At 35.6% G+C, this 72,089-nt stretch overlaps 2 protein-coding genes across 2 annotated transcripts; both read right to left on the bottom strand.

Moving 5' to 3' along the window:
• Positions 1–18,740: 18,740 nt before the first annotated feature.
• LOC124370297 lies at positions 18,741–26,945 on the bottom strand. Its single transcript, XM_046828586.1, has 4 exons — positions 26,085–26,945; positions 23,498–25,431; positions 23,229–23,434; positions 18,741–18,977 (listed from the first exon to the last, which is right to left on the bottom strand). The coding sequence occupies exons 1-4, from the start codon at positions 26,471–26,473 to the stop codon at positions 18,741–18,743; spliced, it is 2,766 nt and encodes a 921-aa protein (XP_046684542.1). The 5' UTR covers positions 26,474–26,945.
• A 21,320-nt stretch (positions 26,946–48,265) lies between these two features.
• Positions 48,266–60,445, bottom strand: LOC124370293. The gene is made up of 3 exons (XM_046828582.1): positions 59,990–60,445; positions 49,090–49,246; positions 48,266–48,931 (listed from the first exon to the last, which is right to left on the bottom strand). Exons 1-3 carry the CDS (start codon positions 60,159–60,161, stop codon positions 48,370–48,372), a joined length of 891 nt encoding a protein of 296 aa, XP_046684538.1. The 5' UTR covers positions 60,162–60,445; the 3' UTR covers positions 48,266–48,369.
• Between the last annotated feature and the right edge of the window lie 11,644 nt (positions 60,446–72,089).

Genomic DNA, 72,089 nt, shown 5'->3' with positions numbered 1-72,089 from the left:
ATAAAGAAAACCGACACAACTCTAAAAGTGTCACTTTTCCACAAAAACAACATAACCTCACCCTGCAACAGTTCAGACACTAGTAAGAAGTGACAGTTTAGAACATAAAATGGTAATGAGTCTAGCCAAAAGAAAAACGACACTAGCGCTGCCTACTGGAAACTAGTAATATTTAAGTTGTGACACTTTTACACATAAAAGAAAACAATGTTCCCATCTGTTTTAAAGCAATAATACCGAAATTTAAAAAAATTGAGTTGTGTCACTTTTCTTGCAAAGGTGCGACTTGTATACAGAAAACAGGCAATTGTAATATTGAATAAGTATAAATTTTCGAATAATTATTACGTTTACAAAATGATTTAGGTGTATTTATTATTTTAATTACTTGGCATTTTATTAAACAATTGTAAATACGACATGAGCAACACATGTTTCAATTCAGTTAAGAGAGAACTAGTGTTGTTTTTCATTTCATTACAAGTTTTGTTTTACGTGCTGTTTACGTCATAATAATCTTTTTCCAATCGATTGAAGCTTGACGAGAATCGAAGAGCTGAAAATGACGTCTCCAACATTACAGTAAATATACATTTTACCTCCTGGATTGGTACTTGACGATTACAATAAATAAGGTAAGTCCTTTCCATAGTAAAACCAACTTTTTTTATTTCAATGATTATTAGTTCAGAGAACGCTAGTATTGGGTGTTGTAGTATTTTCAAATCATTCAAAACTGAAAATGTCGTCAAAAAGAATAAAAATTACACGATATATGATTAAATAAATAATAAACAAAGAAACTCAAACGCACTAAAACACTTAGGAAAACTAAGTATAATTTAATTTTTATGTATAGCCGACCATGAACAGGAATTAAGTCTATGTTGTGTCTAGCTGTTCTGGAGTCTAGATATAGTGTTGTCTTCAGATATAGGCCAAACATCACTGTATGAATACGTATATATTTTAATAAATTCATTCCCTCTCATTTTCTGTTATGAGATAAATGCGTATAATTGTAACAACAATAATAACAAATCTACTAAGAGTAATGAGGTTCTCTCATTGAGAGCGAATTAACTTCGATTACTTGCCACCCCTTTATTTTAAGTAAACTTTCTCTACCTTTTCTTCCGCTCTATCGTGTCTAGCAAACCCAGTAATGAGTTATCTTAGATTTTACTTTCAACTACGAGAGGCGTACTTCCTTTAAGTCAGTCTCCTTCATTTTCTAATAAATTGTGGGCAAACTTATGACTCTTTCACTTCTCAATTCAGGAGTACCATCGTACAGTAATGTTTCATCGTATGCATTTTACCACTAGGATTTGGGAGGTGACGATGATTTTAAGCAATCACTGTCAAAAGACAGCATTTCAAATCTACAAAGCAAAAGGTAGAAATAACTTGAAGTACGTTAACTATGTTGTGGTTAAAACCACAATTATTATTTTTATATTATCCTATGATATGTTTTTTTAATCAGCCCTTCCCCAAAGTGTAAGCCTCTTTCAGTTTATAGCCCCCTATAATATTGCAGTTAAGTTTTGTTAATATCATGAGTAACATTAACTAGTTAAATCACCTACTCAAAACCTTCTTAGCAAAATGATTTCATTTGTCTATGATGTAGTGTATTTAATTTATTTACTAATGTTCAGATGCGTAGAGTGTATAGGAGATAACAGAGAGAATCCTAAACATTATAAGTTTGTTCTATTTTTTTGTTATCTGGGCTGTTTAATGTGAAGATCTCGAAATGCGATTATTTACATAAGTTAATACATGATAGAGGTAAATTATTATTTTTACAGTAATTTGCAATTTTTACTGGATAGTGTAGTGTATTGTATTGTACTTAGTTAATTTTACTGTGATGGATGTATTAATTGCGGATGAGGATGAAGATAGAATTATAATTATATATATATATAAAACAGAAAACCCAACAGTGTTATTTTTAAATTTTCCCATTTAAGATTCCCAGAATCCTTAATCAGAAACACACTGATAAATTAAACAAAACATAATGCAAGAATAAAAAACGTAGCAAAAAATTCGAATATATATATATTCTAATTATACCACGGCATCCGAGGCGTGTCGCGTTTATGGATTAGTTCATTCCTAAACCATAAAGCACGGGTCATCCAAACTTTGATATAGAGTCCCCCAGTGATCAATATTAAGTCCAATTCTTTTTCTTATTTATGTCAATAATATTTAATCATCGCTATTTCATGGAAGGATTTTGCAGTACGCAGTTGGTATTTTTTATAAGAAGCTCAAAACAAAGTTTGGAGTTACCTTTGTTGATCTTAACAATTGTGTCCAACATTATAGTAGACTCAATTTTCAAAAAGACTTATCAAAAACAAACATCCTGAACTTTTTAAAGCGCTCTATAGACATGGAAAGCGGTCTTGCTATTATGATCGCAGATACATTATTACACCTTGATCAAGGGTTGACATGGAAAAATCACATTGATCATGTTTGTGTCAGACTTTCTCAGGAGTTTGTCTTAAGATCTTTGGCAAAATATTGCCCTAGTCAGATATTGATTACGACGTGACGGTACGTCGGTTTAATCTCTCCACGCCTTTCATATGGAACCGTATTGTAGCAGCTTGTAGAAGCAACCATTTTACGAGAGTTTTCAAATGACAAAAAAGCAATTCACATTATCGCTCATTCGAACTAGTCATGCATGACAGTGTTATAAATTGCAACTGTTGACTTTGCCACGTCTCTACGTCTTAGAAACGAATTGTTTTGTTTGTCTTAATGTGCTTTAACGAGGGGACGAGACATACATGTATGAAAAGAGGCAGAGATACAGTAACTACCGTTCGAGAACGCATAGGTCAATTGTTTATGAACATTTATCTTCACGGGCAGGTGTTCGTTTTATAACCAGATTGCCAAACTCAATTAAAAAACCCTTAACGCCTAATGTGTTAAAAACTCGCATCAACATTTTTACAACGTATATAATACGTTGTGTAGCTTGATACATTACAACATATCAAACTCTGCCTGGCGTCAAAAGTTTTTTACACATTTTAATATACTACTAATAATGTATATTAATAAATGCAACTTAACGATGTGATTTGACCTTGAGGTAATAAGTGTTTATCCTAGAAAATAAATGCTGATTCTTTAATTTATTATAGTGTGAATTATAAATGCATTAACTTGATTGAAACGCCACTGAAAACGTTGAGGGGCATCCTTATAATCTTTTTCCTCATTCCTCTTTGTAATGTTGATCTTACGCCACGCACGACATCTTTGATCCTACATGAGTGAAATAATTAGATTGTTGTTTTAAGTTTTACTAGTTATTGTTAGACGACTAATAGTTTATGGTAAATGTCGCTAATTTAGCGTGTAATATCGTATTTTAGTGTTGTTGCTTTACATAGCGATTAATACAAAAGTCTAAGTGAATACATTTTAGTAGTTAGGCCTAGATATACTAATCTTTTTACGCTTTGTATCTATCAAGGCTACTATTTTTGGAAGAGTTTTTCCTACCGAGACCTAAACAACAACATTATTAGAGATAATGAGATTCAATTGATTTACTGTGAAAATTGTATGTAATTTAACAATCTGTTTTTGTTTTCTGGCTCACAAAAGGAAGCGATGTGGCGAGGAGGCAACACTGCCCCTATCTCTTATTTGTTGAAAACAAACCCTTTACGACATAATTTATTTTCTTTTGTAGTAAGTCAAGTAAAGTCTGTTCTTTCTAGTATGTAATTTTTTAAGTTTCCGGTAAGAAACACTACAAAAAATACCGTACTACTAAAGTACCGAAATTTTAGTTATAAAGGGTAGGGTATGATAAGCGGACATCCGGTTTTTTATATCAAAATTGACATCCGATATTAGATATTACTTTTAAATCATAACCATCGATATAATCAATTGATACCGATTGATTTTTTTGAACAATTAACTTAAATAATCTATACCAACAGCTGTAAACACTTTCAAATAATACACGTAAGGTAATATTTCAATTTTAGATAAGTAAAATTTTTGATTATTAAAAATAGCAGTCAATTTTTAAAAACTACACGACGTTGCTTTGAAAGATAAGATGTGTTTCGTGGCTTCAATATGTTGGACTCGTACTGAAAAACCCATTAGGGAACGAAACAACTGTAATTGTGGTCGCACAGAGGAGCAAATATGGTCGTTTTCCTAACTTTGGTTAAAATAATTTGTTCGATCACTGTAAATATTAAATTCATATTTTAATTTAAAACGTATGGTTGCTATTGAGGACTATAGATACTTTTATATCGACTGATAGTCTAGGATTTGAGATGCGAATATTAGGTATCGATGATTACATTCTTGGATATAAATAACCGTGTCCGCTTATCATACCCTACCCGTTATAAATACTTTCGGGTACGGTCCAATAAGCGGACCCGGTTTTTTATATCGAAATTGGCAAACGATATTACTTAATCATAACCATCGATATAATCAATCGATACTGATGAATTATTTTTAACAACTTAAATAATCTATATGAACAGCTGTAAACACTTTCAAATAATACAATTAAGGTAATATTTTAAATTTCACGTAACATTGTGTATTAAAATGGCCGTCAATCTTAGGAAGCTTCACGAAATTGCTTTAAAAGACGATAAAATATGTTTTTTATGGCTTCAGGATGTTGGGTTAGTACCTAAGAATCCATTATGTGATATTTGTGGAAAGTTAACAAATGTAACTGTCAGAGGAGCTAACATGGCCGTCTTCAGATGCAAAAAAAGAAGGTAATGGTGGACACAACTTTAGTAAAAACGTTTTCGTTCTGTTTCATTTATTTAAAGTTATGAGTTTCCCTGATTTTGGTTATGTTCATTTATTATTTGTTATCATTAAATTCACATTTTAATTTAAACATATGATTGTTATTACTTTTATATCGATTGATAGTCTATGATTCGATATGCGAATATTAGGTATCGATGATTATATTCTTCGATATAAAAAACCGGGTCCGCTTATTGGACCGTACCCATACTTTCTTTTAATCTTTGTCTAAACTGTACTTTTCATATAGAGTAGACTGTTGGTTTAGATTTATTAGCATATAAGTTTGGCAACATTTTAAATATTGCTCTCAGATTAAAAGGTAACTGTGGAACTGGCAAAGTTGTAATTGCAATGCATATTTCCTACCATGAGAATGGACTTTTGCATATTAGAATTTGGGTATTATTGTAGTATAGATGGTTTTGTAACTGTTAAAGGATACTTTTTATGGGTTACTTTGGTATTATCTGGGTCATTATTTTTGCAAGAGTTTTTCTTATGAGGCTTTTAAAAAACAACATTATTTAAAAGAACAGGGCTGCAGTATAGTAAGTGGCCACCAACATAATTGGATGATGATTATTGACTGATATAGAATCACTGATAATCATGACAATCAAAAGAGCGCGTAGACTTTAATAAACACTCTTTATTCGGTTGTTTTTATCGAATGGTTTAATTCTTTAATCCAAATTAATAACTCGATATTACACTTTATTTAACAAAACATATGATACCTACCGGTACTTATTAGTTACAGTCATTTGTCATGTTAACAATAAACAGCAAATGTAACTAATTTGTTGAGAATTTGAAAATGATAATAAATATGATGAAATTATGTGATAAATTTCTAGTAATACATGGGTTTGGCTACTGAATTCACAAAAGCGGTTTCTCACTGCAATCTATAAATATTATAACGTATTTCTGATGTGTAGGTCTAGTCCATAGTTGGTTTTTGTTATTTTGTAATGTTACTGTTAAATTTATGTTATTAAAAATTGTAATGTATTCTTGTTGTAAATGTATTATAATTCTTGTTTTGTATGATTAGTATATCCCTTTTCAGGCCCAGCCCTTGTAATTTTTTTAAATAAACTATGATTTATTGTTAACTTTACTTCTTATGAGCCAAATAAATAACTGTATTTTTTTTGTATTTATTTATTTATGCTTTTATGGTTTTTTATGACCCACAAAATTTTGTGGCCTGGGTTTTAACCCTGCTTACCTGACTCGTCATTATGCACAGACAACAACCATATGCTTTGTAAACAGCAAACACATTGTTATGCACTAATTATGGGAAGTTAAAAAGAAAACAAGTTAAATAACATCATGTATTGTATTAAATGTTGTTATACACTCATATAACAGACACACTTAATGTTATATTAACACGCATACTAAAACAATTGCTCACGACTTGACATTTTGCTTAATTAATGACATCAGAGTTAGTTTTAAAGTAGTTAAAAAAGGGTAGATAGAAGAGAGAAAAGGCAGATATGGTTATTTACAGTGAAAGTCTTTGAAACATGAGTTTTTTACAGAAAGACACAAATATATATTACATTTAGTGCACCGGACACGTGTTCGGCTTTTGCAACCTGGGGGCCCTGCAGTTTCTATTTGTGGATAGCTCGTCTATCACGGGCCAGTGCGAAAACCCATCTTGCAGTTTTCTCTTTGCAAGGTAGGGGTGCACAAAGAGTCTTCTTTGCAGGAGGTCCCTCCTCTTCCTCTGCTTCCTGATACCTTTTGGAAGTGGGCACGGCAATGAGCTTTTCTGCTATAGCTAGTCTTAGCTTCATTAAATCTAGCTGATCCTTTTTTGGTAATAATACTATTAGCTATAGCAGATGACCTGTACTCCATCCAGGAGTTCACTGCTGCCAGATCCATAAAATGAATGATGACTTTTAAGGGCCACTTTTTGGTCTTGAAAAATGTTCCTGTATGCTTCCATCTGCTGGTCGCAAATGTCAACACCTCCCATTTTTTCATTGTACATTTTTACGACGTTTGGGCAATGAACATTTGAATAGTTTTTTTTCTTTTTTGTCCCACCTTTTAACTTCGTGTACTGGTTCCACCCCATAAATATTTGAAGCCATAAGCACAGTCTTGTTGTCTTTCCACTTAGTCAGACAAACACTTTCATCCCCTCTGACTTTTTGGACGGATTCCCCCCGAATCATTTCTATGTCTTTTGGAAACTGGACTGCTTTCCCAATTCTGTTACCCATTATAGTTCCCTGTCCCAAAAAAAAACCTTTTTCCTTAAGGGCATCAAGCAAACTTAGTGTAGAAAAATAGCGGTCATAGTGAAGTCGGGAATTAGCTGGCAAGGTTTTGGACAGGTGCAGGATTACATTTGCCCCAAGACCTAAACCACTGTCTTCCCAAGGAGTGGTTTTACCTTGATACATCTCAAAAGTCTACAACTAGACCACTTGATGTTGTGCAAACAAAGTTTTTTAGACCTACTGGTCTAGGTTTATTTTTTACATATTGTCTACTAGGGGCAGGCACCAAGAAATGGAATCATCTGCTCGTCGATGCTGTAATCTCTGTTTGGCGAGGCAATACCAAACAACGGTTTCTGACAGCATCTATAATGGGTTGGACTTTCCAGAACTTGTTTTGTTTTGTTTTTTTGTTTACAGTATTGTTATCAACCAAATGTAAGTTTTGCCTTAGCTCTGTAAACCTATTCCTCGAACATGGCATCAGCCACAGCTGGCAGTCTGTACTTTTGTCCCAGTACATTCGAAGTTTGGTCCAGTACCCATGATCAGCTGGATCCAAAAAACTTTTTTAGTTCAGATAGTGAAGTGTTTAGCTCTTTACCTGCAGTCATCAAGCTATACTTATTAGACTCTACAGCCATTAACTCAAACAGCTCTTCAGTAAACGGTACCGTCCAAAGTATTCACTAGGGCCTAGAAGTTCCTCCACCTGTAACAACAAAACAAATCTTTAGTCTGCTAAAAGAATATTTTTTTGCAGTACATTTTTTGTAGTTCTTTCATTTGTACCTGACATAACATCAACAATAATCAAACTAAACAACTTTGCACGAACTTGACTTTGATTCTTGAAAGTTAAGTTTTGATCTGGCCTAAGTTTAATAATGTAGGCTACGAGAATACTTACTGGAAGTTCAATGATGGGTGCCACAATTGGCGTTTCCAAGGTTTTATTCTCCACTCGTTGTCTGAGCTTTTCTTGTTCCATCCGGACTTGTAGTGGAATGTCAGAGTTCAGTGGTGATGGACACCGTTGTGGGTTCTGCTTCCATTTCATTAGCTACAGCTAATTGCAGTTGTGGCACATCTTCTTCATCAATATCAAAATCTTCCAAATCAAAGTTCTCCAAAAGCTCTAATAGTATGGTCGTCATTGAGAAAGGACAAAATTGTCAACTCCTAAAAAGATACCACTTTGATTAGCAATTTTTAACATTTACTTGGGCCTACAACAGATTTTCAAATGTACCAAATTTTTAGGACTAAGGACCTATGTAAATACCATGTTAGAGTAACCATTGGCATTTAGGTACCACTTTGTATAATCAAATTGCATAACTTTAAGTTATTATTAAAATAAGTATACAACATAGTTTTAGTTTCGTAGCAGTACTTAAAAAATAACAAAGTAGGGCTGGCAGGCCCAGACAACAAAATTTTGTGTAGGTTAACTTTTACTGTAATTTTTACAGATAATTAAAAACAGTGTTTCCATCATTTAACTACTATCTTTGTATTCTTCATTTCTTTCTTAACCAAAACAAGGCAAGCTAAGTTGGTTTTGATTAGTTTTAATGTAAAAAACTTGTATATTTACCTGCAGCGTCAGCACACAGCGTCATCTTGGATAAACAACAACATACAAAAATAGTTCTCAAACTCGCCACCAGGCTGTAGCACCAAACAGACCAAGCTGGTTGTGTTCAGTAGAACCTACAAAATCTTGTGATGTGGGTCACAACTTGTAAAAAGGTCTATGTTGTGAAGAATAAATTTTTAACTGAAACCCACAAAATATTGTGGGGGTCGGGGCCTGAAAGGGATATAAAAAAACGAATTTGGATAATATATTGAATAGTTCGATAATAACAATCGAATAACGAGTATAGGCCGCTTATTAAAGTCTCTCCTCAAAAGGGCTGAAAGCAAAATGTCGGACCAAAAATATAATAGGTATATTTCAAAGAACAATATGGTTTGGCTTGTTTTCTATCTTAGAAATTAATTATAAATATAAATATAATTTACAAATTAAAATATAGTACAGCCATTCTTTTGTTACGTATGTGAAACTTAGACACATTTGTAATGAAATATAAATAAAGTAAAATTATATAAATACATTTATCACAGTTCAGTGTATAGATGGTGATTTAATTCAAAAGTATACAAAATTGGGCACAACAATTTTTATTATTTTCCAAGCAATACACGTTTTTATGGCTGTTACGTTTGTGACATGAAAGGCACTCATCCTTAGAGTGTTAGGTACATAATGGTAAAATTCTGTTAATTTTTCCTTCAATAAAATTTAAAATAAAATTAATTGCATTCCTAATTAATATTTACGTACAACTCTTAATTAATCAATGTACCAACATATTTTGAATACTTATTAAAAATTGTGATTTGTTGTTACGTATGTGACAGGTTGTTTGTTACGTATGTGACAAGTATAACTAGAGTACCAAGAACACTATTTATGATAAAAATAACAACTTATTCTATCTAAAAGTGATATCCTTACAACTGAACTGAACCAACAAAATAGGTAACTGTTATCAATTCACATAGAAAACGTTACAATAAAACTTAGGTACTAAATTCACATATACTGTATATTAAGGTTCCTTATAACTATATCTACAATATTAATTTTTAAATAAGTTGGGTACACTTTTGTTCTAAGTAAAACTAACAGAACATAGTCACACTTCTTTAACATGTACAGTTTTTGGAAACTGATAAAGTACACGAACTCAACGGTTTTAATTTTAGGTTGTTCCAACACCCGAATAATGTCTTTAGTAGCCACGAACCTTTCATCATTTTCATCAATTTTAAACAGTGTAGTATCCTCCCCATACTTTCTCAAGAAAGTGACTACAATATCTTCATTTACTTTGCTCTGGCAAACTGCTATGTAGCGAAAATTCTTTCATTTATTACTTAATAATTTCACTAATACAAAGTTACCAGGATTTTTGTGTTGGACATTTCTATCAGTGTTTGATAATGGGCTCTTCATCTGTCTCCATCTTGCATTTTCCAGTACTCTCATACTTATCATCATCAGATTCATCACTGTAAGCATCTTCATAGTGTAGCCGTCATCGGGTTGAACAGTTTTGTAGCGTCATATTCTTCATTCTTAATGTCAACTTTAAGCATGAGTGATTTTGATGTCCTGCTAATCAGTATCTTGTGATCACTATATGCTAGAAAGTGGTGCATTGCTTGAATACCAGTTATTTGATGAATTTTACCCCATCTCTCCTCAAGATGTTTTCTATTATGATCTATTTCTTCCTTTGAAACAAACAATAGCCGAATTTCTTTGCATTTTTTCCAATGCCACTCTGTAGAGAAATCTTCTGGGGTATTAACAAAAGCTTTCCGACCCTTTACTGCTCTCCATACAATCCTCTTTACCATCCCTCCGATACCATCTACAGCCCCCTTCCCATGGCTGGAAGCAAAAAAATTCCAGTTCATTGCAATACCAAAGTCTTCCTCTGCAAAACAAATATTTGTCATAGTGTACCGGCTTTTAAAATTGGCCGGCACAGTTATCAGAAAATATATGTAAATGTTTTACTTCTGGAGCTATTTGATTAATTTCTTTTACAAGAAATTTTATAAATGTCCAAACAGAGTTCTTACAATGCTTCAAATCATCACTAACACAAGCAAAACTATAAAAATTTATTTTTATTTTTTTGTACATAAATCAGTCTGGGAGGCTTTTAAAATAAACAAATAAATAGATTAACTTGGTAGATAGGCTAGGTTAACTAACTTCCTAAGTTAATTCTTCTTCAAATTGACAATTTTTGTATCATAACTTAATGTGTCACATACGTAACATTTTGATGTGTCACATACGTAACACAGTTTACTTGCCAAAGAATAATATTTAAAATAAAATAAAAAAAATATCATATTAAACAATCATTAACTTGACCTTACTTTTACAAAATGTTATCCATGTCAACATTCTAGATTGAGATGCAGTTTAAACTTGTTCATGTTTCTTGTTATACGTATGTGACACTGTGACATACGTCAGAATTATTTGGAAATAAGGACTTGTTTACTTTACCAAGTTTATTTAAAATTCAGCTCAAGTTGATGTAAAATTTCCAAGCTTCCCTCTCTCTAACCTCAAATCTGAGAAACACTTATACACTAGGTAAAAATCAGCTGTTTTAAAAAACTAGATTATTGTTATTAGTAGACTTGTCACATCAACAGGCAACTTTAACCTAGAATAAAAATAAATATACGTCTTCTATTAAACTATTTTCTTTGGATTTGGTAAATTAAAGTATTTTACAACATAAATATGTCTTAAAAACTAACTTTAAAATTTATTTCATTTTTTAACACTGAGGTGTCTGTTATAAAAGAATGGCTGAGTATATATTTACAACAAAACAATAACATTTACTTACCTTATTTTTCAAGGATAGACATGACTGCTTGTGAAACAAAGAAGACACGCACGTCATTGTTCTTGTTGCCATTAGTCAGTAATAATTTTATAATTTATTCCAAACACGTTTTTACTTTGAATAAATTTTGAACATGTATTAAATTAAATTGTTTTAGGCTTTAAAATGTTAATATGTATATAGAAGCTATATTTTATATGTAGGCCTCGATGAAATTAATTTTTTTTAATTGTATAAAATAACTAAATTCTTTATAAAGTACTCTTGAGCCGTGTAGTACTAACTGTTACTTCACAGGGTAGACATGTTTGATAGCATTTAAAATATGCTTGAATGGATCACTACCAATAATCATAATTTGTTATCGATACATATATTCTGAAAAATTATCGGTAATGCACTCACTTCTGACACTAGTTTTTAAAGATTTCTTTGTTTATAAAAGCATTTTGAGCCAATATCTGCATATTCATTGCCATTGTTCTTGTTGTCACTAGCCTTCTCCTAAACAATAATAGCTAGTAATAAGGTCATTAGTCTAAATAAAGAAAGCTGGCAATGATTATTTATGAATATCTATTGTTCAAATGTCATATTCTATAGGAACAATATAATCGATAATCCAATTGTGTTGGTGGCTGCTTATTATACTGTTGCCAAGAATAGACATTTGAGTTACTGTGTAAATTACACATAATTATGACAATCGGTTCTTGTTTTCTGCCTCACAAAAGGAATCTTTGTCAATGAGAAGATAACTCTGTCCCTATATACTTAACACATTGATCCCTATTTCTATAACAATGAATTTACTCAGTAACTGGCCATTTTTTTATTTAAAAAAAATGTTTTTTAAATCATGAAGACATTGTTTTAACCTAACATATTATAGGCTATATCAAATTAAAGAGGAGAACACACAGAACACTTTTATTTTCATTAAAAATACGATCATCCTACTCCAAATCATGCTCAGAATCTGACATATCACGTATCATGCGCACCGTTATTTTGTCTAAATGATCACTCATTTTACACAATGATCAAGAAAAATCAAACTTGTATCACTAAGAAACCAATCAAAATAAACTAAACCAACATTTATCACTTTATTCAGTAACAGTGGCACTTTGTTTATAAATAACAATGCTCGCATCATTGCGTTGTCAGTCAGTTACGTAACTAAGAGTTGTGCAATAGTTGAAAATACAATAGTTGAAAATAGAATTTTTACAGCTACACGACTTGTCATAAAAAGACGTATAAATATAAACAATATAACATAGGAAATAGTCTGAAACAAGTAAACCCGATTTTTTACCGAAAACCCAATCGTATAGAATTTAAGTACCGGAGCCTGAGATAGGTCGGGCTCCGTATACAACGGCATGCGTGCTAGCCCGACCTATACTCGGGCTCCGTATGCAATGTGTTAATAATGTAATTTTATTTGGGTCCCCGGTAAGAAAATCCAAAAATAATGACCTCTGATTAATACCAGAGTAGGCTACCTATTATGGTCATGATTCAATAATTAATGCCTCCTAGAGCATAAAATAACATGAATCAAGTTTTTTTTTGGTAGTAAAGAAAAAATGCAAAATAGGTGTTTGTTCGTCCAAGCCAACCACTGTTAATTTAGATTAGTGCAGATAGCTCACTTAGTATACTCGCTGTCGCTGTTCGAGTGAACTGGATTCCATGCCAGGTCTAAGGGTTAAACTAGCTAGTATAGTTAAATTTAGATTGTTTATTTCTGAGTTTAGACATACAAAAAATGTATTTAGATACAACCAAGTTTTACAATAACTAAGAATGAAAAAAGGTATGGTAAATGCCTACTTCAGCCACTTAATATTTTTTTTTTTAAGGAATGGGTACTTTGGTATTATCCAGAGGCCACTGTATTTTATGTTTTTCACTATAAAAAATATTGTATTAAAAAGAACAGTCTTATTTAACTTATTTTAAAATTTAGGGGAGACCGGGGCACTATTGGACGTAATTTTCATGTTTTCACTTTATGCATTTTTCTAATTATGAAAACTGTTAGTTAAAAAATTTTAGTTTTTTGCCTTGTGTTTAGTTGGTCTTCTAGAACCCCACAACAAATTTTCTAGATAATTTGAGCACCCTTTTTATGTGGATTATTTTTTTTTTTATAAACCTCTACATTTTGTCCAAATTTGCCCCGTCGGGGCAGTTTTGGACAAAATGATTTTTTATTGGGGCACAATTGGACAGTGCTTAAAATTGGTTTAATTGGACATAAAAATAACTCATTTATAGGTTTCAAAAACATATCATCTATATTTAAGTAAACATATATACAAACTTTATAACTGAAAAAAACAGAAGACACACGTAAAAAACTATTTGAAATTAAAAGTAGTCAAATTTTCCTTGAAAACAAAGCAGTTTGCTGCTCTGGATGTCCCACCAATTATATCTGGTTGTCGCAGCTTGAACTCGATGTCTTTGGTTTCGACAAAGCTGACTTCAACATTTTCTGGGAAGTAAAACTTGTAAGAGTTTTGGTTCTTTTTGAGAAATTTCACACTGAAAACCATCAGTCACATGCTCCTCTTATTTGGCCAATAAAGTGGTAGATGGCCTTCTTAGAAGCAAACTTTGTCAGTATGAAGTCATTTGTGGCATAGTTTTTTATCAGGAAGGTAATCAAACAGTTCTTCTTCATCCTCAGAAAAGTCTTCAGGACTAAGGCCTCCATCGTCTAGTTTTATTTGTATCTCATCTTCGTTGCTAGATGAGTCATCTTGATACAGCTTTCTACAGGCCCACTCAGTTTTTTTCTTCTTACTTTCCTTTTTTACTGCCCTCTCTTGTTTTCTTTTTTACACCAACATTTGTCTTATGTTCTTTTTTCTTTTAACTCTGCTACAAGAGCATCTTTCTCTGGAGTATCAGTCAGAATTCGCGAACGACCTTTTTTTCCGGGCCTCGCCTTTCCTTTCCCTTAGGAACGTATTTGGGGTAAGGCATGACATCCTCTGGAGTAAGCGTCAATGTAGTAGGTCTTTTAAAACATTTACTGGTTGTGGCGTTGATGGGCCAGGTACATTCGGGTCAATAGTTGGCTTGTTTGATGATTGTGAGCCTTGTGGGTCGTCAGAGCTTTGGCTATTTTCCATCAACGGAAAGTCACATGACGTACCAGGCACTGGATTATGGTTGTTGGTTTCTTCTACTTGCGATGACATAACACGGTCAGTCACACTGGCACCCTTGAAATCATTGTCAGTGAACACACTGCGGCTGAGAGTGGATAGATTCCAGCTTTACGAAATCCAACTTTTGATGTTAGATGCAGTGAGAAGATTTCAACAAAATGGTTTAGCAGTAAGCTGAGCAATTTCTCGAATTGTAATCATATGACCAGGATGTTGAGATAGCCAGAGATTGAATTCAGAACGTAAGCGCCTTTTAAACGGACTAAAAAACTGCTACATCCAGCGGCTGACTTTTGTGCGTTGTGTGTGGATGGCTAGTGATTCATATGTATGCCATGATCTCTGCTGTACATCACCACATCCAAGCCAATGTGGGACTCATGATTATCCAGGGTTAAAACCACGGGGTTTTCTTTAGAACATTTTGTGGCCTTTTGGATATGTTTAAGCGTCTCTAAAAAGAGAGCTGATGTCATCCAACCAGAATCAGAATAAAGAGCTTTGCTTTCCTTCAGGTGCCCCAATCATGTAGGCAAAAGTTTGGGCGTTTTCTGGGGAAAATGTAAATTGGTGGCAAGTAAGTCCCATCGGCGCATATGACGGCACAGAAAGTTATTTGCTCCCCCTCTCTCCCTGATACGACTTGGCCCACCTGTTTTGTTCCCCTTGCTGCAATCACTTTTGGCACCTCCAGCACAGTACTTATTCCACTCTCGTCTAAATTTAAAATTCTTGACGGAGGAACTTCTACTTTTGCGAACAAAGCTTCTAGGTTGTCAAAATACGTTCCCACGTTGTGTTTATTAAAGCTAGTGTTCCTGGACAGACTAGTCTTTTCTGCTTGGCGAAGTGAAAGTCCTTGATGTCTCTTCATAAAATGGTTTAGCCATTCTTCTCCTGATAAGCCTGTAGTAACGCCATTTAGCAGGTATGCGTTGATCGAGATTCAAAGCCAAGGCATATTTGAAGGCTAATTCCCTGGCCATCATGTAAGTTAGGCCATAGTTCATTCTGGACCTTTCAATGCAATAGTCTGCAATTTTTTGTTCTTGTTCAGGTGTAAATACTTGTCTTTGAGAGTATTTAGTGTTATAAACAGGGGCCATATCTTCTATAGTAAACCTCCTTTTACTGGCTGGTGCTCATCTTCAACCTCTTGAAATAAAGTTACATTTTCATTGCCCACAGCTCATTGACATGATCCTCATTGTTAAGCTCATCAACTCCATTACCATTGTTAGGCTCATTAGCTATAAGACTATTCTCATTGTTGACTTCCTTTTGCTTTACTTTGTTGAGTCTGAAATGTAGGGTCGACTTTTTAAGCCATGGGCTTCGGCAGCTTCTCTAATGGATCGGTAGTTACCATTTCTATAGTCATTTAATGCCGCTACTATAGATTCTTCAGAAAATATTAGCCCTGTCTGTTTTCTTTATATACTTCCTAACCCATCTTTAACCTGGAAAAACAAAAAAACAGTATGTAGCAATGACAAAACATAAAATAATGTTTTGTCCAATTGTGCCCCATACTTTTGTCCAAAACTGCCCCGAGGTAGGTTAAGATATAAAAATTGAAGATTACAGAAAGGAAGTGACATAACCACAAAATGAATGAATTCATTGCATAGTCAGTTAAACTAACAATTTCAAAATAATAGACACAATTGTTTCAGGATAATACTTACTGTGAAAGAGATAAGTTTGTGAATATGCAAAATCACTTCATTTTGGGGTAAAAAAACATAAAATATGAACTCAATTTCTAAGAAGATGTGCCACAATAAACCAAACTTTCCACAGTGAAATGTGACCGTCTCAGGCATACCAAAATGGGAAATTGAAGGGAGACAAAAATTTCCCTCTAGCTATAAAAGGCATTGTCCAATAGTGCCCCAGTCCAATAGTGCCCTGGTCTCCCCTACTAGTCATAAAAAGTAAAACTGTTACCATATTCTTTTCCCAAAAGGAAGCGAGAATTGAGTTAAATGCATCGTCACCAGTTGCCACTACTCCAAATCGCCACATGTATTCTGGCAATAAAAAACTTTCCTCTTCAGTTTGAGGTAAATCCCCAGAGGCAAAGATAATTATTCACGATGAAATTATAAATTAACACGACAATCAATGTAAACAAAAATTAAATATATGAAAGTGACAGGTGATTCGTGCGTCTAGGCCTATTTGGAGGCTATTTGGCGATAAGTATGACTCATCGGGTGTTTTTCAATTCATTATGAAACAAGGAAAGCACTAGTAGTATATAATGACGTTTCATATAATTTTGGTCTGTAAAGAAAACTCGTCCAAAAATAATGGTCTCCGATTAATTCTAAAGTACCAGAAAATGTTTCAAATTAAATAAAAAACGACATAAAACAATTAAATTTTGTAAAGTCTGGCAATTAAAAAAAATTGTAATAGGCATTAGTATTTGAATGGGCTAACTAATAGTAATGCCTCTAGCCATCACCAGCTTTCAGAGCTGCCCTGCGCTGATGTACCATCATTCCTCTAGATAGTACCAATCAGTAAAATATAAAATTCCAAAAGGCTGATGCGTGAGAACTGGAAATAATACAAACTAACCTAACTTTATTATTCTATGTAACAGAATAATGGCCGCTACTATGTAAAAGTACACAAACAATTTAAATTTTTCTTACATAAGTGAACAATTCCAATTAAAATATAAATTGTACACACAAGATGGACAGTGTGTAAAACCATATTACTCCTGTGTTGGTAAGGTGTTATTTTTGTTTTTAAGAGCTATAGAACTATTATGTACTATACATATTATCAGGATTTTGTATAAACCAAATTTCTTGATCTCTTTTTGCACTTAACAAAATATCTCTATCACTGAAGTTAACGGTTTGAGTTGACAATCAAAATTTCAGCATTATTAATGCGTTCTATCTGTATCCTTCTGAACAAAACTACGAGTATGTATGGTTTTAGGGAGGTGGAAATCACAAATAACATTTTGTGGTTTGATTTGTGTACTGTGCTTCTTGTTAGCTCTAATTTTCAGTGTTATCTTTTCCAAATAGCTTATCTGAGTATTCCATTGTGAGAAGAGCTAAGTCACCAACAAACATCCTGTACAGTAGCCTTCACTGCCTTGTGGATAACATTGGCTTCCGTTACTCAACTTACTTGCTTATGTGTTTGAACGTGATTACATGACCAGTTAAAATATTAGGAAATTAGTGATATCCTTTTTATTTGGTCGTTGTGTATGTTTAGAATGAGAGTACGATTTCATTGTGTATTATTTTCAACCCATTAGCTCATAGTTTGTCATATGAGCCTCTACAGGCCTGAAAGTAGCAATTCATTTAGGTGAAAATGTAAGCGTTTAGTTATACTGTAATAACTTTTTTTGTTTACATTAGAGCAATGAAATTTGAAACATTGTTATATAAAGTTTAAAGAAACAAAATGCTTTATTTCAGAACGTGTAGCTTCATAAAACATTTTTTTGCAAAAAAAGAAATCCAAATAAAAAACCAAGTCTTTTTTTTTAAAGTGAAACATTTGAAACTGTTTGTTTAACATTGTTTTTAATAGCCAATAATGTTTTTAAACATGAAATAATAATGAGCAGTATATCAAAAAATAAAAAAAAAGCCAAATTAAATACTTAATCACTGTTTTTTAATTGTTTTACAAAAAGTTTGCAACTATATCCTCTTCAGACCCGAGCCTTTATTGATGAAGAAAAAATTGTCATATTTTTAGACTTATAGGCATTGATTATGACCAAAAAATGTTTTTTTTTAATTTTACCTTTTTTGATTTAAAAAATAAAATTTGTGCACATTGGGTCTTTATACCATCCGGTTACATTTAAATTCAAAATTAATACAAATTTACCTCATTTTGTTATTGTAGGAAATTAAAACACAGAAAAGGTTTCAAATGTTTTATTTTATTCACAAAGTTATGTAAGCTTAACCATTTCTATATTCTATGAAATTCTAGAAAGCAATTTCTCTCTTTTGAAACACAGAGGAAAACTTGACAACGAAGACACTTGATTCTTGACCTAGCCTTACAGCCTGGATTCCTGCAACGCGGGGCTGAAGAAAGATCCATCGCCTGAGGAAGATGCAGCGCCTGTTTGATTCGAATTTCTCGAGGAGGTAGTGACATATTTCCAGGCCGGCCTGCGAGCTTTTTACGAGGAGGTTGCTCGTCATCTGAGTCTTTCGTATCTGCAGATGGGTTTACACCAAGAAGTAGAAGCTGTGAAAGGCGCATTTTGAAAAAATGCATGTCCATTACATCTTTTTTCGGAGTGTGTCTAGCTTGTTGGTCATCCTTGTAAGTTATCCAACTATTGACACATGCCATGTCCAAAAAGTGCTCCATGAAGCGTACAGGCCACTTGTTAGTTCTGTGGTAGGACCGGTAGTGAGCTAACATCCTATTGTGTAAGCAGGGGTGCCCAGCCCCCCCAAGGGCAATGGCGCATGCCCCCCCCAATCCAAGTGTAATGCCCCCCCCCCCCCAAAGTACCCCAATACCCAACCCTGTAGTTTTTAACATTAGTCAGTGTATGACAATAAAATTCACATCTTACATTCTAATCTTCCAAAGGACATCATTTACCTTTGGTCTTGTGAGGAATTCTTTCTGTTTTCATTATTGTAAAAAATATATACCACTGTTTATTATCTTTTTTAGAATAGAAATAAAGTATCTTTTTGAATTTTGATATAATTTTTGACACTAACAGTGCACCCGTTCTTTGTACGGGAGGACTAAAAAGTAGTAAACAATTATTATAGTTTTTAATATTTATATGTTTATCAAAGTACTAGATTACATCAGGAATAGCTACATGACAAATATTTTAATAGGATATTAAAAGGTCAGTAAGGGAGGCTTTGCCTTTTAAATGTTAAGGTTACTTATAAAAAGTTGAATAATAATATCATTGATAATTCTTTATTGCAAAAGAATATTGCATAGCAACTTTGGTAAACATTCATACAATTTTGGAACGTTTATAAAAAGTTAGATTCCAGCCAAAAAACCAAAAAAGGATTGAAAAAGAATTGAAGAACTGAAGGTTAACGTTATCAAAGGTTAAGGCAATGAAATAATAGCACTTCAATCTTCAATGTATATGTCATTTTAAACACTTTTATTTATAAGTAATTATACTGTAGTTCCAATAGCAATTATAGTCACTAGTCTAGTATGTTGCTGTCATGAAAACAATGAGATACAATTTACAGCTGATCATACAATACAATCCAAATAGTACAACATATTATAATCCAAATAGTGTTGTAAATTTTATTTCATAAAACGGCATGTATTAAAAAGTTTAATAAATGTATTAATTTAATTTTGTATCTATTATGGTGGAGGCATCATGTTTAACAATAACCAGAGTTTTCACAAGTGAATGGAATAAACATAGCTGTAAATTAATATATAATGTTGGCAAGTTTTGGTATTCTAAATTATTATAAATTGGAACAGGTTGTTACTGATGTTGTGTTGTAGGTTGTATTTACTTTTACATTACAAGAGTAAATAACAAAAATCTAACAAAATGTATCATTAAATGGTTTGATTTTTGGAACAAAGATATCATCTGAACAAGTACATTTCAGCCATTCTTTTGTTACGTATGTGACACTTAGACACATTTACGGTGAAATATAAATAAAGTAAAATTATATAAATACATTTATCACAGTTCAGTGTGTATAGAAGGTGATTTAATTCAAAAGTATACAAAATTGGACACAAGAATTTTTATTATTTTTCCAAGCAATACATGTTTTTATGGCTGTTACGTTTGTGACATGAAAGGCACTCATCCTTAGAGTGTTAGGTACATAATGGTAAAATTCTGTTAATTTTTTCCTTCAATAAAATTAAAAATAAAATTAATTGCATTCCTAATTAATATTTACGTACAACTCTTAATTAATCAATGTACCAACATGTTTTGAATACTTGTTAAAAATTGTGATTTGTTGTTACGTATGTGACAGGTTGTTTGTTACGTATGTGACAAGTGTAACTAGAGTACAAGAACACTATTTATGATAAAAATAACAACTTACTATCTAAAAGTGATATCCTTACAACTGAACTGAACCAACAAAATAGGTAACTGTTATCAATTCACATAGAAAACGTTACAATAAAACTTAGGTTACTAAATTCACACATACTGTATATTAAGGTTCCTTATAACTATTTCTACAATATTAATTTTTTAAATAAGTTGGGTACACTTTTGTTCTAAGTAAAACTAACACAACATAGTCACACTTAACATGTACAGTTTTTGGAAACTGATAAAGTACACGAACTCAACGGTTTTAATTTTAGGTTGTTCCAATACCCGAATAATGTCTTTAGTAGCCCACGAGCCTTTCATCATTTTCATCAATTTTAAACAGTGTAGTATCCTCCCCCATACTTTCTCAAGAAAGTGACTACAATATCTTCATTTACTTTGCTCTGGCAAACTGCTACGTAGCGAAATTCTTTCATTTTATTACTTAATAATTTCACTAATACAAAGTCACCAGGATTTGGGTGTTGGACATTTTCTATCAGTGTTTTGATATGGGCTCTTCATCTGTCTCCATCTGTGCATCATCTTTTTCCAGTACTCTCATACTTATCATCATCAGATTCATCACTGTAAGCATCTTTATAGTGTAGCCGTCGTCGGGTTGACAGTTTTGTAGTGTCATATTCTTCATTCTTAATGTCAGCTTTAAGCATGAGTGATTTGATGTCCTGCTAATCAGTATCTCGTGATCACTATATGCTTGAAAGTGGTGCATTGCTTGAATACCAGTTATTTGATGAATTTTTACCCCATCTCTCCTCAAGATGTTTTCTATTACGATCTATTTCTTCCTTTGAAACAAACAATAGCCGAATTTCTTTGCATTTTTCCAATGCCACTCTGTAGAAATCTTCTGGCGTATTAACAAAAGCTTTCCAACCCTTTACTGCTCTCCATACAATCCTCTTTACCATCCCTCCAATACCATCTACAGCCCCCTTCCCATGGCTGGAAGCAAAAAAATTCCAGTTTCATTGCAATATCAAAGTCTTCCTCTGCAAAACAAATATTTGACATAGTGTACCGGCTTTTAAAATTGGCCGGCACAGTTATCAGAAAATATATGTAAATGTTTTACTTCTGGAGCTATTTGATTAATTTCTTTTACAAGAACTTTTATAAATGCCCAAACAGAGTTCTTACAATGCTTCAAATCATCACTAACACAAGCAAAACTATAAACTTTATCATTATGCCAACCTTTATTTTTTGTACATAAATCAGTCTGGGAGGCTTTAAAATAAACAAATAAATACATTAACTTGGTAGATAGGCTAGGTTAACTAACTTCCTAAGTTAATTCTTCTTCAAATTGACCGGTTTTGTATCATAACTTAATGTGTCACATACGTAACATTTTTGATGTGTCACATACGTAACACAGTTTACATGCCAAAGAATAATATTTAAAATAAAATAAAAAATATCATATTAACAATCATTAACTTAACCTTACTTTTACAAAATGTTATCCATGTCAACATTCTAGATGAGATGCAGTTTAAACTTTTTCATGTTTCTTGTTACGTATGTGACACTGTGACATACGACAGAATTATTTGGAAATAAGGACTTGTTTACTTACCAAGTTTATTTAAATTCAGCTCAAGTTTATGTAAAAATTTCCAAGCTTCCTCTCTCTAACCTCAAATCTGAGAAACACTTATACACTAGGTAAAATTCAGCTGTTTTTTAAAAACTAGATTATTGTTATTAGTAGACTGTCTCATCAACAGGCAACTTTAACCTAGAATAAAAATAAATATACTTCTTCTATTAAACTATTTTTCTTTGGATTTTGGTAAATTAAAGTATTTTACAACATAAATATGTCTTAAAAACTAACTTTAAATTTATTTCATTTTTTAACACTGAGGTGTCTGTTATAAAAGAATGGCTGATTTTGTAAATTCTATCTACTAATACCAATAACAATAACAACTTTTACAAAAAAGAAAAAAAGTAATAAAACATTACAATAGTTACTTGATTACTGTGTGGTAAATAGGGTGTAAATTTGAAAGGTTGAAATTGGCTTCATTTGATACTTTTCTTAAATTTTTGACAAAAGAAGTTTTTTTCTTTGCACACTTGAAAGTGCAAACCTGTTGATGATTTCTTCATTTGAGATCTGTTTTAGAATTTCTTTCTCGCAAGAAAGAATGAGCAAGCTTGAAAGCCAACTATCCCCCATGGTGCTTCATAGACGATTCTTAACTATCTTCAACCGACTCATAGTTCTCTCAGCAGAACAACTTGTGACTGGCAGAGACAACAGTATCCTATAAAGTATACTGAGATGAGGGAATCCTGATAGATTCAATAGGCACCTGTATGGTCTAATAAATCCTCTTTTCACCCAGTCGTCAACATTTTTCTTTTTCTTGAACTTGTCAGTCACTGTAACGTCCTCCTGTTCTTCATCTTCATCATGGTCAGAACTTAAACTATCCTCGGGGTTAGCAGTACTGGTTCTCTCTGATTTCTTCTTCTCAGACATGACATCAGAAATATCTATGTCCAAGTGAGTAGCTTTGTAAACATCAATGAAGATGTCTAGTTCATCTACAATTCATTCCTTGTTTAGATTGTAGTATTCACAAAGATTCTCAATTGAAGATGGATTACATTTTAGGCCTTTTTTCTTATCATCTACCATCTTCAAAATTCCATCATGAGAAAAATATCCCATCTGCGACACCATAGCCAGAGAACTTTCTGGAAATCTGTCATTTAGCTGGTTGTAGAGAGAGTCTAGAACGTTGAAATAAATATCAACCTTTACTTTCTTAATAGGGTCTTCTATGCATTCCTCAATTGCCAACTCGTCCATGAATCTTTTCCTTTTTCTGATTCGTTGTCTGGTGGGTAAAGAAATGTTGTGTTCTTCAGCAAAGGAAGTAATGCCACTTTCAATCTTTTCCCACGCCGAATCTTGGCGCATGAACGCCAGTTTTTCCTGTGTTTCTTTAATAACTTTTGGGACTATATTGTAATCAATGGTAGGTGACTGAAAACAAATTGTTATGGGAGACAATATTTTGAACAAAGAAGATGCTATGTATATTGTGCTTATATTTTCAAAATCTGTCATTTGCTTTAGGAGGCCTATTGCTTTGTCTTTGGTGTTGTTGTCAGAATTCTTGTCAGTCGACAAATCTTGCAATGTATCTCTTATTGTTTCAAAACAACTCACAATGGTTTGAAGGGCGTCAGTTTTACTCGACCAACGAGTAGTCTGTACTCTTTTTAAGCGTCTCTTGCTTCTTTTTTCCCCCTTTTCTAGATTTTCGAGCAAAAGGTGGTGTCTCCTGTGGCCTGACATGAAAACATACAAATCTTCCAAGAATGAAAACAAATTCCTCATTTGACAGCATATATCAAGGGACTGCTCTACAACAAGGGCGAACCTGTGAGAGCAGCACCATACATAAAAAGCTTTAGGGTTTTCTTTTGTGACTAGTGATTTGAGACCTTTGAACTGCCCTCTCATGTTCCCTGCACCGTCCATACTCTGGCCCACTATACCTTTGGGATCAAGGTTTAGGGCTGTTAAGCATTTCTTTAGCTCTCTAAACAAAATTTCCCCGGATGTATCCCCACTTGTAAAAACCTTGACCAAGCGCTCTTTTGGTTTTACGTTTGATATTGTAGTTTGTTGTGTATCATCCATGTGTTCAATGTAGCGAACTATGATAGTGGTACATTCTTTTTTACTCACATCCTGGGTAGAGTCTAGTATAATCGAATAAATGTTGGTTAAAGTCACACTTGTTACAATTTTATTAACTACCACGTCACTCATTGTATTGATAAGATCAAAAATATTCCTGTAACTCAAGAAATTAGATCCCAGTCTTACATTCTCAGCCCTTGCTCTATCAATTTTTTCAAGGTAAACTCTCGCATCTGGGCTATATTTTCCTATAAGTCTAAATAACCCTAACAGCTTTCCTTCTAAAACATCGTTTTTGCGAAAGGCAATCATTTCCTCACTCAAGTAACTACAACAATCAATGACAACTGACAGGACTTCTCGGTTTTGGTCAACTGCTCTGTTACATTGTTGAGCAAGGCTCGAATCTATTCTCTTTTGTGAGATCCATTGAATTCTGGCAACCTCTGCAGATATATGATTTTTGGAAGTCTCGTGGAGTAAAAAATCTCTTTCTCCTCTATGCTCTGTCCACCCTCTGTAGCCGGTTGTTCCCCATACAGACCGTTCAGTTGGAAGTGCAAATAGTGTGCAAGGCAAACAAAATACAGCGTCCTTTTTTTTACTGTACACTAGCCACTTCCTAGGTTTCACACTGTTATTGGGCAATATACAATTTTTCCACAGAGGATTAAATTTTCTTCCACCCGTTGAAGGAAATTCTATTGATGATAAGTCTTGATTTTCCAAATTTAGAGCCACATTTATGTCTTCAGGAGAGAGCTTGAGGTTAGCATATGAAGCTGGATCACTGTGATCTTCATTAGATGAAATATCCGAGTCTGGTTCATCTACATCACTTGTTCCAAAATTGTCAGGTTCCTGTTCTTCCAGTTCTTGGTTTGATCTACAAATATGTACAAATTTTGTTTAGTCTGTGAGAAGTTATTAAGCCCTAAGCTAATAGGTTTTAAAATTCTCAAAAAATGGTAGGCCTATTGCCTATAACTTCCAACATATGCCTGAAGAAAATTAACCCTTCTATGCACGCCAATTCTATGCTCTACCCGTCGATAGATAAACAACCAAGAAGCTTCTGAACTCTAACGGGACTTTGGCGAACTACAACAATATTCAGACAGTGAAGAACGTCAAGAATGTTGTACACGGTTATATTTGTATTCAGTATTTGGGTCAAACTATTTGGGTACATAACTATTAGGCCTATGTTATAACCTAACCTAACTCCACAGAGTGCTGAACAGTACCAAAATACCTATAACAGTGAATACGGCAGAACCAAATCAGACTTTGGTTTGACTCCTCAGAATACAAGCTTGGGTAAGTTAGGCTATACCATACATTTTACAAGATATTATGTTTTTAGGTAGGTTGGATACATAAAGGCTTAGTATTCGTGTTAATCGCGTTTGCCTCTATAAAACAATATAACAGCCTGCGCCCTGCGCCTAGGCCTAGACATATTAAAATTTTGACTAAGTAAAAACGGTTTTTGCCCCTTAGGTTTACATTAGTTAGTTATTACAAAGTTAGGCCTACCTTTGTGTTTCTAGTTCAGAGTCTGTGACTTCTAGTAGTGGTAGAGTAATTGCATCAGTCTCGATCTCGCTGGTAGATTTATCTTGGAAACTTTCTGATGTTGGCTCAAAAACATCTTCATCTTGGTCTTGGGTAGGCCTACTCGTCAAAGTATGAGGGATGTCATCCAGGGATGTAGATTGGCTTGGGCTTGGGTCTGGAACGTATTTTTGCCATGGGCCGTTGTCGACTTTTATTTCAACCACTTTATAATTGATTTTTAAATTGTTCTTAAACTTGTAACTATGTTTCTTCTTACAGTGATCCAACCATTTGTCTTTGCGATGGATCGTGTTGCACATCACTTCTAGGCATTTAAATTTGTACAACGTTTTTGCTCTCTTAGGCATCTTTAGTTTTAGTTATGAACAAATCACAAATCTACAACATAACATAAGACATACCATACGCATAACAAATACACGCACATTCAACCTTCATTAACGTCCGTATCCGAGCTTCTTCAAACGAGACAGTTTTGTTCTGTTGCAATAGGTACTCAAACTCAAAACTCGCGACTCACATTCACATCAGTACATCACTAACGGCTGTGATGTGACTGTGACAGACAGCAGACGGCAGACAAGACAGTGTTGCCAGTTGAGCCACTGCCAACCTAATCGCCCTAAACAAATAAAATATTTCTCTTAAGGATTTACACGGAGATCCTGGAGTTAGTTTAAACGGCGGAATAATATTTAGCTATGGCAATTTCGATCTTGAATCTTGATGATATGGTTAAATGATTAATCAGTACTTTTAACTTAACTGTTGAGTATAATTCTCATTTCTCTGGTTATCGTCATGGTTTAAAATGTTAACATAAAATAAAATCATGCCGCCCCCAAAAAATTTTGATGGCGCAAATTGCGCCATGTCCCCCCCCCCTTCTGGGCACCCCTGTGTGTAAGTCCACCCCACCCATGTTGAGATTGTACTGGCTAACAATTTCGGGCATTTGTACTTGTATGTATTGTATTCTCTGTCAGCCCTGGAGTATCTTCTTGCTGGAGTGAATGGTTCTGCACCATGTCGAGTTGAGGCTAATGTTATTACTTTATTGTCTACCCACGTCAAAGCAAGGACTTTTTCATCATCTCGTATTTTTATGTCACATGAACCTCTTCCTTCAGCAGAGAGTTTAGCGTCTGATTTGAAGTTTGGGAGCCTGTTTTTCATTGTTGTGCCAGTTCCTGAGATCCCTTTGGCTCTCAAAGCTTCAAGTAATGCTAAGTCAGTAAAGTACCGGTCAAAGTAAAGATTTGTACCGGGGAGGCAAGTTTCACTCAATCTCATGACTGCACGGCCACCGGTCCCTAGCCTCAACAGTGCATTGATTTCTGCCGGAAGCCTTGTTGTTACTTTCCCTTGGTATACCTCAAAATCTAAAATCAAACCATTCTTTGATGATAGAACGTAGTTTTTTAAACCAGTCGGGTTGGGTTTCCTTGGCACGAACTGTCGAAAGACGACATGCCCTGTAAAAGGTATCATCTGTTCATCAATACTTGCTTCCTTTTGTCTCGGAATTTTTAATACGGTTTCTCGAAACTTGTCGATCACTGGCCTTACTTTCCAAAGCTTATAGTTTTCTTTGTTTTCAGCTGTAACATCAGTATCATTAACAACATGTATGGCAGATCGGATCATGAAGAATCTATCTCGAGTCATCGCTTTGGAAATCAAAGGGATTTTAAATGCTTGATCCCAATAAAGCCGTATTCGAGGGTAACGTAAAGTACTCATGAGCATAGAAATTCCAATAAATATCTTTATTTGTTCTTTGGTTACTCTAAGTTCCTTACCAGTCTTCATGTGATAATAAATATTAGTTTTTTCAACCATCAAGTCAAAAATTCTGTCATCGAAGTATTCATTGAAGTATTGCAATGCATTCCAGCCATCCCTATTGCAACGCTCGTCAGCCGGTGCCAGAAACGGAGGAAAATCTGTATCGAGAGTTTCACCTGCCCAAATTGCTTCTGGTCGTCTACCACAGCCATCTCCATCACCTCCTCCTCTACCTCGTTGTTGGCCCCTTCCACATCTGCCCCCGCTCCCTCGTCTTTCCCTTCTTCCTCGATCGGTCCCTCTTCCTCGTTCAGTCCCTCTTACCCCTCAAAGTAAGGCCAACATTTGCTGATTGCCTTGGAGATCCAGCGGCACTCAGGTCTAAATCTAGGCCTAGATCCTCGTTTTCACTTTCAAACGAAGTACCTGTTTCAGTAGTAGTAGGCCTAATGTTACCTATCTGGTTCTCGGTTTGGTCACCCACACAGCTCCAGTAGTTTCACCTTTGCCCTGCTGTTCATCGTCATCACTTTCATCATTCGGCACAAAATTTGGATCATTGTCGAGATCATCAAATTCGAACTCGCTGTCTTCTAACGCAGCCAGTAGTTCCTCATCTGAGATAAAATAACCTTGTGTGCTCTTACGCTCCATCTGTAAACAAAAATGCACTCTATTAAAGGTGTGTCTAGGCTAGGTTAAGTTGAAAAGAATGTTAAGTTAATTTAGGCTTCATCAATATTGAACAAACATTTTTTATTCATACAGACCCAATGTGCACAGCTGTGCATAAATAAAATAACCCAACAATTGATGTACAGACCCAATGTGCACAAGTGTGTACAATTTTTTTTGTTTTTGTTTCCAGTAACCTAGGAAACAAAATATTTCCTCTTTAAACGTTATCAAACAATTGTTCAAAGGTTTCAGATAACTAAGCATACTCATAATTATTGCTAATAATGCAATTAAATGATAGAAATAGAATTACTTACCTCCTAGTTAGGTTAAGGATGATTCTCAGTTGAGGTGGTAGTCGGCCATTTTGAGTGAAGACCAGAAACATAAAAATAGCTCACCGAAAAAAAATCAGGCTATGTCACAGATTATACTGAACACAGAGAAACAAGTTCCATTGATTTATTTTATCTTGCAAGTTTGTAATAAAATATTGAAAATATGTGTACGTTGGGTCCGAGGAGGATATTGTTGTACGTTTTAGAACATTGTTTATATAATATTTTTAATGCATTAGATGGTTTATTCGTCATTGGTGCAATCTAAAATAAGAATTAGATAATTATGTAATAAATTTGTATTTGTAATCAGCATAACAATATTGATCAAGTACCGTATAATTATTTAATATTTTATAAAATTTAAATGTAAACAAATGTTTCTGTGACTTTGTGAACTTCAGCTGAAAGTCTCAACAGCTGTTTAGATCCCCCAGGGGTTCATAATTGTTATGAGTACGTGGATGGCGACCACGGGGTTACCTGAGCTGAGTATGTCCTTACTTGTGGCGTGCTCCTTGCATGGGATTTTATTTTATTTACCTTCCAAATAGGATCCATACACTTTCTTCAACTTACTGGTCACCCTAGGCCAACTTCTGTTACTTTCGACACTGGAACTTCCAGGAGTCTTTCCACTTTCTTTCTCTCCCTCTATCTTCATTTGACCGTTCCAGTGCATGACTCTCTGGGAGTGCTTAAGCCGGTGCTGGAGCCCTATCTGGCACCGGTGAGAGCTGATGTGAGCTTGCTCTGCCGAGGCGTAATAATAAAGAATAAAGAATAAAGAATGATTTATTTTCTCATTTTCTTCTTACAGGCTACATACATACATCAGTACGTAACGGTAAATTAATATAATGGGGTTATAATTTCCTAAATCTTGCCAGGTCTGACTGCACCATTACAAAAGACTGGAAATAAAAAATTACTTCTTCAAAATACCTATAAACTAAATTTATAGTTAAAATATAACCTACATCTAAATGCGCTTAGGCCTATACTATACAATAAATGAGAAAATATAGGGCCTCCAAGGCTAAGCCTGTTTGGAGGTTCCTTATTATATTTTAACACATAAAAAAACATCAGCAAACAACTTAATTTAACAATTTAGATCTCTCTTGAGGATATAAATTAATATATTATTTAATCAAAACATAATATAATAATAGTTATAATCAACCTGCTTGTTTGAGTTAGATTAGATTTTTCAAATTATTTGAAAATATATATAAATATGGGCCGTGAGGTAAAAAACCAGTTACTATGTCTGAATATATAAAATTGAATTTATATCCTCTAGTTCAAACAACCACCTTCCCAATTTTTTTAAAAATACTAATTTGTTATTTGAGTTTTTTATATTGTTAGGTAATTTATTAAAAATCCACGGTGACATAAAAATGAATGATTTAGTAAAAAAAGTATTGTTTGGTTTTGGAACTCTTATATTTCCTGAATTTCTTAGTTTTAAGCTGTATTCATTTGCTTCTAAGTTGGTAGTATTTATCAAATCATAGTATTGTTTTAATACTTTATATATAAATAACATCTTGATAGGGAAAATCCTAAGCTGATTAAATAATGGTCGTGAGTGTTCAAATATATGACTGTGGGTTATTAATCTGACAAAGTGCTTTTGCTGCATAAGTAATGAGTTTAAATTTGAATCATACGCACTTCCCCAAAGAAATATGCCGTATTCAATTCGACTTTGTACAAGCGCAAAATATAACATTCTAAGTATTTTTAAATTGCAAATGTTTCTTAAAAAATAAAAAATTCTTATAATATTATTGAGTTTTTTTGTAATTTTCGATATGTGAATTTTCCAATTAAATTCACTATCCATATGAATTCCCAAATATTTTATAATATCCGATTTTTGTATCGTTGAACAATCCATTGTTAAGCAATTATTGATTTGGCTTGATTTCAAAATACAGTCAGCACATCTATAGAAAACAGGTTCAAATATAATGTCATTTTTTCTGAGACTGAAATTGACATATTTTGTTTTTTCCGTACTTAAAAGCATATGGTTCATTGTGAACCACCACTGAATTATTTCTAGATCTTTGCTCATAGCAACGTGGATATCAGTCCAGCTATCTTTGACATAGCTAAGGGCTGTATCATCAGCAAATGATGTTAGTGTTCCTTGAAATCTGGCATCGCATAGATCATTTATATATATAATGAAAAGGATTGCTCCCAATACTGACCCTTGGGGCACGCCATATAAGATTTTACCCATTTCACTATATGTGGAGTGCATTCTGACACACTGATACCTATCCCGTAAATAACTTTCAAACCAAGAATAAGCTATTCCTCGAATACCACACCTATAAAGTTTTTTTAATAAAATTGTATGATCTACAGTGTCGAATGCTTTTTTTATATCTAAGAATAAACCACTTATACATTTACTTGAATTTAGGCCATTGTATACATTTTTGGTAAAATTAAATAGAGCGCTTTCGGTATTCATATTTTCTCTGAAGCCAAATTGATTTTTACTAAAAAAATCGGTCTTATTTAAAAAATTAACAATTTTCTTTTTCATGAGTTTTTCATAGATTTTTGAGAAACAAGAAAGCAATGAGATTGGGCGATAGCTATTACACGTACTGCTTAGTCCACCTTTATATATAGGAATTACAACGGCTGTTTTTAATTGTGTTGGAAAAATTCCTTTTTGAAAACTAAAATTGATCAAATATGAGAGAATAGTGACTATTTCTGGTGCGACAGTTTTTATAGTGTATGAACTAATTTCATCTATACCTGGAGAAGTATTATTTTTCAATAAATTAATTATACCAAGGATTTCTTCCTCATATACAGTTTCTAAAAATATAGTTCTTTGTTGGTGTTTATCTATAAAGTAATTTCTTATGTTTAATTTAGAAAAATCAGATGGAACATTATCGGACAATTTTAATCCACTTACTACATTAAGAAAATACTGATTAAATTCATTTGCTACATACTCTGAATCATATTCAAGTTTGCCATTTACATCTAAGACTATGGTTTTGCTATTTTTTGTTCTTTGGTTTGTAATGTCATTCAAAACTTTCCAAGTGTTTTTAGTATTGCCTTCACACCTTTCTAATTTATTTTTATAATAATCATTTTTCAATATCCTAATTTCCTCTAATAGCTTATTTCTAAAACGTATATAATGATTTTTCAATTGAATGTTTTGAGGATGATTTTTGACTAATTTGAATAATGAATTTCTTTTTTTAATCTTGTAACAGATTGTATCATTAATCCAAGGTTTTAGTTTCTTGAATTTATTTTTTTGTAATATTGATTCTCTGCTACAACTTATACAATTTTTAAATGTTTTAATAAACGAATCAAAAGCTGACGACGGATCAAGTTTATTGTAAACACAAGACCAATCCTCAGCGGCTAACAGCTGCTTTAGATTCACATAATTGATACGCTGGCCGTCCCGGTGGGGCGAAGGAGGGGGCCGGGTCTCCCCCTCCGCCACCCCACCAAGAGCAATGCATACCAGAGAGTGGTCTGTGATACCAGCGTGTATTGTTGTGACATCGATTGTTACCGAGCGCTTATCATATAAACGCGCATAGACATGATCAATACATGTTGCTGAATCTACTGTAATTCTTGTAGGTTCATTAACAAGACTTTCTAAACCATTTACTGCCATTAACCTTTGATAATTATCTACAAGATAATGATTTTCCAAAATATTTATGTTAATGTCGCCTACAACTAAAAAACTTTTTTCCTTCTTAAAACCATCTAAAATATTAGTAAACTCTTTAATAAACGAATCTATTGTATATGAATATAATCTATATAGAGCCAAAATACAAAGGTCAAAGTTACATAATTTTAATGATATTTTTAATGCGTCAGCTGTTTGCATTTCTACTATTGTTGAATTTATAACAGTTATTGAATTTTTAACATAAATGATAACGCCACCAGCTCTGTAGGTATCATTACAGTTTGAATATAAAACATAATTTGGTATTTCATAAAAATTTATTTCATTACTGTTGATCCATATTTCAGATAAAATAATTATATCGGGAAAAGTATTTCTCTGTTCAATTTCAAGTATAAAAAGATCAAAGTTTTTACGAAGGCTTCTTATGTTTTGATGGATTATTTTTACAGAATGTTGATTAGTCATAATTAAAGATTTTATGTTTATATTTACTTAATACTGAATACAAAATAACTAGTATACTTTTTATTCAAAGTTGACCTACATAATATAATAATAAAATAAAAAAATAACACTTAATGTATTAACATACAAAAGAAATAGATACTGGTACTGAGTTTAACCTTCATACATAAGCTATTTATTTACATTTACCTTTGGCAGGTCAGCCTGGCAAGTTACATGAATAACTTTAGAAGTCTCCTCTTTTCGTAAAAAGATCCTTCCATCCCGCACCCAAACGAACTGATAATTGTTCTCACGCTTAAACTTCCGTGCCTCTGCCATGAGCTTCCTCTTCATCGGTGTCAGGGACTCGTTGATATAGACCGGCTTGTCCATTTCCAGGTTCATGTGCCGCGTCGAGAAGTTACTTTTGACACGTCTTTTTCTTAGCAGCTCTTCTTTATCTAGTCGGCTTACAAACTTCAGCACTATTCCAGGCGGAGGACTGTTGGGCTCAGATCTTTTTCCCAGACGATGGCAGGCATCAATCATTGTATTGGATATATTGAAGTCCAACGCTTTTCCCACCTCCTTTACGACAGACACCACGTCTTCATTTTTTTCCTGTGGGATACCATGGATTTCAACAGTGTTCCTTCTTGAATACTGCTCCTGCTCCTCGATGCGTGCTTCCAGAGAACTGATTTTCTCCCTGAGTATTTTATTCTCATTTACTAGGCCATCAACTATTGCGAGGCATTTTTCCACTTCCTCAGTTTGTATCTTGACGGCTTCGGTACTCTCGTCGATTTTACTGTAGAGTGTTTCATACGACTTATTGAAGTTTTTCTCCATTTCTTTTTGGCTTTCTGCCACTTCAATAATCTTCTTCATAACGTCTTCTATGGTGAGTTTCCCCTCCGTTGCTTGAGACTCGAACCTCATACTCTTTCGCCGTTCTGAAGCACAAGGTTGGCATCTCCACACTAGGTTATCCGCTGTCACACACTCTACATCAGCCTTGCTCATTTTTAGACAACTTGCGTGAAAATCCTTAACACAGTCTTTGCACGACAACCTTATCTGCTTAACCGTAATTGTTTTCAGGCACATCCCACACATAGACATTTTAACAAATTTAATTATGTGGCAGTCACCAAAATAAAACTCTCCAAAAACCAATAGTATTAACACAGCGCGGCAGGTTGACAATTGATTCACTCGCGAATTTAAGACTCCCAAGAGAGACGTGAGCTCTTATCAGACACAACCTTCCTCAACGAGCGCTGACTCATTACTGGAACAGTGGTGGAACAGTGGATAATCCATGTAGCCTGCTGGTTCAAAGCCAGCCACTTTGATGTCCTTGGTCAGGAAGTGTGTACTGAGCAGGAGTGTTGAAGCTCCTGCTGCAACGTGCAAGCCCAGGCCAGGCGAGTGTTCCCAGCCTGGTTTAACGAGTCAACAACGGGCCCCGGGTATCTGGGGTAGATTAACGTGGGCTCCTACAGGACACAGTTTTATCGAGGGCGTGCCTGTTCCAGGTGTACCTCGCCTTCACCCTTGCACACGATGCGTTGGTTAAAATCCTTATGGAAACTGAATCAACCCCAAAATTAGGATCAGCTGCAGTGCGAGATGGTGACAGATGTGGTCCGGATAGTTTGGACTGAAAACGGAATATAGGTTCCTACCCCGGGTCTCATAATTACTTTTTCAGAACCTCATTCCCTAGCAACCGGCTATTTATCCCTGTCTGTGCGGCCATACTTCAAAAACCCCCAGCGGTGTTTCCGCTGTTAAAGGTTCGGGCACTCCAGTAATGTTTGTTCAAACCCGTAGACATGTTCCGGCTGTGGTGATGAAGGACACCAAGAGGAGGGGTGCAAAAATGAGACGCGATGCATTAACTGTAAAGGAAAACCTCCAGCGTATTCATGAGAGTGTATGTATATAAAGAAGAAAAAGAAATAGTAAAAATCCAACTCCAAAAAAGGAGTTTTTTTTATTCTGAAGCCATTTCTGTCCTTGTCCCGCACAGTGTTCCTCATGTACAGTCTTGAAGGGTATGGTGAGAGCATTAACTGAGCAGTGGCTGCTCTAGTTCAACAACTCGCCGCAGTTGATGGGAAACCCTGACCTAGAGTAGGTAGTTAGTACAGAAAGTGCTAATTGAATTCAAAACTTACTTTTATTTTACAATATTATAAAACATGAATTTATGACTCCACTCAGGCATATTTTTCCTTAGTATGGTATGCCTCAAAACAGTCTTCTGGGTGCAAATGAGGCTTTTCCTGACATGTTTTACAAAAGTACACTGTTTCTTTTCTAATTGGTTTCTTGTAACATACGACACATCTGTTTCCTCTTGGGGTTTTTCCCTAAAGTGTAGCCTTCCACCCCACCTCTTCATTTTTTTGTTCACGAGCAGGACTTCCTGTACGTCTTGGTGCTCTGGTGGTTTGGCTCATGTGGTCAGTAACAAGCTGCTCAACTAATTTCATTCTAAAGTCCTTGTGTTTCATAGGTTCTTTGCCATTCATTTGCTGGACACTTTTGTATAGCAAATATGAATTTACATTGGCTACTTCAACCAACCAGAAAAACGTTTTTCGATACCATCTTTTTGTCCGTCCCATGAATTGGTAGTTACTTATACAGGATGACCATTAAGTCAGGACGACTTTATAACTTTTAAACGACAAGAGATATCGCAACCAAATTTTGTATACCGTTACTGGAAATTGTAAGCTACTTTTCTGTGTACATGGTGGTAGGATTTCACCTTTGGGGGACGGCCCGTCGGGGGTTATAAGACAATCTTTAATGACAGCCTATGTTGAGTTGTACATAATTTTAAATGTCTACTTGGACTGAAAACAATGCTGCAAACCGGGCTTGAAAAGGTTGATCCAGTCGGAAGAAATCACTGTTCAAAGTTTAAAAAATGTTTAATACCATTATTACATAAGAAATAACTAATACTGTAGCTGTTAGAAGTTAACCCTTTGAGGCACGAATTAGGAATTAAACTGAATTTTTTTTAAATTTTTCTGTTTTTTGTTATAAATAACAATAATGGATTACAGTACTAAAAAAGGGGTTTTTTCATTGTTTGGAAGTATTATTTTTAAGTGGTGGTTTAACATAAAAACCAATATGCTTGAAAAGCCAAAGGAGATGGTTTCAATAGGAAACCACTGTGCTTAAACGAGCTTTTTAGGGGCCTATACTATGTAGGGAATAACAAATAATAATACCGAATAAGAAACAAATTCCTTTAATTTTGTGGATTTTATACAAATGTACTTACACTACAAATAGTATTAGAAACTGGTTAATTAATACAGTATACAAGTCACACGTAAAATTAACTGTTTAAAACATGTTAGCAAGGAAAAAGAGTCAGAGTCCAAAATTCTGCCTACTTCTTGTGATACAAAGAAAAACAATTCTTTTCTTCATTTAAGCAAAGTGCATCTTTGCATGTTGAACATTCCCACTTTGAGCGATGTATTGAATTTTTTGTTGTGCAATTTGCGCATCGCCTTGACGTACTTCTCTGTGGCATGTGAGAAGCTTCAGCATAGCGGAGTTCCTGCGGCACTTGGACCTTGAATTTGTTTATTTTTTCATCTGAAGTAGATCTTCCTCTGAGCTGTTGATGTGGGACACCACACAGGGCTCTTACAATGCAGAGCCTGAAATCTTTCAAAGATATTTCTTTTCCTAAGCCTTGGATATTCAATGAATGAATATCCAATGAATGAACGCATTTACAAACAGTTGTATCAAGAAAATGGAAGAAGATTCTACTCCTCCACTTCTTTGATCGTCTGTCAATGGCATATACTTCTTTCAATTGGTTAGCCTTGTCAACAGAGCCCATCAAAGAATTATAATCCTTTACCAGTAAAGGGCAAGGCACAACTTTTTTGTTCCATCAGGTTATGTACGATTCACAGATGTCACTTCATGAGGATCATGATAATTCGAGAGAAAGTTAATTCCTTTCTTGTCTTTCCATCTAGTAGCTATGATCCCTGTTTTAGTGGATCTAAAACTACTCTCCCCATGGGCCATTTCTTTACCATCAGGAAATTCTGTTGCAGGTAAATCTTTACGATCCCATCGTACTGTTCCACACAACAGAATTTTGTCCTGCCGCTGGTAAATCATCAGATGCACTGAGTTCAAGTAGTTGTCACTACACACTATGTAATCTTTACCTACCAAATCCCTAGTTTGTTATGTCCTTTACAACTCTACGACCTAAATCTGTTTCTCTTTTATTATTTTTCTTACCTTCGTATACCTGAAACTGGCATACGTAATCGTGTGCATCGGCACGTACCCACACTTTGTAGCCTCTTTTGACGGGTTTGTCAGGCATATATTGTTTTAGAGAGCTACGCCCTTTGAACTTGATCATGCTTTCATCCACAGATTGTTCTTTGGTAGGGGCGTAGCTTTCTCTGAATGATTTTGTAAAAGTTGAACATGTTCAACACTTCAAGCTAGTGACTTTTTACTAGTGCGCTACTGCTAATAGCAGCTACTACATATGTCACATTTGCTACTTAGTAGCCGCTACTTCAGTAGCGTAGTGTGACATAGCCTTTAGTCTAGTAGTGTGGTCCATCCCAAGAAAAGCTGGAGCGATACCGTCTTTGTAGTGCAAAGGCGCGTCAGGTTTACCGAACCTCTCGGAAGTTCTCTTGGCAAACATGCGTCGACACGATGACACGTACCTAACCCTAAGCTAACGTGGAGGAGACAGGCTTGTTTGCTGCATAGCTTAACTATCGCCTATTCTGGGGCTGAGGTCGGACGGGGACGTTGTGACATATCTCCAGGATGTCGCTGGTATGTTAGCCTCCTCAATAGGCGAGGTTTCAAAGAGTCCGTCCTATTCAGGTTTATTTGCAAGTTTATAAACTATTGCAGTCCTGAAGTCATCGTAGAACTGACAATATCAGCAAATTAACAACCTCGTAACGTTATTAACCCCTTAACTACCGCCCGCTAGCGTCGTAGTATAAGCCCATTCCCGGGGTTTTGCGGGTTTTATGCCGTATACGTACATTTAGATTACATTTCGTTCATTCATGACAAAAGTGCCCCAAATCAAAAAACTTAAACTTTACAGGAGAGCTAGTTGAAAATTTGGTCCATTTGATTATGCGTTTCTCGCCTTCTACATTAAATGATCATTATTGATGAAAATATATCCATAACAGCTTACAATATGTCAGCTATTGTCTATAAATATTTCAAAATGCACAAATAATACACATTTATTTATAAATATTTTTTTGTTTATTAACTTTGAGTTGTGTCATTTTTCTCCTGATATTGTGCCATCATGTAGCTTACAGTTTGATTTTGGAAATGATATCGAAACAACCAAGACTGCAATTAATTAAAGTTGACTTTAGAAAAAAAAGTATTACAAACACACGAGTATTGAAAGTGATTAAAACATTACTGTAATGAGTTTTAAAATTGTGCGTAAGTGCTAGGAATTACATGTTTATCAACCAAGTATTTCAAGCCTTTCTTTTGTTTGAGGAAAGTTCTAGTCCAGCATTATAGAGTTTTTGGAGGAGAAATTCTGAACATTTTCGTAACACTTTCTTGGACTTCTTGGTACTTCTGATCTTCTTTGTTCTCACTGTTTCATTTACACCTCTCTTTTCTTCAATGAACCGTTGAATGGATATCTCTTCAAATTGTACTTTTTCATCAAAGGTTGTCTTATATTTGATTTTTAAAGGAGAATCCTTTTCAACTCGCACAATCTCGATGTCATTCCATTTAACAGAGATACCTGAAAATCAAGGGGTCTATTTATACTCTGTTTTGTATAGTGTACACAAAAGATGAGAAGTGTTAGGTCAAGGAATGGCAGTAGGTACATAAAAGAGTTATGATGAAGTCGTAATGGTCAGATGTTCAAAGATAATAGGTAATTAGAATATTTATATTGGCAACGTAAAGCAAATAACTGAATATAAAATTGACGCTTTAAGTTCTCTGAAACAAACCGTTACAGGTTGTTGAAAAAAGATCACTGACTTTTTATAAGTAACAAAAGTAAAAGTTGAAAAAGGTATTTAATCAGCTATGAGACATTGAAAATATGGCTTACCTTCTTTATTGACAGTTGTATTACATCCAATGTTATCCATCTTTAAACTCTAGGAAGTCTTCATGGCTGAGTTCATGAACTTTATACGGATTGCCTTTTTTCTTTGCTGTCTTTATAAGTGAAATGTATTGTACTGGATGATAAATTCGGCCTGACTTAAGAAATCGTTTTACTTGTTCATAGAATGTACATTGTCACCTTCATTTTGACTGTGACCTTTGATCAAGAAGTTGTGAGCAATCGACTTGATAGGAAAATGTTCGACAGTACAAGTACATGGAGAAAACGTACTTATTTTTTTGCTGGCCACTGCAGTTATCTGTGTTTTGACTGTGACCTTTGATCAAGAAGTTATGAGCAATCGACTTGATAGGCAAATTTTCAACAGTACAAGTACATGGAGAAAACGTACTTATTTTTTTGCTGGCCACTGCAGTTATCTGTGTTTTGACTGTGACCTTTGATCAAGAAGTTATGAGCAATCGACTTGATAGGCAAATTTTCAACAGTACAAGTACATGGAGAAAACGTACTTATTTTTTTGCTGGCCACTGCAGTTATCTGAGTAGAATACGAATTATATCTCATCCTTTATATGTTCAACCTTTTTACGCATGTAATTGTAAATGCACGTAGCTATCTCACACGATCCCCTTCCTCCTTCACCTTCGTGCCATGTAAAGCAAAACACTGAATCTTGTTTCAGTTCACATACATTAAGGTTGAAAAGGTTCAATTTTGATTTATAGTACATTAGTGATACTTCTCCTTTCGGACAGGGAAGGACAGCTTGTAGATCATAAGTTACGATAACTTTATCGTTTATAGAATCTTTGTCTGATTCCTTTCTCACAAGGAAGGTTTGAGTGTTATAGTTAATTAGCCTTTACTTGCATTGTTAACCCTCCGAGCGTCCATCATATTTCCCTAAACGTCCACCTTTTTTATAGGTTTTGCAGTCTTTTTTTGCATAATTCATAAAAAATCTTAAGAATGGTTTAAATATAGAGTATTATACATCATTTTTCTCGTAAAGACTTACAGAATATGATTATATAAAAATTAAAATTAAAAAAAAATTTTTTTTTGCAACAGCCTATGAAAGGGAAAAAATATTTTAGAAAATATTTTTATAATATAATAAAAGTATCCACATGTTATTGTTATATTACCTCTAGAACAATTTCATAATAGGCAAATTATACCAAATTTAGTCATGAACACATAAATATACAGGGTTATAGGGTTCTGTGAATATACAGGGTGGAAAAAAAGTATGGAAACGCTTTCACTAATTTTGTATGGCTTCACTTATACAAATTAAATTTTGTACATCACCACTTGTATTAAGAACCTAGTTTTTGAGACCAGTGGGGCCATTTTATCTTTTCAGGGGGACGGCCCGTGAGGAGTTGGACGAAAATCTTAAATGTAAGCATAGGCCAAGTTTGGTATCAAATTAAAGGTCTAGTAAAGAGAAACTCATTACCGCAAACCGCACTTAAAAAGGTTGACCCTATCCAGAGTACGGGCCGTATGAATTTCATGACAAAGAAATTTTGTAATTTTGTCTTGTGAAGTAACTAATTGAAATTCAGTAGTATATTTTATGTCGGTTATTTACAAAAAATTATTTTTTTTACCTCTAAATTTGTTGGATAACAGTAAATAGGGGTTTTCCTGTCTTGTCTTGAAAACTGAGAGTATTCAATAATACCACCGTAACTCCTTATCAACATGAGGTCAAGGTCCAGTCCCTCCAGCCCTTTTATCTCAGGCAAACATAAACTGGTTTAGGCAATACAAACAGTACTGTCACAGCAAAACTCCACAGTTTTGTATTTTTAATATCAGCTTGGTTTTTAGTCTACGTTATAATTTCGTCCACGTAAGATAAAGTTGAAAGACTTCACTAGAAGGTACTGCGATAGTTATAAATTTTTTACTTAAGTGTTTACATTTTATTCTACTAGTTTTAAAAGCAATGTCACTTAGTGAGTTTGAGAGAATCACGCTGCTTATGATGCGTGGGTATGGATATCTAGTTCGTCCCTATGAAGAAACAGCGCATTTGTTTAATGACACTTTTCTTGATAGACTCCCAATTAGTAAGTCAACAGTGTTTAAGACAGTAAAAAGATTTGAAGAAACTAGAACAGTCAAAAATCGCGAAAGAAGTGGCAGGCCTATATCGGCAACAAATGAACAAAAATCTTTGGATGTACTCCAAACATTTGTTGAAAATCCCAGCACCTCGGCCAGAGTGGCTGCAGAAGATCTTGATATGAGCCATACCTCAGTGTTGAATGTTTTACACAAAAACAAGTATCACCCTTTTAAAGTAACCCTAACCAAAGAACTTGCAGAGGATGATTTTGATCGAAGGACTGAATTTTGCGAAATAATGATGAGAAAGTGTAACGAAATTCAAATTTTTTTAAGTTCGATATTGTTTTCAGATGAAGCTACATTCTTTGTTAATGGACAAGTTAATAGGCATAATTGCCGTTACTGGGCCGACCATAATCCACACTAGATGATAGAAGGCCACACACAAAGGCCTCAGAAAGTGAATATGTGGGCTGGAATAATAAACAATAACATTGTAGGACCGTTTGTGATAGATGGAAATCTAACAGGCAAAATTTATTTCAATATGTTGACAAATAACATTTTGCCAGCAGTGCGTGCTCTTCTTGGGGCAAATTTTAATGCAGTATGGTTTCAGCAAGATGGAGCACCACCCCATTACTATTTGCGGGTGCGCAATCTGTTAGATGAAGTGTTTCCTAACCGTTGGATTGGTCGCAGGGGTACCGTTGAGTGGCCGGCTAGGTCACCGGATCTTAATCCACTAGATTTATTTTTGTGGGGTTTCTTAAAAGATAATGTGTATAAAACTAAACCAGCCAACATTGAGGAGCTGACAAATCGTTTATTAGAAGAAGCAAGAAGAATTACACCCGAGATGCTTCAAAATGTGACTGCAGTAGGTTTTTATAATAGACTAGCTCATTGCCAACAAGTGTTCGGAGAGCAGTTTGAGCACCTCATTTAAAAGGTATGTTTATTTTTTGTAAACATAGATAATTTTTAATTAAATTCTTTTGGATAATTGTGTTCCATAAAGTATCATTTTCAGTCAGAACAGTTTACTTGAGACTGTGAAATTGCGGAGAAATAATAATTAATCAAACGTTACTTATGAAATTCAAACGGCCCGTACTCTGGATAGGGTCAACCTTTTTAAGTGCGGTTTGTGGTAATGAGATTCTCTTTACTAGACCTTTAATTTGATACCAAACTTGGCCTATGCTTACATTTAAGATTTTCGTCCGACTCCTCACGGGCCGTCCCCCTGAAAAGATAAAATGTCCCCACTGGTCTCAAAAACTAGGTTCTTAATACAAGTGGTGATGTACAAAATTTAATTTGTATAAGTGAAGCCATAAAAAATTAGTGAAAGCGTTTCCATACTTTTTTTCCACCCTGTATTCATAATGTTATACAAACTTACATGGATATGCACAAATTTGAATTTTTGCCTATTTGGTGTTGCTAAGTAGCACAACAATAAAAATTATTTTCATGCAGTTAAATGCTTTTGTTATTTACCTTTTTTGAAGTAGTTTGTAGATTAGATGAAGAAACGAGTTTTTTACAACACAAAACTATAACACACACACACACACACACACACACACGAAAAAAACACTTATTATTTACATTATATACAAAAAAACTGTTCACAGTTTTATTCATTGTCGTCTTGTCCATCTGGGTGCTGCCTTTTTATCCCTGTAAGGGACCTTCTGAAGTGCTTCATTTTGCTGAAGCACTTGGGATGAACCCCACAATTGCATGCTTCACACCACCAATAGCTGCGTTTTTTACAAACAGGACATACCCTTTGATTGTTCCCTGGTAGGTGTGCCAGTGCATGTTCTACTGATGTTGGAGCAGGCTGAGGGGCTACTTCTTCTGGTGCTGTTCTTGTGAGTTCATCAATTAGAACCATCACAAATTTTCTTCTGGGCATAGGCTTGTCTGTATTTTTTGAATATAAGATGAAGGAGTCGAAAATTGCCATGTCAAGGAGATTATAAAAAATTTTTTTCCAATAGCGAGTGGTGGTCCGCGAGCATGATATGTGATAGATGGATTTATCTTTCATGTCCACTCCACCCATGTATAAATTATATTGCTGTATCATGTATGGCTTTACAGCCTCATGGTGACTTTTTTTGCTTTGAACTCGTAGATCTTGGGCATGACAAGCTGTTGACAAAAGGTATACTGGTTTTCGGGTTATTTTTTGTTTGTACCCTACTGCTAACACAGGCCCTCTTCTAAAATAAACACTCTGTTGTTCACCTAATTTAGTTGACAAGACACTCTTTGACAAATCTTTGGTCCTCTTATTCACAGTTCCAGTAAGGTAAGTGTCCTTCTCAAACAAGGATTCAGCGAGTGGAAGCTTTGTATAAAAATTGTCTGTGAAGAGGTGGTAAAATTTGTTTAGAAGCCTTGTTTGTGTCATTAATTCCATTATAACTTTCTGAGTAAATGGATCATTGCCGTCTTGGAGAAAGTCTTTACCACTATATAATGCCGTGTGCAAGATATATCCAGTCTCACTGTCACATATTTCAAATTTTTTAATCCCAAATCTGGCGTGACTTTTATTTGGCATGTACTGTATGAATACCGATCGATTTTTCATACCTATCATACTTTCATCTATCGATAGGTTTTGATAGGGAACAAAATATGTTTTGAAGGCATGATTAATTGAGTCCATGAACTCTCGAACCTTGACCCAGGGGTCGTACCCTGGTTCTCCCTTTTTTAGAGTGTTTGCCGAAGTCAGATGGAGAAATGACGAAATGAGACAAAAACGATTGTAAGACATTGTCTGTCCAAACCAGGGAATGTATTGGTTGCTAAGGGTTGCCCAATAATCTTTTACATTTTGTTTCCGGATCATTCCCATATTAATAACTATGGCAATGAACCGCTTCATCTCAGCTATTGAAACATCAACCCATCGCTTGCATCTAGATGTTGGTTTCATTTTACCTCCAGTTCTTTTTTCATCCAATTTTTTTGAAGCATACAAATTAGTTTCATTACATAGCAAAAACCAGATTGCTTGGGTAAAAAATAAAGAGAAGTATGCCAAAGGTGAACTATTTCTTGGAGGACAGTTTTTGATCCCCGGATTCCTCACACGAAATTTTGATGGCAGATCGACTGGGTTTTCAGAACCTGGGTATACTCGAACCCACACTGGCCCAGGAGGTGCAGGATGAACTGGGATCTCAGGACGATAATCATTGTCGGATTCGTTCCCAGCTGGGCTAGAGCCGGACCTAGGCCTTTCGCTTTCCTCATTACTAGAATCCAAATCTGATGCATTTGGCTCATAATCGTCATCTGAGCCAGATGAATAGTCACATAGGTCATTATCTATATCTGAATTACCTTCCGATACATCTCCTAGGGATATTTGATCATCGTCTAGGTTATTTTCGTCTATGGATGTAGTAGGGACTGCCTCAACTTCAGAATTGAATCAGTGTTTTTTAAAAGGGCGGATTCGACATTTTTTGCCAAATTCACTTTTTTAATGTTTTGTGTTCTTTGAAGATAGGTTTATCAGTTTTCTTTTAAAAGGGCGCCAGTATGACATCTCCTTATACAAGTAAAGCCAGCTGTTAAATCATGGTTTTTATTAAATGGGCGGATTTGCTTCAAATCAAGCCCTTTTAAAAAAGATATTCCTTCTGTGGCTGTAGCAAAACAGTTGGTTGGTTTGTTTTTGTTGCAACAAACCTAACCTCTATTTGCCACAGTAAGTTACTGTAAAGAGGTAGTAGTGTTTGTTCGCATTGTTTGCTGTATATTAAATAGTTTTGCCATGGATGATCCTATTATTCCGAGTCCCAGAAAAAGGAAAGAAAGTAACTAATCCGAATACAAACATAAGATCAAACAAGCTCGTTTAATGGGACGATCAAACATTAATCACAGGGAAATGAAGTTCACCAAAGCATCCTGAGTTTACTTGCAAGTAAGGAAAATTTTTCCAGAAATCTTAAGATTATTAGAAAAACTCCTGAAGATAAAAGAGGAAAAGGTATTACTTCTCAGTATTTCTCAAAACGTTCATGATCTAGTAAGTAATCACATACGATCATTTTCACTAAAGCAACCTCATTACTCAGGGAAGAAAATTTATTACCTCGATGCCAATTTAAATATAAAAGCAATGTGGCAGCTGTTTTGTGAAAAAAAATCCTGATGTAAAAGTGAGCAATTCCTTTTACTGGAACCATTTCCAAAAAAATTTTAACTTTCGCTTCGGCCGCCCACAAGTGGACACTTGCTGTAAGTGTGAAGAACTAAATCTGAAAATAAAATCCCCACATCTTAATGATGTAGCTAAAAAGGGCAGCACAGGCTGCGTTAGATGTTCATAAGCGCATGAGTAATACATTTTACAAAGCTCTAAAACATGAAATGTCAGAAGATGGTTCAAAAGAGGAGCATGTTTTAGCATTAGCCTTTGACTATATGAAGACCATAAGTTTACCGAAAATTCCAGTTCATCAATTTTATTACATGAGACAGCTGTCAATCAATGTGTTTTCTGTAAACGACCTTAAGGAAGGAAAAAGTCACATATATTTGTACCATGAAGGTCAAGGAAGGAAAGGGGCCCAATGAAGTCACTACTTTTTTAAAATGATTTTTTAAGCTCAGTTTCCACCTAAGTATACTACACTTCGGTTGTTTTGTGACAACTTTAGTGGACAAAACAAAAGTCAAACCCTATCACGTTTCTGTTTATATTTGACTGACAGTGGCAGGTTTCATAAAGTCGAACAGTTCTTCCCAATAAGAGGGCATAGTTTCCCTCTCCTGCGATAGAGATTTGGTATTATCTCTAGAGTTTATAAAAACACATGACCGGCTTTACATTATTCCACCAACTCACGGAACTTATTATTAGCAGCTCCAACTCTGAAAAGTTTACTGTAAAAGAAATATCAGATGCAACTGAATTCTTTGATTTTAAATCTTGGAGCACTAATCATTATAAACGCGCTTGCATTTCTGCAGAAACTAAGGGTAAAAATACTCCAAAAGAAAGAAAGGTTCACTTTTCTATTAGTAACCTATTTCATTTTGTATACGAGCTTGACAAAAAAGGCTACATCAAGGGATTCACCAAATATAAATGGTTTGGTCTGTCACACCTTTTTTATGGCCAAACATACTGGTGCTGTACCACAGGTGAATAACTTGGCTTATCCAAGTGGCCAGGTTACACTTCAAAAAAGCGAAAGTGGAAGATATTAAAAAAATTAAGCGAATATATTCCTGAAGAATTTAATGAGTTCTATACCGAGTTGTACTCCTGGCCAACCACTGCTTGTGAAGATCTCCCCGATAGTGACTTTGAGGAAGAAACGGAATAAAAAAGCTTGGATTTGATGCTTACTGATGGCTAGCTTAGATCAATAATTCATATTCATGTATTATATTAATTTATGACATATCAAAACATTATTTTCAATTACATACATGTGATTTAAAAATGTTTTTAATTTATTTTCCTTCTAGAAAATTTTGGATTTTTTTAAAAGGCGTATTTTTTTGAAAATTCATAAATTTTTTATTAGTTAACAAAAAATGTTAAAAAAAGTGTAAGTGCACTAACAAGTTACTCTTGCATACATCTTTTTAAAGTATATAACAAAAATAATGGATATAAAATGTCTCGTGTATAAACAGTTTTTTGTAGTTCTCCGAAAAAAATGGTTTCTAGAAAATCCGCCCTTTTAAAAAAACACTGATTCAATTGATCAAATTCACTTACATCGGTCAATGATAAGATTTCTCTAATGTCACTTGATCTGCACGGGTCACCCATTGTTTACAGTTAGTACACTAAACTCACACAAATAAAGAGAAAACTATTCACAACACAAAATACTATTCGCAAAATGCTCAATCACTCATCGGTGTGCAAAACAACAACACACTGAAGAATCACGCGAGCCGCGTCCCGCCCGAAATAACAGCTGGTATAACCACGTACACTAGCATCTGGTACAGACCAAGAGGTATACAAAGACCACTAAATGTAAAAAACAACTCACGGGCTTTCGTTATATGTAATTTAGAACAATATTACGCCAATAATAGCGCGGGTGCAATTAATTTGATCGGCAAGTGCCCGTCGACTTAAAATAAGACGGCGACGTTTAGAGAAAGGTGCCGTCGACTTAAAACAAGTCGGCCGACGCTCGGAGGGTTAAGGCTACGGCCACACTCACCGTTTTTGTCGCTGCGTCAGAATCGCATGCGACGATGACGTTGCGTCAGAATCGCAGACATGGGCCACACTCGCCGTCAAAAACGCAGATCTCAGTGGCAAAGATGTCTTCTCTAAGTGAAGCAGACTTATTACTAGTGTTAGCTGTTAGATCTTATTTGAAAAAGAAAAGAAAGAGAAGATTTGGTATTCATCCAATGAACACAGTGCGTTTGAGCCAAGGCCAGTTTTATACATTAATGAGTTTTTTGCGTAATGATAATGAAAAGTTCTTCTCTTATTTTCGAATGAGTGCCACATCGTTTGATGAACTATTAGCTCTAGTGAGAGATGATCTGTCAAAACAAGACACCAGACTACGTCTGAGTATACCAGCAGAGGAACGCTTAGCTGTAACTTTGAGGTACGTAACAAAATGTGACAATTACTCTGATATTATAATAACATTTGACAAAATATATTAAATGCTTCAACGTTATCAATTATTCCACGTTCCTACTTTATATTGAAATGGAAAAGGAAAATTTAAGGAGGCGAAGTTCAGTCGTCTCTACCACTTAACCTCAGAACAAATTTCATGTTATTATAATTTTAAATCCATTACTTTAATAGTTATTTGTAATAGATTATAATTGTATTTGTTGTTGTAGGTAAATGAGATAGCAAAATATCAAATCAAACAAGTAATATTTGTAATGCAAGAGGTTATGTAATCTTACATTTAAATAATGCAGTAAAAATAATTAACACTTTTGCAATGAAGGTGTCCAGTCCAATTACAATTCTTCAAAAACACTAAACACATCCGAATTATTGTTACTAAGCGATTCAGAGGGTGTAGGGGACTGAATGTTAGCCTGGCGCTCTCTTGGAGAAGCATCCGTCCAATTAGGGTAGTTATATTGGGGATGATTAGGGACGTTTGGTAGCTGCTGCCACTGGTGACTTGAGTGGGCAAAAAATGCAGGGGGAGGGTTATAGCGTTCTACTGCCAAGGCTTGCTGCATAACTTCCGTAAATTTCATCCGAACCCACAATTTTTTGTCAACAGGAAGGTTTTTTAACATAGGCAAAAAGGATAGTAGAAAGTGCTTATCAGCTTCTTCTTCTTCATCCGTTGGCTTGCTTGCATTTGTCAAATGTTTAAGTACGGCCATTTCAAAGGGAGTCTGTCGATATTTTTTGTTGATACGGTTAGGCGCTGCTTGGTTGGGCGCTACTTGGTTAGGTGTTGCTGGTTCTGAAGCAACTACCTCAGTCAAATCTTCGTTGTTTTCTTCAGTAGCCGCATTTTCGTTTCCAATGTCGGGTTGCTCATCAGGAACATTGGTGGTTGTCCTGCAAGAAAATAGCTCTTCACCATTGAGTTCAGGATAAAAGTTAAACTCTCAAATTTTTTACCTACAACAAGTTAAACCTGTTAAAAAAAACAAGTTGAAAAAGGTTAGGTTAGGTTAGGTTAACAGATTTGCTAATATTTTCTTATTAATTCTTACCTCCTGTCAGTGTTGTTCGCAGTGAGGAACAGCAGTTGATCGAAGTACACATACTTTTTCTTCTTCTTTTGGCTACTGCCACTAGGTAATTTCAAGTTTTTCATCTCCCTCGCAAAACAATCTCGTAGTGATCTCCATTTTTTTTGCAATTCCTTTACTGTAATAAAGACAGTTTATGCAATTATATACTTTATCAAGGATACATGTTAGTAATGTAAATTACATTAACCAACCAGAAAAGTCCAAAAAGTTAGATTTGTTTCGTTTCAGGTGGGGGGGGGGGGTTGGGTTTTATGTTCAAGTCCCCAATAATAAACTTGAACAACTAACACAGTGTCTTATTACTGTGAGATAAAATATATATCTACAGATTTTGTTATTTTTTTCAGGTTTATTGCTACAGGAAACACGTTCAGATCTCTCGCGTTTGAATACCGAATTGGTAGATCGACTATAAGTAAACTCATCAGAGAAACTTGCACGGTTTTATGGGCTACTATGAAAGAAAAGTTTATGAAACTGCCAAATACCGAAGTCCCCCAGGGGCTCATAACTGTTATGAGTACGTGGACGGCGACCACGGGGTTACCCGAGCTGAGTATGTCATTACTTCTACTTACTTGTGGCATTCTCTTATTCTTATTCTCTTATTCTTCTTATTCTTCTTATTTCTTATTCTGGCATACCTTGGCCACCCTCTTCTACTTCTGACACTGGACATTTCCAGTAGTCTGTTCCTCTTCTTCATCCCTATATCTTCCCGTCTTGTTCGACCGTTCCAGTACATGGCCCGCTGGGAGTGCTTAAGCCGGCGCTGGTAGCCCAATCTGGCGTCGGTAAGAGCTGATGTGAGCTAGTCTCTGCCGAGGCGTAAGTCATGTACTGGTTCAGAAGCCAGCCACTTCGATGTCCTTGGTCAGGAAGTGTTCAGTAGGCAGGGGTGTCGGAGCCCCTGCTGCCACGTGCGAGTCCAAGTTGTGCGCGTATACCCAGCTTGGTAAACGATAAAAAACCGGGCCCCAGGGAACTGGGGTAGGGTTGTCCCACAAGCTACGGTTTGAGAGACGCCCGAGGGCATGCCCGTTCCCGGTCAATCGGCCCGCACTACTCAACACGATGCGCTGGTATACAACTTTATGGCTACATCAAACCCCCCCGCAGGGCAAACTAGAGTTGTAGAAAGAGACCTTTACGATCCGGACAGAAAGCGCGGTCACGCTAGCGATTCTGACGAAACGTCGACAGAAGTTGAAACCAAGCAACGGAAAACAGAAGAACCTCACAGTGAAGAACTTGACAATGCCATCCCCACACCATTATTCCTAATAATAAGCCACAAGGAAGAAGGCAAGTCTTTGAGCAAGATCAGTCCCTTCATTATAAATAAGGCCCTTGTCAACACAGCAGGACAACCAAAGTCAATCAGAAAGTTGAGAAACGGAACAATTTTGGTGGAGGCTGCGAATTGCGGTCAAGCCAAGAAGCTCCTGCAAATGCAACGTTTCTTTGACCAGGTCGAGATCAATGTCAAACCACATCCTTCTCTAAACTCCTCTAAGGGAATTGTTTTTAGCCGTGATCTCATCGATTGCAGTGAAGATGAGCTCAGAGAAGAGTTGCATTATTCGATGGTAACGGACGTGGTTAGGATATTTAGGACTGAGAACGGTCAAAAAGTTCCCACAGCTGGATTGATATTGACTTTTGCTATGCCTCAGCCCCCGTCTACTATAAAGGCCGGATACCTGTCCTTGGCAGTAAGACCTTATTTTAAAAACCCTCAGAGGTGCTTTAGGTGCCAAAGGTTTGGGCATTCTAGCAAGGTGTGCACCAATTCAGAAACTTGCTCTCGTTGCGCCACAGAGGGCCATAACGAGGAAGGCTGTAAAAACGACATCCAGTGTGTAAACTGCAAAGGGAAACACCTATCATCCTCTAGAGAATGCAAAGTATATTTAGAGGAAAAAGAAATTCTTAAGATAGTGACCCTCGATAAACTTTCCTTCAACGAGGCTCGCAGGGAGTATAGGAGAAGGGTTGCCCCTACTCCCAAAAAGGGAGTATCCTACTCTGAAGCCGCTGCTGCCCCGGTCCATCCTACCCAATGTTCATCCTGCTCAGTTTTGGAGGGTATGCTCCGAACTCTAACCGAGCAGGTTGCCACTCTTGTGCAACAGCTTGCTGCCGTTGGAGGAGGGCATTCTTTATCGTCGCCAACAATATCTACTCAAAAGGCCCTTACAACCGGCTCCAAGCAGAATCAGCCCCAAACATATTCAGCAGTCGCATCACATTCCAAAGACAGATCGCAACAGAACATAAAACCACAGTTATCCTTGGAAGAAAAAAGACAGATTTCGTCCAAGCTCAAAGCGTCGATTCAGAAAAAAGTAGACAATAGGACGAAGGTGCCGGTAAGAAATTCACCCTCATCTAAATCCTCTCTACAGTCAATTCCTGACGAAGATATGATCGATGACCCTTTGCAGTTGCAGTCGGAGTTCCAGACAGTTCAGGGAACCTTCCGCCCAACTGCAAACCATAAAAAGAAAATAATTACTTATAAATAAAAATACGATTGAATATAAAAACAAATCATGTTGCTACAATGGAATATTAACGGTTTGAGAAGTCACCTAGAAGACCTAAAGATCCTTATAAACACGAAAAGGCCCAAAGTAATATGCCTACAAGAAACCAAATTAGCTCCACACATACATTTTAATCAAAAGGACTACAACACTTTTCGTCGCGACTACTACCAAGCCATTGCTTGTGGAGGTGTTGCGATACTAACTGATCCCTCCTTAAATGCCAGAGAGATAAACCTCAATACCAATCTCCAAGCAATTGCAGTAACAGTATCACTCCCTATTACAGTAACTATATGCTCCCTGTATCTACCACCAGCCCCTCTGGTTGTGGCTCGCGATGATCTGAGTGATCTCATTGCTCAGCTTCCAGTTCCCTTTCTGATTGTTGGCGACTTCAACGCTCATCACCTTTCTTGGGGTTCCGGCCATTGCGGTCAGCGAGGTAACATGGTTGCCGGGTTGTGCGACGGATTACAACTTGTGATCCTCAACGATGGGTCGGCCACCTATATGTGCCCCAGAACTGGCGCGTGGTCTGCTATTGACTTGTCGATCTGTAGTCCTGCCTTATCCACCAGAGTCCATTGGTCTGTCCTATCCGACCTGTCGGGAAGCGACCATGCCCCGATTGCTGTGGCTATTGAATCCCTTACCCAGCCGTTGACCAAGACTCCGAGATGGATAATTAACAAAGCCAATTGGGATGAATTCAAAAAGAGCATAAGTTCTCAAACCGAAAACATTCAAAACACTGATATAAACGCAGCAACATCGTTATTCACATCATCACTGGTTTTAGCGGCCGAAAAGAGCATTCCCAAAACTTCGGGGAAACCAAAGAGGCACAATGTGCCGTGGTGGTCCGATGAATGCTCAAAAGCCCTAAAAGACCGAAGAAAATGTTTAAAAATATTTAATAAATTTCCGACTGAGCCAAATCTTGAGCGGTTCAGGAGATCAAGAGCGAAGGCTCGACAAGTATTCAGACTGAGTCGGCGCCAATCTTGGCTAAACTTTACCGACCACATTACTCGAACTACTCCTGTGTCAGACGTTTGGAGAAAACTGCGCTCTGTGTGCAATAATCACTCCCCACCCCCCATCTTAGGTTTAAAACATGGAAATGATTTTGTTACCGAGCCCAAGGCGATCGCAAATAGGTTTGCCTCCTACTTTGCGGGAATCTCCAAAACATCGTCCTACGACCGCGAGTTTAAAAATTTCAAAGCCATACAAGAATCGCTCCCCCTTAATCTGAATTTACACGACGACTCTCCTCTCAATCATCCTTTCACTCTCCACGAACTAAACTCTTCACTAAAGGCCACCTCCAACTCCGCTCCAGGTCCCGATAGCATACATTATGCAATGCTGCGAAACCTACCAGCTGGTATTAAACATGATTTACTCCTTCTGTACAATAGAATATTTATAGAAAACAAATTCCCTGTGTCTTGGCGTCGATCACATGTTATCGCATTGCACAAAATGGGCCAGGATAGCACTTCTCCTGGGAGCTATCGACCTATCTCACTAACGAGCAGTCTTTGCAAGACCCTCGAACGCATGGTCAATCGGAGACTCGTCTGGTTTTTGGAGAAAAATAATCTCCTATCTGCCCCACAGTGTGGCTTTCGTCAGGGGAGATCGTCTACTGACCATTTGATAACAATGGAAACGGCCATACTGAATGCTTTCATCCAAAGAAGGCAAATGACTGCCGTTTTCTTTGACTTAATGAAAGCATATGACACTGCTTGGAGAAGAGGTATCATAAATACACTGGTATCTTGGGGAATTGGAAACCACATGCTGGCGTTCATTAACGGTTTTATGATGGATAGATCTATTCAAGTGAGGCTAGGAAAAACTCTTTCTGACCCTTTCATTCAAGAGAATGGAATTCCGCAAGGAAGCGTCCTGAGCTGTACTCTGTTCGCTATTGCCATCAATGATATCGCCTCTTGTGTCGCCCCTCCGGTACATTGTTCTCTCTTCGTTGACGACTTCGCCATCTTTGTTACTGCAAAAAAGGCTTTCTACAACGGAGCGTGCTCTTCAGCTCACTATTAATCGCCTTGTTAAGTGGTGCGGTAGAACTGGTTTCACCTTTTCTCTGCCAAAAACGAGGTGCATGGTGTTCTCTAGGTTGCGCTCTGTCGATGAACCAACACTTTTTTTAAAGGGTCAGAGAATAACGCCTTGTGAAGAAATTAAATTCTTAGGCCTAACCTTCGATCGCCGCCTTACCTGGATTTCACACCTTAAAAATCTTAAGTCTAAATGCCTTAAGCGGCTAAACCTTATCAGAGCTCTGAGTGGGACGAATTGGGGGGCAGACAGGACCTGCATGCTCAGGTTCTATAAAGCCTTTATACGCTCCTGCTTGGACTATGGATGTCAGGTTTATGGATCAGCGAGACCTAATGCACTCAAGATGCTAGACTCAATCCACAACTCTTCTCTAAGACTGGCCACGGGAGCATTGCGATCTAGCCCTGTGATTAGTATATATGCCGAAACAGGAGAGCCTCCGCTTAGTCATAGAAGAGTTCAACTTTCATTGAATTACGTCCACACACTCATGTCCAAACCTCAAAATCCCGCCTACGACTGGGTCCTAAACAATTCACTACACGATCAGTTCATTACTAAACCGAGGCACCCTGCACCAATTGGTGTAAGAGCTATATCATACAATTCTCAGATAGGTCTAACCGATTACGAGGTCAGGGAGTTGCATCAGTGCGATGTCCCGCCTTGGTCCGTAACTCCACCAGAAATAATCTTGAGCCTCTCCACCTTTAAAAAACATACGACACCGGACACCATATATCATCAAGAATACCGTCAAATCTTACAACAACTCTCTCCGTGCGATGTGATATACACAGATGGATCAAAGGATGGTCCGAGGACAGGTTGCGCTTTTGTTACTGCGGGTAGACGATACGGTTTCCGACTCCCCAGCGACTCCTCTGTTTACACGGCTGAACTGACAGCTATACAGAAGACCCTGAACATTACGTGGTCTAGAACTGGTAAGTTGGTAATCTGCAGTGACTCTCTTAGTAGTCTGCAAGCAATTGGCGACATGTACTCTAAGAACATCTTGGTTCGAAGTATCTGGTCCTCACTACACAAGCTACAGTCGGAGGGAGTGGTTGTTATTTTTGTCTGGGTTCCCGGACACGTAGGCATCCATGGCAACGAGCTGGCAGACAGAGGAGCAAAAGAAGCTTTGGAGCTCCAACCATTCACCTTACGGATGGTGGCATCAGACATCACTCCTGTGGTGAAAGCCAAGGTAAAAGCTATGTGGAGTTCCGAATGGCAGGCGGTCTACAACAACAAGCTAAGAATCATCAAAGACTGCACAAGACCTTGGGGTACAGCTCATCGCCGGAGTCGGCGTGAGGAGGTGGTGTTGTGTCGCCTTCGTCTTGGCCACACACTGCTCTCTCACGGCTTCCTTATGAATCGAGGGGACCCACCGATTTGCGCCACATGCGACACTGTTATTACAGTGAAGCATGTGCTGGTCGACTGTCCTTGCTACTCAAGGTGCCGTCGAGCTATCAATCTGCCAGCTTCGTTAAGGGATGTGCTAGGTGATGACGAAACTGTTGTGAGGAGGCTCTTCGCCTTTTTAACAGCATCCTCCCTAGTAAGCAAGATTTAATTTTAATTATTTATTCCTCCATACTTTGATACCTACGTTGTTTTGTTCCCAGGTTTATGCTTGTTATTTAGTATTTAATAGATTTATTACTCTTGTTGCCTAGATCCTAAGCTATTAGAATCAGGATGGCCCACCTACAGCCATGCTCCACCATGTTCTTGTTTTGTTATAAAATTATTCAGTATCTATTTCCCTATTATTTCGTTTTTAATTGTTGTCATAGTGGCCCATTTACAGCCACTCTGACAATAACATTGATTGTTGAGTTTGTTGCATTGTTATTTAGTATATAGTATATACTTTGTTATTGCTTAGACTTAAACTAATTTATTTAATGTTCTCACGACCTTATACGTACTACCAACAAATGACAACGCCACAACATGAGCTGTTGTCTTGAATCTAGAGGCCATTGATAACCTCTTGTGTTTTATGGCCCTAATAATAAAAAAAAAAAAAAAAAAAAAAAAAAAAAAAAAAAAAAAAAAAAAAACAAATACCGAAGAATGGGAAGAAATTGCCAATGGCTTCAATACTCGTGCAAATTTTCCAAACTGCATGGGAGCCTTGGACGGAAAACATATCCGAATAGTGAATCCTCAAGGAAGTGGCTCGGAGTATTTCAACTACAAACAATTTTTTTCTGTTGTGTTGCTTGCTTTGGTTGATTCAAACTATTGTTTTACTGCAATTGATATTGGTAGTTACGGAAAAAATAGTGATTCTAATATTTTTAGACAGTCTGCCTTGCACAATCTGCTAGTTAAGGGAAAACTTAGTATACCAAATGATCAAAGATTGCCTGATTCTGAAGATGACACCCCAATGCCTTTCGTCATTGTAGCAGATGAAGCTTTCTCAATGACTCAACATGTTCTTAGGCCATATGCTAAAAGAAATCTAACCACACAAAAAATATTGTTTAACTATCGGCTTTCACGAGCTCGTCGATTTGTTGAATGCACTTTCGGTTTACTTGCTAACAAATGGCGAGTTTTTCATGGTGCTATTTGTTTGGACTCAGAATTTGTTGTAGAGGTTGTTCAAGCCGCATGTGTTTTACACAACTTTGTACGTGTAAAGCCGTGTCCACACTATGCCGCGGCTGGCTTTTGGCAATGCCGCGTTGGCAAAGCCAACGCGGCAAACCTAGATTTTGGCTTGTCGTCTACACGTGAGTTGGCATTCAGTCGCAAAATGTCTGACGAGGAGGATGTACTAGTTGCTTTAGGCGCGTTTGCAATTATCAATCACGAAAAATTGCGTAAACGACGGTTTTGGGTGCGTCCAAGCCTTCAAAGTAGAAGAAAATACGGAACTAGTGAGTTGATGAAGGATTTGGTATTGGATGATGAAGACGAATTAAATCTCGAGTACAGATATGGATGTGGTTTCAAAAACTTTTTTCGAATGAAAAGTAGTGACTTTGAAGATCTTCTAAATAAGATAGCTCGTATCATCCAGAAACGAGACACGTCCTTCAGAAGTGCTATTCCTCCACATGAACGCCTTGCAGTTACTCTGCGGTTTTTGGCAACGGGAGACTCTTACCACTCGTTAAGTTACACATTCAAGATTTCAAAGCAAATAATATCAACCATCATCCCGACTGTTTGTGAAGCAATTGTCAGTGTATTACAGGATTACATCAAGGTAAGAAAAAATTGTATATTAGAAAAAACCTTTATTTGGTAGACATGCGTCTCAAGTTCCGAACAAAACACTCTCCATTACAAATGAAACCCTTATTTACTTAGTTAAAATGAGTATTAAGTTAATTACAATAACAAAAATGAACAAAAGTCTTAACTCAAATTTGAATTTTGAAGAGATGAGGTGTAAAATTCTCTTTTATTTAAATTTGTAAAATTATTATTACAGGTGCATCAATATATTGTCGATAGAGTCATTGGCCGTATGGGTTGATAGCGAGGAGCTTATGACTGAATCTGGAGAGTTTGCGTGTGTGATTCCGTGAAAAGACAGCTGCTCACTACATGGGTTTGGATTGGGACAAGCTGGTGGCATCGGGACAGAAATCGGTTGTTGTACGTAGTTCGGTGTTGGGTAGAATGGCTGTGAGTAACTTCCGCCGATTGGGTTGCCATAGTCGTACTTGCCCATTTCTGCTTCAAACAGAATATTACTAATAAGGTGTTTTGCAATTTTCTGAGCATTTGATGATGGGAGGTCTTTAATACGCAGTCCTACTTGCTCTCCAAAAGATTTGAACTGATCCATACCTTTATGCCGACCTTGGATACTTCTCATAATTGACAGAGCTTCTTCTGTAGCTGTAGTCTTTTTTTTCTTTTGTGGGCCTCCGCCTGGCCGATCAGACTGTTCCTTTGGCAAACTTACACGTTTTCGAGGCGTTTCTCCACTTGGTCCAGCAACTTGGTCCTGGTTGACAGTTTGCGATTGGTTTGCAGTATCTCCATCTTTATTTGTATGCTCGTCCTAAAAAAAAGGAAAAGATTAATGATTGGATAATGAATATTGCTATATTGTTGTCATTTTGTTTCAGATGCCAAAAACAGAAGCAGAGTGGAAAGTTATTTCAAAAGAGTTCAATGATAAGTGGAATTTCCCAAACTGTGTGGGGGCCTTTGATGGGAAGCATATTGAGTTGCAAGCACCTATCCATAGTGGCACAGAATATTTCAACTACAAGGGGTTTTTCAGTATAGTTCTATTTGCGGTGGTAGATGCGCACTACAACTTTATCTACGCAAGTGTTGGTTGTCAAGGAAGAATATCACACGGAGGTGTGTTTAGTCACACAACATTCAGAGATTGTCTGAGGAACAACACAATGCATCTTCCTCCTCCTACTCCTCTTCCTGGAAGAACAGATAAAACACCGTATGTTTTTGTGGCCGATGATGCTTTTCCTTTATCGAAGCACATCATGAAACCATATCCAGGTATTCAAAAAAAGGACTCTAAAGAAAGAGTGTTCAACTATCGGTTAAGTAGAGCACGTAGAGTTTCTGAGAATGCATTCGGCATAATATCCTCTGTGTACCGCATACTACAAAGACCTATGCTATTAAAACCAGAATGGGCTACGCTGGTGGTGTTGGCAGTACTTTATCTGCACAACTACTTGAGGAAAAGTAATTCCAAATCAGTGTACAACCCCGTGGGAACATTCGACTCTGAGTGCTCAACTACAGGTGAGATCAATCCAGGACATTGGAGACAATCCCCTTCAAATCAAGCTTTGGTCAACATTCCTCGAACTTCAAGAAGAAGCACTGATGAGGCACAAGCCACTAGAAAAGAATTTGCAGACTTCTTCGCTTCCCCGGCTGGAAAATTATCCTTTCAACAAGACAAATAATTAGCCCTAACTATGTAATATGTGTTTGATATGAACGTAAAATATAATTACTAATACTTACTGTGTCAATATATATTTACCTGCGTGATTGTGTCCGTCGTTTCGTTAGGTGTATTTCGATCCTGGAGAAATAGCATGTTGTTATAGCAAAACCATTTACTCTTGTACACATCAGAATTTCCCGCACCAGACTTACTTGAGTCTCTCTCCTTTTTTATTTCACGTAAAAAATGGCACACTAGGTTTTTAATTTTCTTTTCCACTACTGCTTTGTCAACACCAAAAACATCTGCTATTTCTTGAAGAGCATCTTGTTTCTTGTTTCTGTCTTTGTACCCTTTCAAGCGACAGTCCCACAGAACAGGTTTATCACGGTAGAGCTCAATAAGTTGACACACTTTATCGTTCGTCCACTCCATGACTGTACTCGGCACTGTCTCAGCCACAACTGAACCACGTGCATGCCGCGTGAAGCCAACGGTTGGCTCGTCCCCACTACCGGCTCTCACCGGCTTCCTTTGATGGAGACCGACACTAGAGCGATTTTCGTTGGCAAACCATTGGCTCAGCGGCATATGCCAACGGCCACGTCTACATTGCATTGGCTTTGCCAACGCGGCATTGCCAAAAGCCAACCGCGGCATAGTGTGGACACGGCTTAAGAGACGGTTTTCAGTTTGAAGACACCCTGTCTTGTCCTTTAGAAGACATACCCGTGTTGGGCACTGGCGGCGCCCCTTTGACTGCAAAAGCAATCCGCGATAGATTCGCCAATTATTTCACATCCCCCGCTGGAAGCGTTCCTTGGCAATTTGACATGATTTAAATAACTTACTCTTAAGTATGCCATTAATAATATAGGAAAGTTTTGTAAATGAGCTTGATAAAAGTGTACATTACTGCTTTATAAACTGAAACTCCCTTAGATATGAACACATCATATTTATATTATTTTTTATTTATAATATTCAATGCTGTTCAGTTTCATGTAATGTGTGCATAACATTGATAGTTTTAGTAATTGTTGTGCTAAAATTATAGTAATTTCTGTAAAACCTTACAGTCCTACATTTTATTTTGTACGCTACAGGGAGCGATTACGATTTTTCACGGAAGACTGGAGTAAATTTTTTTAAGCAGTTAAATATTCTCTCTACTTGCACAATTACTGGAAAATGTGGTTAGGTTAGTTTTTCAGTCATTGCTTATTTTTTGTAAATGGTCTTGTTTTTATGAAAATAAATTCATTATTATTTCAAGTACTAAAATTTTACTCACCTTCTTTATTTTTTTCCTCATTAGTCATCTGCTCCCAGTTCGAAAGCACTATCCTGGCCACCTCAATCCATAGCTTAGATTTTAAATCACGGTTACTGTAGTCCTTTAATTTAAGATCCCAAAGTGGAGGACGGATGCTCACCTCGTTAATAAATAGTTCGGTGTCAAACATTTTAACTAATAGAATTATTACAACAAAGAAGACACTTGTCAAAGAGGTCACAAATAGAGTGAGGTGACTGAAATGGTATAGGAAGTAAGAAGAGTGGGGAGGGACAAGTTGCGACAGGAACGGCGAGTGTGGCCACCTTCATTTGATAACATAAGCTGCGTTTTCGTCGCAGCGACCGAAAAACGCTACATGTTGCGTTCGAATCGCTGCCGTCGTCGCAGGACGGCCAGTGTGGCCGGCTCCCATTTAACTCCATTCTAAACAGAGATTCTCCTATCGTTGCGATTCTGACGCAGGGACAAAAACGGTGAGTGTGGCCGTAGCCTTAGACACATTTTTAAGAGGTTAAATGTAAGAAAGGACCATATGGTCCTAATTTCGCCTCAATAAAGAAGTGTTTTTTTCTTTTTTTCTAAATCGAGATGTCTGTTTCCATTATATGCCTTTCGTAAATATGTTGTAGCTTGGTCTTTCCATCAATTTCAGCGCTATTGTATGAATTGAATAGCTCACATTGATCCTTTTTCGGAACAAACACAGAAATATTGAATTATTTTGTGAATATTTCATAATACTTTTTGTTACTTCTCGACGGTTATTGCAATCCTTTACAATCAACATAATCCCGTTGAAGATCGCCAATACATTTGCCACCTTCAATATATTCTCTGCTGGTATTTGCCCTCAGATAGTGGCTTTCTACTTTAGGAATCGACTCTATATGCCGCCTGATTCCTTCATTGACTGATTTGTCTTCATCAGTTTGATGTTTGTTATGCTTTCCTCTTAGATCGTCAGCAACAAAACCCCCAGTTGCCAAGTCTTTTTTGGAAATAACTGTTCTGATTGGCCGGTCGTTAATATCTAATGTGTTTTTGAAGAATTCTTTGCAAACACGAATTTGCTTCTCATTAACTTCAAAATAAAAGGCATGGTTTGGCTTTCTGTTGCTTCCTTCTTTTTTGTATTGATAAGTTGGATTTATGGACACCATGTGTGAGGCTACGAAGTCTCTTTGACGAGTTAAATCTCCAAGTGCCCAGTAACTTTGAAATATCTGTAGCCGTTCATTTTCATTTATTTTAGTTTTACAGCTGATCCTACAGTCATCTTTGCAAAGTGGTTTCAGCTTTTTCTTTGTGAATTCTTTTTTTGTCTTAGATGACGAAGTATAAGCCTCTCCAATGTTTAGTAGTTTTTTTATTTGTTTTTTGACCAATTATCTTTTCAATGACCTTTTTTTTCTTTTGAACGGAGTCAACAGCATTCCCTAAAAGTATGTTATATTCAACATTTTCATCACCTCCGTCAGAGCCTTCCGCCATTACTTCAATAGCATCAAAGTTCTTTTCTTTTTCATTTTGCACTTTTACAGTAGAAGTTTCAATTCGTGCAGCTATTTTAGTCATTATTTCATTAACTTTCCTCTTCTTTCGTGTTTTTGAATCATCTTCTAGGTCGCGTGCATACATAGGATCCTTATCTGAGTCATAATCATCTAAGTCACTAGAAGAATCAGCATTGTTAAAAATATTGCTTTACTTCTTGATTTCTTTTAGGCCGTCTATTATTCCCCAAATTTGAATTAATGAACGGTACTATTGGACTATCTTTATTTGGAACAGAGTTTGCCTCTTTAATTCTAGCCTCCGTGTCATGAACCATAGCCCTAACCGTTATAACATTATGATTATTGTGTGGTGTACCATCTTGATTACCAGTTTGAAATTCAGTGCGGGATTCAGCAGACTGTTCAGGTTGTACTGTAAACTGTGCTTGATAAACGGTAAGCTCAGTTTCAGCTACTTCTTCTCTAACCACTATCCACTTATTGTGACAATTTGGAGTGATTATACTAGAACGAGGCTATTCATTTAGATTCTTAGCCAACTTTAAAATTAGTGAAGTTCTATTATTCATTGTTAATCTAAACGTACCACGTCAGCAAAACTAATAAAAACTTTCCTAAAAAATTGGCACTACTTAAAATAATTAAAAGAAAAAAGTCACAACACGAATTTTTGTAGGTTATTTCTACTACTTAACTGTCACAACTCAAAATAGTGCATTGTTCGTGGACCAACAATGAGATTTTCTTATTATTATTCTAAGCAATAACGACACAAACTCAAAATGTGTCAGTTTTCAAGTGAATGAAAATTAAAAACTCCCGCATATTTTCCTGCAATAATGTAACTTCTCAAAATATGTCACTTTTGCTGAAAAAGTGTAGCACCTTACTCTGAAACAGTTCAGTCACTACTGAGATGTGTCATTCTTCCTGTTACAACATAACCTAAAATGGTCTAGAAGAAAAGTGACACTAGTGTTTTCTGGCGGAATCAGGGAGAATTAGACTTGTGATGTTTTTGCAGTAAAAAGGTTTTGCATTAAATTTTTAGTTGTGACACTTTTCTTATGAATGAACGATTTCATTTACTTATTTATTTTAACATATTTTTATAATTGGTTTCTGTTTATTATATTAACAGCTAGCAGACCCGACAGACGTTGTCCTTTACACACGTCTTTATTTCGAAAATTTTAAAATTAACAATCTGGGCTGTTTTCATAAAAATGTCTATTAAAAAGTTATTACAATATCTAACTTCATTACATTATGTACATTTAATCACACTTCGACCAACCGATAGTGTGTGAGTATAACATGAGTGAAGTAAAATGTAGAGGATGTTTTAAACGAAAACTAAATCTTATTTAAACTGAAGGTAAAAACGTTGAAACCAACTATTTTATAACAGGTATATTTTTTCAATTTACAACTTAATTTATCGTAATGCCATTGAATGTACAATATTTTTTGTTAATCCTTCAGGAGTATACACAAACAAATTAGATGGTTTTCCGACCCTGGAACACGCAACGTATAACTGGCCGTGAGAAAAGCATGGATTTTCTAAATCTAAGCCACAAACTGTCATTGTTTGACCTTGTGACATTAATAGTCATAGCAAATGTCAAGCGGATTGGAAATTGCAAACGTTTGAATGGTATAGGCGAATCTGAAGGAATTATTGGGATCCGTGGTAGAAGTACAACTTCACCTTGAAATTTTCCGCTCGAAATAGTGGCTTCAAGAATGTTGGCCATGATTTTTTTTATGACCAGTCTCGTGCCATTATACAATTTCGGAGCATTCAAACTCGGAAGCAAAATTATAGGTGAACCAATCTTTAATCGCAAATGAACCGCTAACCGCAAAAAGGGAACATATCCACAAAACCAAATTTTTCAGGAGACAAAAAACAGCCTAACAAATGCTAATACAAAAGGAAAAATGCTATAAAATTATATGTTATAGTAAAATGTCACTTACATTAATATTGATTTTTGTTTTGATGATTTTGTTATTGGTGTTTAATCTATAGGGTCTTTTTTCTGTGGAGATGTTCCCTTTTTGCAGTTAACAAACAAAACAGGTACAAAACACCCACAGTTTTTTGATAAAAACTTTTATTTACATTTTATGGCTCAAGAACACATCAATAAAAATGAAAAACAGTTTAGTTTTCTAGTCATTAACAGCATTTCCAGAGGTTGTGACTGGCCAAGAAACAATTTCGTTCCAGAAATCCATTTTGTCTTCTGGGAAGTATGCTATTGCTTTTTTTATGTCCCGCATCTTGACATCATTAATAGGCACTTTTGAAATGTACGCCTTTTTGTCAGCAAGAGTCATGTCTGTGATGGTGTTCCTAAGTCTGAACGTGTCTTCCACAATCCCGTCTATTACGGTGCAGCAAGTTGCCTCAGTAGGGTTTTCTGAAGTGAAGCACAGCTGGTGATACTTCGAGATAGCAAAGTTCCTTTTTTTATCCTTTGGGACGTCTTTTCCATACGAATCATTACTCACACGTTTTTTTTATAAAAAGCTGGCCACCAACCATTAAATTCTGTAATGTCTTCTGATTTAACCTCCACAACTTCAAATTTGCTTTTTATTTTACTGCAGGTTTTTATTAACTGAACTACTTCTGGAAGGGTATAATACCTTTCTTCTCGTCTTAACTTTCTTCTAATTATACCAAAGTCCCTATCAGCTGGCATGAATGAATGTCCTCGTGTTGGAAAGTTAAGAATTATTTTGTTGAAACGTTTTATTTCGCAGAGGGCCATACAGAATCGTACAAGCGAATTATTTTTATTCTGACCAGCGCAGTTATCTCCAACGCCTTACGTTTTGCAGTGTTTCAGCTAAAAAGGTTTTTTTCTTTTTCCATGAAAGCTTTATACATCAAATCAACATTCAGATTTGCTGGCCAATACCGCTTTTCTGACCCAGTATAATGAGACACTTTGGTGGGATACCTTTCGATATGTTCTCTTACTTTAACCAATACAGAGCCTGGTATTGCATTGCAGGAGGACTTTTTACCTCTGTTATCCACAGGTGTGGTGGTTGTTTGCAATAAATGACTAAGTCGATAGCATTGTTTAGCAGAACAACAATAGGTTTCCATAAAACCCTTTTTGCAAACCTTGATGCGTGTACTATTAACAGAAACATGATAACTTAGAGTAAAATCCTTCAATTTGTTGTGATCTACTTGCCCCTGACGCTGCCTCTGAATGGGTCGTAGTTCCATTAAAGACTGAAGGTAGGTATTTTGTTCATTTTTAGTTTACAAGTTGTGGAACTTAGTAAACTCTCCCAACATGTCATCTTCAGAGAAATTTCTTAGACAATCTTGCTTGCATCTGAAAAAAACATAAAATTTAGTTTGAATTGTATAGACCTAATAAAGATGAAGATCTAAGATAATTCAGATGAGTTACATGTGTTTACATTAAGTTATTTGTTAATAAAACCCAGTTAGCTTAAGTAAAGGTTGATGAGATTACTCACACATTTTATAACTATCAAACCTATCAACCACAGGTAACAATGCTCACTTTCTCAACATTTAATGTATTACATTTAAATTATAGGCCTGTTTTAGCCCTTATCTAGGTCAAAATAATTTTCTTCTTCAAACCATAACTTTTCTGAAAAAATTAAAATGCTTTACACTAGCCCTGTGGCAAAATATTAAGATTCAAATAATTAGGCCTAACCAAGTACTGCTTTTGACTTGCCCACAAGTGGTAGAACCTGGGTGTTTAGCTAGAACCAATCTCCCAGCCCAGTTGATGTGTTCTGTGTCCTTTATTTTCGCCTTATTAACAACATTCCTTTTATAACAATCTTCATTAACAATTCTTTTTCTTCGTTTTCTATTTTCACCAATATCTTCATCTGAACTCATTGTTTGTAATAGTATGATGAGGCCAAAGAAATATCCATAACCTCAATACTAGATGAAGTACAAACCAAACACAGAAGTGAAAATAATATGATTCACTGCTGCAACTCTAGGCTGTTTATTGGTTGAAGCGGTCAGCTGAGTAAGAAGAAAAAGAATCAGTCTGGAGACAGACAATTGACGTTTACTGCAAAAAAGGAACACCTCCATCACTTGTTCCCTTCTTGCAGTATACACAAACTTTTGAGGGGGTTTTAACACAGACAAACTTATTGGAGATGTTTCTTTCTTGCAGTAAACGATGTGTTTCCCTACGGAGAACATGTTTTTGCACTAAAGTGAATTTTGATTTTTTTACACTTGTTCCCTTTTTGCGTTTAGCGATTCAAATTATGTGGTGGCATTCCAGGTAAATCCAGTGAATTTAAAAACTCTACAGGATAGTTGACAGCTTCATCAGGATCAACAACGGTGTCAATTGATTTGAGTGTAATTTCATTACCAGGCAAAGATTGTTGTATTTTAAAATTGATTACATCGACATCTAAAATTTTTGCGGCTAAAATAGCTCGCTCACGTAGCCATGCATGATTGGTATAATTATGTTGCAAATCTGGAAATATACTTTTTATTAACAGGTTGACTGCCATGAGTATCTTATATGATACTCAGGGCCCAAGGCCTGACTGCCAAGCAGATTTTCAGGTTCCATCCCGTGGGGCCACAAAATGTTTTTTCTTCAAAAGAATAATTCTACCTGTAAATACTATTTTAATATAAATAAGTGTTACCTACAATCATTTTGAAGTAAAATTTTTTAAATTATCGTGAGTATCAATTTTGATACTCATGGCATCAGCTTGTAACTTTTTGTAACTGAAAAAATTGAGGGTAAGAAAACACAAATTTTAGGTGTTATAACTTTTAGTTGTTAGCTTTTAGTGGCTAAATAAAACAAAGAATCAGTGAAATAAAAGGAAACACAAACACAATTTGTTGGTATAATACTTAATCAACTGTTTTTAGCTTTATATTTTTACTTTGTGAATTAAGAAAAAATAGTCTTTACAAAAGTATACATCACATACTGCACACTTTGTAAAAACTTGTTTAGCCGATCTTTGAGCTGTATTGTAGTCCATAGTAGGGTCTGGTTTCATCGTCTTTTTATCTCCTTTACCTGAAGCTTCTGTCATTTTATCACCGTGCTTTGTTGATAGCATGAGCACATCCCTCTTATCTTTCCACTTGAGTACAGTTATGTAACTTTCATTTTTCAGAGCTATTACCTGTCCTTTTTTAGGTTGGTCTTTACAATATCCTTCGGATTGTCTTGCTTTGTTTAGGGTGCCTACTAAGTGCGTGCTTCTTTTACCTAGCTCTTCAGCCAATGGTACGCTGGTATACCAGTTGTCGGTGTATACCGTTCTTCCAAAGTCAAGATATGGTTCTACAACCTCAAGAACAACTTTAGCAGCTAGACTTTACTCTCTGATCTTCCTTCCCAGCATATATTTTGTATGTCAAGCAATAGCTACCTTCAGAACACAGTTTAAAAATTTTAATGCCATATTTATGGCTTTTATTTTTCAAATACTGTTTAAATATCAAGCGACCAAGGAAAGGGGCCATTGATTCGTCCACACAAACTTTCAGTAGGTATCAATGCTCTTTTGAATTTGTCATTCATCACTAAAAGTAATCTTTAAATTTTGTTGTCACTGTCATAGTCTAAAGAACCATTATTAGTCTTTAAACTTTCATTTAAAATGTTTAAAATATATTCATCATCAAGTTTATTAGCCATGGTTAATCAATACACACCACAACAGTAATGAAACTTTAATTACTATTATAACCTCAAATAAGCCTGACCAAACAATCTGCAGTGATACCAAAACATGTGTTGTAAACAAAGCCAATACAGCAAAAAAAATTAGTGGCTAATGTTAAGGAATAGTATATATAATATTTAATAATAAATATGTTTAATAATATATTAAAATTACTAATAAATAACACATTTTTTTACATTTAGAAACTAACATATGTTTAGACCTGTGAGTATCACATATGATACTCAAGGCCTGTGGAACTAAACAGATGAGTATCAAAATTGATACTCATGGCAGTCAAGCTTTGGGACGCAATATCAGTGTGGCAGTCAACCTGTTAAGTCATCTTTGGTAGCCACCATGTTGCAAAATTCTCTGGGAGTCTTATATATTGTGCATCTCTATTGATATTTCTGATTAGCCTATCAAACTACCGAATTACATCATAGTTATTTAAATTACAGTATAGTATCGGAACTGGCGAACAGAATTTAATTTATCTAAAATACTAAATAAGTATTCCCTATAGGGCTGAAGTATAATAAGTGGCCACCATCACTATCGAATTATTGATATTTCTGATTAGCCTATGTAAATTACTGAATTTCATTATAGTTATTTAAAATTACAGTATAGTATCGGAACTGGCCAACAGAACTTAATTTAAAACCAATTCCTATACTATTAACAATAGTTATTCACACATGCGATTTGTATGCTACTTAATTTGAACTTATGTGACCAATTTTGACTGCAGATTAAAAATGTAAATTACAACAAATTATTTTAAATCCAAATAGTTTAAAACTTGATTATCTAAACTGTTAACAATAGTTATTTACACATAGAAACACGACCTTTTGATTTGTATGCTACTTAGGTTATTTGAGGTTATGCGACCAATATACTCACTTCAATAAATTTGCAAAATGAGTTCAATAACTTCAATAAATAACTATAGTTTTTTATGCACTTCAAACATCTTAAATCTCTATTAATGTATTATTACAATTAGCACTCACACAATAATTACACGATGTTACAAAACAACACACAAATTTGATAGCAGCACAAACTGTCGGGAAAACCTGGAATTAAAATAGAAAAACATTTGAAACTGCGATCGTAGCGCATTCAGCTGGATCCAATGTAAAACATTGCAAGATCAATAACAATTTATTTATAAATAAAAACTAATCAATCGCTGCACACTTTATATTTACTACGAATTTCAGTTAAAAGCATATTTTTACTAAAACTTCCAATTTTATATCTGGATAACCTCTATCCTCCAAAGTGAGTAAAGAATATATTGAAAAAAGAAGTGGTGTTATTTTTATATGTTTATGCTTACTCTATGCTTTCAAGACTATAATTAATTAAACATAATATGGCTGTGTTGTAATATAACGTAATATTTTCGACAATTTAAATGTAAGCAAATTTTTCTGCCTCTTTGTTGAACTTAAGCTGAAAGTGTTTTCCAGGGGATTCACCACTGAAAACATACTTTTTTAAATACACAATAAAAATGGCTTAACTATTTTTTACTAGTGTGTAGTAGGCTAACAATACTAAAATATAAAACGGTCAAAAAGTTGCCACATACTCGTACAGCCTACAGCGAATAAAAACGGGGGTTTTTCAGACCATATTTCAAATTGATATATCTAAAATGTGAAATTTAATAATGATAAATTAATTGACATACAGGTTTGAATTTTGAAACAAGATGGAGGATACAATAATGATACATTTCTTTTAAATACAGTTCTTAAATTTTAGTGCAGGGTGGTCGTGCAGGCTTAATGAAATAGAAATATTAGGTATTGTTTTTAATAAAGATATTGTAATTTTGAAAAATAATTTTGTTAAACTTTAATTATATTAATTTTTACTTGTTAGCCAAATTGAATGTTCCTGGGTTTTATGTTCTTGTAATGGATCACTGTTAAACTTAAAAGAAATTTTCTCACCCAATGTCCGTCTTCTGCTTCTGTGTACTTCAGTTATGATATGAATTTAATAAATTAACCTTTCCTTTGAATCAAATACTGCTTAAATATTATAAAATGTAACCAGTTTCTTTATTTAAAATATCAATATTGCTTCACTTCTTCTATATCCCTCTCTCCTCTAAACTTTTAAAACTCTGCTCTCTTCACTCTTCAACAATCATCCCTGCACACTGTATCACTGACTTTAGTTCACTTTGTAACTTTTGAATTTTATATGTAATAAGGAGACATTTTGATTAATTTTGATTTTGTATTTATTATTGTTTGTATTAAAATTTGTGACAATTTATAATTAATTATTTCTTAATTATTATTACTAATAAATTTCTAAATTAAATTAAGTATTCATATGAATGTGAGATAGGTGTATGAAATGAGTCATTACAATATCCCCTCAGAAATCATGTGAAATAAATGAAATGAACGTGGTTTCGATACAATGACGAATGAATAGCAAATGATACATATAGATGTGTGATACTTAAAGAGAAGGATGAACCACATTAAATGAGTGAATTAATTGATTATCTTACATACTATTTAATTAGATTAACAAACAAACAATAGGGAAAAGGAGAACAAAATTAAAATTAGGGTTAGGTAGTATTTAAGCAAAGCCAACGAACAAAGTTATTAGTTTCTTAGTATACAATAAACAAACAATAGAGAAACATTAGATCAATGGCAAATATTTACTCAATGTCAAAGGACATAGTTTTATTTTTGGAAATACACATTAAATGAATTGTGTACCGAATAGGGGTATGCTTTCCACTCACAAATTATTATCCCCTCCTAATAGGAAAATGTTTATATAGTATCGATGAAAAGTGTCTATGTCACTAGGTGTATAGTTACACTGTTTATTTGGGGAAATAGTATTACTTTCACACAGGTCCCAACGCGACAACTTCAGTATCTTCTGTAGCGTTGTTGACCGAGTTTTTATATGGTTTCAAAGCGGAGATATGATAAGGTCCATATACATGCTCTTTGGATAAATCAGAAATTTGGTAGGTCGATTTCCCGAGGATTTCTTGAATTATGAATAGACCTTCGTACACTTCAAATAATTTTGATGTTTCACCAGCTATAGCTTTAGAAAGGTGATGGGACTTTACCAATACTTGGTTATTAATTAGGAGAGAAACTGGTTTTCTCTTTCATTTATTTTATTAGATCTCTTCTTTTTATTTTCTTCGAGTTTACGCCTTGCAAACAGTAGTTTGTGTTCGATTGGTACTTCTTCAGCTAGAGGGTTTGATACATATTTTTCCCAAAATCTGATATTTCTTGTTCCAAACTGTAGTTCGTTTGGTGTGAATCCAGTTGATTCATGGCAAATTTCATTAAGACATTCATTTATAACAGGTACATATTTCACCCATTTCTTATGATTCTGTGAACAATATGTTCTGAGACAACGCTTTATTTCTCTAATTGGCCGTTCTGCCAAATTAAAACTGGCGTGATATATTGGACTGTATATTAATTGTATGTTGTGGGATTCAAATTTTCTGATCCATTCGTTACTTTTAAATTGGGTTCCGTTATCTAATTGAATTCTTTTAGGAAAAACTGTAATTAGGAAAGTGATGGTGAAATAATTTATGTAATATACTTCTGGTTGTTGCTCTTTGCAGTGGATAAAGTTTAACGAATTTGGTAAAAATGTCAATAACAATTAACATGTATTTTGTATTTCCTACACTAGTCGGTAAGGGACCTATGATGTCAACTGCTAACTGGTAATTCTTCTCTATGCATTTAACTCCTTTGGCTTGACTGTTGAGTGGATGGTTGTCGATTTTGCAGCGCTGACATATATCACATGATGATAACAGTTGCCTGATTGTTCGATGCATATTCTTGAAAATAAAATTTTTCACGCAATTACATGAAACATTTTTTTGCCCCGCAGTGTAGATAGTAGAGATGGCATTCTAGTATTAGTGGTTTAATTACTGATTCTGGGATGACTGTAAGCCATTTGCCCTTAAATTTTTGTAGTAAAGTGTTGTCATATAAACGATAATTAGTATATAATTGTTGAAATTCATTTGTTTCCATAGGTGACTGTAACATTTCTTTAAGTGGTTGTAGTTTAGGGTCTTGATGTTGAAGTTGAGGTAAGTTACGGAGCTGATCTTGTAGATGTTGGTCGGGAATTCTCTCGATGTAATGAATAGATAACTCAGTGAGGTTGTTTGCATCGCTTGACATGTGTTGTGGGTATATACGACTGAGAGTGTCAGCAGTAATGTTGTCCGTCCCTTTGCAATGGATTATTTTAAAGTCGTACTCTTGTATAGCCAATATCCATCTTGCTAATCTATTATTTAATAAACGGCAGGTTTTCAAAAAGGTTAAGGCGTGGTTATCTGTAATTACTGTTAACTTAACGCCCATAACAATGTATCGACACTTCTGTAGGCAGTGGATTATAGCCAATAATTCCTTTTCGGTTGTGGTGAAACGCTGTTCTGCTGGTTGTAATGTGCGTGATATGAACATAATTGTGGCTTTTTCGTTATTTTCTTTTATTTGATATAGATGTCCGCCAATTGCAAATTCAGACGCATCGGTCTGTAAGTAGAATTCTTTGGATGGATCGGGGTGTGTTAGAGTGTTAATTTTTATGAACAGCTGTTTAATTTTGTTGAATGTTGTATCATCATCTCTAGTCCAATTAAATTTAACCTTCTTTGACGTTAGTCGTAATAGTGGCTGGACTGTTTCAGAGAATTTATGAATAAATTTATTGTAATAATTGATACATCCGAGGAATGCTTTTAATTGTGTACGACTTCT

Source organism: Homalodisca vitripennis, unplaced genomic scaffold (genome assembly GCF_021130785.1).
Source record: "Homalodisca vitripennis isolate AUS2020 unplaced genomic scaffold, UT_GWSS_2.1 ScUCBcl_72;HRSCAF=923, whole genome shotgun sequence".
In the NCBI taxonomy this organism is placed as follows: Eukaryota; Metazoa; Arthropoda; class Insecta; order Hemiptera; family Cicadellidae; genus Homalodisca; species Homalodisca vitripennis.
The sequence above is the reverse complement of the archived record's forward strand: the minus strand, read 5'-3'. Positions and strand labels throughout refer to the sequence as shown.

Bases quoted from the DNA above. Each gene is read 5' to 3' on its own strand.
- LOC124370297 (XM_046828586.1), bottom strand. From the start codon at position 26,473: ATGCCTAAGAGAGCAAAAACGTTGTACAAATTTAAATGCCTAGAAGTG. The intron at 23,435-23,497 runs GTAATCCATCTT...AATGAATTGTAG, and splicing joins TAAGAAAAAAGGCCTAAAAT to ATGAACTAGACATCTTCATT. The intron at 18,978-23,228 runs GTGAAAAGAGGA...ACCCATCTGCAG, and splicing joins AGAAAAATGTTGACGACTGG to ATACGAAAGACTCAGATGAC.
- LOC124370293 (XM_046828582.1), bottom strand. From the start codon at position 60,161: ATGTTTGACACCGAACTATTTATTAACGAGGTGAGCATCCGTCCTCCA. The intron at 49,247-59,989 runs GTGAGTAAAATT...TCTTTATTACAG, and splicing joins TGAGGAAAAAAATAAAGAAG to TAAAGGAATTGCAAAAAAAA. The intron at 48,932-49,089 runs GTAAGAATTAAT...ATTTTCTTGCAG, and splicing joins GCGAACAACACTGACAGGAG to GACAACCACCAATGTTCCTG.